General features: G+C 41.0%; 1 pseudogene; it reads right to left on the bottom strand.

Annotated features, from left to right (window-relative positions):
* Positions 1–25286: 25286 nt before the first annotated feature.
* Positions 25287–52412, bottom strand: LOC119736871 (annotated as a pseudogene).
* Between the last annotated feature and the right edge of the window lie 6096 nt (positions 52413–58508).

Here is a 58508-nt window from a genome sequence, read left to right as displayed (position 1 = left end):
AGTCCCCTCTACCTCTATTAGGGAATAAATGTGTGCTCGGAGGTTTTTATCACTCGTTTAATACCGCTTAGAGTCTGGGTGCTGATAATTACCCGAGCCGGAGGCTCGGGTAATTATCAGCACCCAGACTCTAAGCGGTATTAAACAGAGTGATAAATACCGACCGAGCACATATTTATTCCCATTCATAAATACCTGATCCGTAAAAAAATATCAAATAATTCGTTCAAAAAATCCCGATTTTGTTCAACAAGTTCACTTCATGCTTTTTGAAACATCCCTCTAGCAAAATAATGGAGTGTTCAGCTGGCGAGAAAGATGTAAACAACCCTTTTATGGAGATTGACGCGCGCGTTACATGTTCTGCGCGATGTCACGCAGAACGCATCTGGGGCGTTGCGTTTTGAATTTAGAACTATAAAATTCTGACTCGCTTGTAGTGTTGCGCATGCCTACGTGAGGATAGCTAAACTGTCTGAGGCATTTATGAATTGCTATTCATAAATACCTAAGACAGTTTACGCATTCCTATTGGTCGAGAGCCCGTCACGTGGCCGGTCTTAAACGGATGATAAAGACATGGCTAGCTGGTCTTAAACACTTTTCCAGTGTCACAATAAAATGTGGACTCTTAAAAATCCAGTGCCTCTTATCGTTTCATTGGTTGAACGTTCACAATCCTCACGTAGGCATGCGCAACACCACCAGGGAGTCAGAATTTAAAATCTAAATTCAAAACGCAACGCGCCAGGTGCGTTCTGCGCGACATCGCGCAGAACATGATACGCGCGCGTCAATCTCCATAAAAGGGTTGTTTACATCTTACTCGCCAGCTGAACACTCCATTATTTTGCAAGAGGGATGTTTCAAAAAGCATAAAGTGAATTTGTTGAACAAAATCGGGATGTTTTGAACGAAATATATGAATTTTTCTTACCGAAAAGGTATTTATGAATGGGAATAAATATGTGCTCCGTCGGTATTTATCACTCTGTTTAAGACCACTTACGAGTCTGGGTGCTGATAATTACCCTCGCCTCCGGCTCGGGTAATTATCAGCACCCAGACTCTAAGTGGTCTTAAACAGAGTGATAAAAACCTCCGAAGCACACATTTATTCCCTTATTTAAGTATAAAAGAATGACTTTAAATGTTGTTTTAAATAATATTTGATGAATTGGTACTTTGTTATTCATAATCACACCAAAATTATAAATTATAGATGCCACATGTAACAGGGACAGGAAAAACGTAGACCCAAGATTTATAGAATGACCCATCACCTTATAGCCACAAGCACTTCCTACTGTTCAAATATTCCAAGTGTTTTAAAGTTAAGAGATTATTTGTTACTGAGTAGAGCATTAATACACTCACGTCTGTTTTAAAAGTGTGGAAGAAAGGCTGGTCATCTGCGACAATGTACTTGAACCGGTGGTACAATTCCTGTTCCCAAAGCTTCATTCCGTTCTAAAACAGAAATTAGAGCAAAACGTGAACGTCAGTTAAATGTTTAGCCAAACAAAGAACAAATCAGAGACATTTTGAAAGATCTGCAGGTCATATGTGCATGTTTCACAGGGCAGAGGGCGTGTCCCACTACTCCCGCATCCCCCTTCCCTTCCCAAAGAAAACGCTAGAAGAAAAAATCAATTTGGTAAAGTATGAGTAAAGTATTACTGATTCATTTTCTGGAGTCCAACTCAGGTCGAGTCCTCATTTCTTCGATTAGTCCAGCTCAGCTAAGAAAACTTGCTTGGTATTCGGACCTTTCTCCCGGGCGAACCCTGAGTTTTTAGGATCAAGGCTTACACATTATAGGAAGACAATTTTCCCAAACTAAGGCTTTTCCCTAGACGATAGACCACAGCGACCTTAAGTTTAGGGCGCAGGTCCGTTTTGGAAGAAATATTCCACCGATTGTGACTGATAGTTAACTCTCTGGTGATTGCACATTAAACATGTAACAAAGCTTGACACCTCAAAACAGAATTGCTGGTACAAGCAAATACATTTATTCAACAATAAATCAATAAATGCACGGTAATTGGCATCAGCAATGTGCAACATCATCAGTAATGTATGCAACAGCATAGGCTAAGCAATGTACAACAGTACAGCTGATCATTAAGTCGTTCGTCCCATTCATTGTTTGGATAGCCGACAGAGGGCGTATTTATTTGTACTGCGCTCACTATGGATACGCACTTTTAGCCAATCAGGAGTACGCGCGTATCACGCGCGCGTTCGATCGATATCAACGCGACTTGTGCACGTAGCTGGATTGTGCATGTTAACAGACGGAAATTCGAAACAAAACCATGTTTTTTACACAAATCTGAACGATCCATATATTCCTAGACAATGCACTAGTAAAATAGGACCTACACAGCTTTCTTTGAAAGTCGGCGAACAAATTGACAACACGGAAAGTGCATTAATTTCCAATAAATGTGAGTGTTTGTCGACCGTTTCATTGTTTCCAGTGACCGTTACCATACATCAGTTGTGCGTATGTCATCATATGATAATTCCATTATACTTCAGGGAGGATAGTATTACCTGAAGTGCGCAAACTTAGGCCTAGCCTACGCCTGATAACAAAAAAACAGGCCCTAGGCCTATGAACAACTTTGAAAATGTTTCACATCGTGGAGCATGCAAGATTATCTAAATTAAACTTTAAATTTAAACTTTTCATCTTGTAGAGCATACATAATTTCTGTTGATTTCTTCTGTTCTGTAGTGTGTCCCATCCCAAGTCATCCAGAAGTTTAGTAACAGTTCCCGTATCCCTTTGGTAGTTTCCTGTGCAAATCTAGCTGCTTGACGTTGAACTCTTTCAAGTGAGTTAATGTTCTGCTTTGTTGAGGGGTCCCATGCGGATGCAGCATATTCTAAGAGTGGTCTCACTAAGCTCAAATAGGCAGTTGTTTTCACTTCACTGTAACAGCTCCACAAATTCCTGCGGATAACATTCTGCACTCTTTGAGCTTTGTTGATGGACTCCTGAACATGGATGTTCCAGCTGAGGGTATTAGATATGTCAACACCAAGGTATTTTTGAGATGAGACGCTGTCCAAAACTTGATTGCAAAACTTGTATTCATGCTGAGGTGGGTTTCTCTTGCCTATGGTCATGGTACAGCACTTGCTTGGATTAAAGTTCATTAACCAAGTGTCTTGCCAGTTTTCTAGGAGTTTAAGGTCATTCTGCAAAATGCTGGTGTCCCCGTCGGTAGGGGCGTAAAGCAAGCAGTCATCTGCAAAAAGCCTGGTCTGGGAGGTGATGTTGTTTGGCAGGTCGTTGATGTATAACAAAAACAAAAGTGGACCAGTGACAGTGCCTTGTGGTACACCAGATGTAACGGCAGCTGGGAGTGATGAATGCCCATTATTTACAACTTGTTGGGTACGCCCCGTCAGGAAATCCTGAACCCATGTTGAGATCTCCCCACTTAATCCATTGTATTGAAGTTTGGAGATAAGACGTACGACGGTGCGGGACTTTGTCGAAGGCCTTGGTAAAGTCAAGCACTGCGACATCAACCATGTTGTTCTTGTTGAGTTCCATGCTAATGTCATGAATTGTGAGGATGAGTTGCGTTTCTGTTGACTTTTTAGCCCGGAATCCATGTTGAAAAATCGGTTAAAATATGCTGGTTCTCCAATGTTTCATCACATGGTTGTGTACAATGTGCTCCAAAGCCTTGCAAACCACTGAAGTGAGTGAAACAGGACGGTAGTTTGCTGCACAAGTACGGCTCCCCTTCTTGAATATTGATGTAATATTTGCTTCCTTCCAATCTTGTGGTACTTCACATGTGTTGATTGAACTTTGGAACAGGTCCTGAAGTGGTGAGGCTTGCTGCTTAGCTCCAAGTTTCAGAAACCAATTTGGAATTCCGTCTGGACCTGGTGCTTTGTTGGGCTTAAGCTGGCTGAGGAGCTTTTCAACTCCCTCTTTGGTGATGATGAGCTGACCAATCTGTTCGTACGGGCTAGCACCAAGTTGGGGCAATTCCCCAGGAGGCTCCTTGGTAAACACACTCTGAAACTGTTCATTCAAGATGTTCGCCTTCTCTGTATCATCGCTGATAATCTTTCCATCTTTCTCAAGGTGTGCAACTCCTGGGTTTTCTTGCCTTAACTTTTTGATAAATGTCCAGAATTGTTTAGGCTCCTCCTTGATGGCAGATCCCAAGGTTTCTCTGATGTATGTAGAGCGAGTTTTTTTGATGAGTTTGTGTGTATTTCTCCTGCATTCACGGAAAACTTCCCAATCAGAAGCCTTTCCTGATTTGATGGCCTTATTGTATAGACGTTGCTTCTTTTTAACAGCCCGTCTCAGTGTCCTATCAGACCAGGGCAAGGTGAAACGGCTAGATGTCATCTTGTGAGGAACACATTTTTCCATGGTTTGGAGAATTGCTGTCTTGATGCAGTCCCATTTTTCTGTTACAGTCTTTCCTTTGTTGGTCTTGAAGTATTCGTCTGTAAAATCTTCCAAGGCTTGTGTGACACCATCAGTGTCAGCTTTGTTGCGCAAGTAGATCTTTCGCTTCACTGGTCGTTTTCTAATCGAGGCAATCCTTAAATCCACTTTCACCGAGCTGTGGTCAGAAATACCCTCAACAACCATGATCTTGTCCACCATGTCAGGATTGTTGGTGAAAACCAAGTCTAAGATGCTCTCGGTGTTTCCCTGTTTTCTTGTGGGTAGATTGACATGTTGAGTGAGCCCATGTTCTTCAACTAGGGTGACCAGTTGTTCTGCAGCTTTAGAGCTGTACCCACTTCTGGTTGACACACTGTTGTCACTCCAATCGATGTTGGGCAAGTTAAAATCTCCAGTCAAAATAATGTTATGAGAGTTGATCTTATTTCCCAGGTTGGCAAATGATTGTCCCAATATTTCGATTGCTTCTTCATTATCCTTGGGTGGGCGGTAGAAAACGCCAATTAGCATAGGTCTACATACTATGAAGCCCGGGAAGGGACAGGATGGACATTTTTTTTGGAGTTTGCTAATTCGTTCGCACGAATTGCTAATTCGTTCGCACGAATTACTAATTCGTTCGCACGAATTGCTAATTCGTTCGCACGAATTACTATTTCGTTCCCACGAATTCCTATTTCGTTCCCACGAATTCCTAATTCGTTCGCACGAATTCCTAATTCGTTCGCACGAATTACTAATTCGTGCGAACGAATTAGCAATTCGTGGGAACGAATTAGTAATTCGTGCGCACGAATTAGTAATTCGTGGGAACGAATTAGGCCTGGTAATTCGTGCGAACGAATTACTAATTTGTTCCCACGAATTAGTAATTCGTGCGAACGAATTACTGGAGTTTGTTAATTCGTTCCCACGAATTAGTAATTCGTTCGCACGAATTGCTAATTCGTGCGAACGAATTAGTAATTCGTGCCAACGAATTAGCAAACTCCAAAAAAAAATTCCACCCTGTCCCTTCCCGGGCTTCATAACATCCCTTTACTTTGGTTTCAGTCCATAATATTTCATAGTCTGAGTTTAGTTCACTGCAGTGAGTTGAAGTTAAGTCCCCTTTCACAGTCTGAAAAACACCCCCTCCAGTAGTAGTAGTCTTCCGATCTTTTCTGAAGACAGCGTAGTTTTCGGAAAAAATCTCAGCACTATTTATGCTTGGTTCAAGCCACGATTCCGTCCCACAAATGAAACCAGGATCGATGGTATCCGACAACACGGCAATGTCACCAGATTTCGATTTAACACTCTAGCAATTAGTCAACACGATCCCGATTCTGTCTCTAAGCTTGGGAGTGGTTTTCTTTGCCCTCGCTTTCCTCTTAGTTTGATCATTAATGGCAGATGACTGGTCATTATTTGGCTTGTTGTTATCTCGAGGAGAACCGACAACTGTCAAGTCTCGAGCAGAACCGACAACCGTCAATTTTCCATCCACAGAATTATCAACGAAAATGTCCCCTTCATTGAAAAATGAGTCCGAAAAGTTTATGGCATCACACAGTGGACAAACCCAGTTGCAGTCACTCGACATGAGAGACGTGTAAGTCACTCGCCATGAGAGACGTATAAGTCAAATCATCAATGTTGCAACACGCAGTATGCAGCCATTTGTCGCACCTGTCACATTGTACTGCATGGTGTTCCCTAAGCACATTTCCATCACACACACAAGGAGCACAACAGTCACAGCAATACCACGGCAATGAGTTGGCAATGATAATTTGAGCCTGTTTTTGTGTAGTCCCAACACAGCTCGGATGAGCAAATTTTGACAGTCTGCAAATCTGAGTTTATATTTGTGGTTAACCATCCTACTACATGCAATGCAATCTGGCAGGACACGTGATGTGCATGCAGCAGGCCCTGGATTTAAATGTACATCCCCTGCACAGGCGAGTAGGCCAATGACAACAACTCTAGGTTGAGTATAAACACATCTCCTACTTCCGATCAATATGACGTGATCTACAGTTAGACATTTCTTTCTATCTGATTTGAGAAAGTTCCACATGATAGCATTTGTGTCTGGGCTTGGTAGGCGAATGCAATTCGAAGGTACATGTACATGTACATTCTGGTAGTGAAGGTACCCATCATATACGATTTATTCCTCAAAGAGCATGAAGAAAATAAGTCAAAAGTACTTACAGTCTGCGAGTCCCAATTCCCTTGTGAAGTATCACACAATCCTACAATTAATCTGGTGATAACATAGATAAGCACAGCACCGTTGAAATTAAGATGATTCTTTCCACATCCCATTGTAAAATTCGTATGTCAAAGGTGAAGTCTGCTGCGTCACAAAATCCAAGATGGCTTCCTTCAGGTTCAGATTCACAGAATCCACAGAATCCCCGCGAAAATGAAAAGGGCAAGAATGCTGATGTGTTATACACCAAAAAGTTGAAATAAACGCATAGTTTGGGCAATACTGTTAAGAGTTATAGCGCGATGATAAAAAAATCCAGATGAGAAACGTAGCACAAGATTTTAATCCGCCGATGCGTAGTTCCATATAGCGATGTATTGCACTGGTAAAATGGCATTCCCGTGGCAAAGTTTCAGTAGCCCAATTCGAAGTTAAAAAACATCCAAAATATACGTCCAAAATCTAAAATAAGTTCACAACTAGAGTCACCAAAGTTAAAAGAGCAGTTAGCTCGGTTAAAAGTCATGATGACGGATCTAAAATGAAGAATTTTGTGGATTAAAAAACAAGAATACTCAGCGAAAATAAAAAACACGTCTAAACCACACGCATGCGCACTAACCCGATATGATTCGCAACGCATCAACCATGCAAGCTAGCATCAGCTACGTACAGCTAATTAAAGCCTTACATATGCAACCCTTATATCCAGTGTTGTAGTCGAGACCGGATAGTCCGAGACCGAGACCAAGACCGAGACCTGAAGATTCGAGACCGAGACCGAGACCGAGACCAGCCCCTTCAAGGCGGACCGAGACCGAGACCAATATGGTCCGAGACCGAGACCGAGACCGAGACCGCTGATAATAAATAACAATAGTCGAAATAAAAAAACAAGACACGTTTATAGTTGAAAGTTGTACCCTTTCTATTCACAAAGATTACAGACCAAAATTTTGACCAGTGGCAGTGTTGACAAATTGATACATGACACCTTACTTGAGCAAAAAGTAGTTACACTTAAGAAATATGGGCTTTGACATGTTGTCTGCACCCAATCGTGACATAAGTAAAAAGTTAAAGGCAGATGTTTCATCTGTTATAGGAACTCGGATCCTAAACTCCACAGTCACCCCTTGATTTCAGCTATGACTTCTAACGGATATTTAAAGATGCAATTTTAATTTTACATTGTGCCTTTTTTTTCCTAAAATAAATATAGGACTTAACTTCTAACAAGACTTGTGTACTTGATTTTAAAAAATGGGAGCTAGAAAATGTTGAATTAATTTTAAAATTTCTGTCATAGAATGTGGACTTGTACATGTAGACCCACAAGTTGCGAGGTGGTAGCCAGAATGTGCCAGATATGGATTTTTATTTTTTTCTGAACGGGATTTTAATTTTTGAGGAATAATGGGGTACTTCAAAATGAGCAGCCAGAAAATGGGGTCTCATCATACACTCTCATGGCAACAGCGAGTGGTAACTGGTAAGAGTGTGTGAGTTCAATGCTGGAAAATCAGGTAGGAAAATTTACTTTTTTTCTCAAAATACTGTCCCAAATTAACGAGAACATTGTGTGGAGTCGAAAATATAATTAATATTAATTTGAAGCACCTCATTTATTATCAGAATACACAATGCAAGTGATTACGCCCACAGGGGTGGGCTTAACTACACAATCCCCAAAAATGGCAGGCCCTTATTGCATAAATTGTTACAAGTTTATACTTTGCTTTATGTGCCCGACACAACAGATAAATGCCGAACTTGTTCCAAATCGTTCAGTGACTGGTACTGCTGCAGCTTTACTTTTGGGACTTTCCAACGTGCAGTCGAGTCCAAACCGACCACGATATATAACAAGCTTGATCTACGGGCTAGCAAATGTTTTAACTCAACGGTACTGAACGAAGTGAACACAAAGTAATCGATCGAGCTGTAAAAGCTACATATTGCCGGTCTCGACCCGAGAGCAGCCAAAATATCGAGACCAAAGGGGACCGAGACCGAGACCAAGACCGAGACCACAGCTTCCGAGACTGAGACCGAGACCGAGACCAGCAAAAAGTGGTCTCGAGACCGGTACAACACTGCTTATAGCTATGCCAGAGTAAAGATCACACAACTTAATTGTACAAACTGCGCATAAACATTGCACAAACGAAGAGCAAACGAATTAACCTACTTCCTGTCTACGTCTGCTCACATTCTGCAGTTCAACTCACGCATACAGCGCTCAACGCATCAGGTGACGTCTGCCTGCCATGCATACTTGTCTACGCGCCTAGGCCAACCAATGCCAAGCACGTGCAGCTCCGATGGAAGCTAAGCTCTGCTCAGTCACAATTAATGCATGCAATGAAAATACGTTCAGAATAAGCTGGCCCTAAGTCCTTCCGCCACGGTGTAAGCATTTTTTTCTTCATAATACCAGTTATGCGTCTTCTCTAACAAAAGAGAAGATATAACCGACTAGACTAGCATAAACATACCACAATATCGTAGACTCTGATGAAGTATGAGCGTACGCTGTTGTCCTTGACAAAGCATGCCACACCACAGCATTTCTTGCTCCAGCTGTTGGGAGGCTGGGCCAAAAATACCTGCACCACAGCTGTTGCCAAAGTCTATGTGTAAAAAAATGAAAGGGACAAAATACTTTTTAAATCAGGTAAACTCAAACAATAACCGTTAGTGGCATCAACTATATGCTTTTGCACGTTGCGTCGCATAATAAATTCCATGTTGGTGAACATAAGCTCTGATTTCCCAAACGATTTTCGGTATAGGGAAAAAAACTTTAACTTTAGGAAAAACTGAGAAAAAAAATAAAAAATCTAAAAATTAATGTGGCCTGACGTTGCGAACTTAGCAAGTTCTTCTTCAGAGGCTAAAACAGAAATGACAGAGGTACATACATTAACATGGGGGGTGCACACAAACATGCAGGGATGAAAGAAGAAACACAAAAGGAGGATTAGGTGGGAAAGGTGTGGAAAGATGCAGGGGAGGGTGGATGAGAGAACAAAGAAACAAAGGGAGATGGCAAACCACAAGGGGTCTGGTATGAACAGGGGAGGGACCAGAAAGGGGAAGGATCAAAGGTCACAGGGAGTGGGAACGGACAAAAGAGTGTGGGAGTGAAGGGGGATTATGCGGGGGGGGGGAACAGTATGGAGGTGGAAAGGGATGAAAGATGGGGAAAGATGGGGAAACACAAACAATGAAGACCAGGTGGATTATCTGTAACAGAAGACAATGGAGGAAGAAAAATATTAATCATTTCCAAGTTGGATGTTGAGACCATGTGGTTGAATAGTTCGAAGACGATTCATCCACACTTTCTCTCTGCTGAGGCGAACTGAGTCCTTGCGATGGCCAAGAGATTCAATGCCCTGCAAAATCATATCAGAAATGGAGTGGTTAGGCAGGTTGAAGTGATGACCAACAGGGGTGTCTAGTTTCTTGGTGTTGACCGTTGACCGGTGGGCATAGAAACGCTTCTTGAGCGTATTCTTAGTCTCACCTACATACTGCACTCCACAGACCCTGCAAGAAATAAGATATATGACATTAGGGGTGTTACAAGTGATGTTACCAATGGTTCTGTGGGTAGTGACAGAAGAGTGGCCAGAAAAGGAGTCAGACTCCTGGATATGAATCTGGCAGACAACACATCTGGAACTGCACTTGAAAGTACCATGCTGGGTGGGAGGGGATGCATCAAAAAAAATAAAACGTCACGCACAGATCTTGAAAAGACCAAAACAAAAACCCAGTTGTTTACTTCTGACGCGGCGGACATTTTGTGGCATACGTATACGTATTTCCAGCCGTAGGCCTTTTTTCCGTCGTTCGTGTGAACACAGCACGTCCGCAGAACGTCCGCAGCATACGATGCACTGGCGGAACATGTGCGACTGGAATTACGATTTTTGAGTCAGTATTTTGATCCCCAAAATTTGTTTTCGAAAGAATAAAATACGATGGTTGTGTTGACGTTTATATTGCAGGGAGTGTCATAGGGGTTCAGCCCAGTATAAAAATTCCCATATTTACACCAGTGATAAATGCCAATGCCAATAAAAATTCTTTTTAAAATACTTTGAACTCTCACAGGTGTTCAGGCTGTACAGAAAATGATGATCAACATGTCACCTTTCATTTTCTTTTAATTTTTTTGTGTGGGTTGACCGATGACTTTTCGAGCAATTCTCACCCAAAGAAGACAACCCCTAAAACAAGTGATGTTTCCCAAAGTGGAAAAGTAGCCATCTTGAAAAAGGATCCCTCCACATCGTGGCTAAATAGCGCCACTTTAATTTCGGACCCAATTCCATCCAAAATGCTAGGAATTGGAAGCCTCAAGTCCAGGCGAGAGGTGCATTGCCAGATCTTTTTAATTTTCCAATTCCATGGCTCTCAGAACTCTCTAATATAGAATAATATGAGTGTTTATGAAACTTTTATTCATCATGAGCTCGGCGGGCGGATTTTTGGCCTGCATGCTTACTGGACGGTAACAACAGCTGGTAATTCTCACGCGATTTTAACATCATTTGCAATAAATTCATAACTCGCGTCTTGTACACCAAATCTGAAATATTTAACCCTCCTATTTCGTATTCGTTCTCATCCATACAATAGATCAAACTGTGCTGACATTTTTAATCCCCAGCCTATCCATATCCATATCATAATTTCTATCAATGTGACCTTTTCATAATTCTTAAAGAAAAGTGTGCGGTAAGTGTATCAGTGAAAAGGAATGGGAGGGGGTTATGGCCACGCCCCCTCCTATACAGGTTTTTCATGTCTGGCGGGCACCTTCCACCACTGAAAATGTCTGGCAGTGGCCATTCATGATACCTGGGACTAGGCCCAACATTCCAGTAGGTTTCACTGGGTTAACTCACCAGCTGATTTAGCTCAATTTTGGGGCCCCTTTCTCATGGCACTCCTGACCACACCCACCACAGTGTGCCCGGCAGACGTCCATTTCCTTACATTGGTATGCACGTGGATCATCGCTATATGCATGAAATGTGGTTAACTTTCCAGCTAGGCTGACCCCCCACCACTGGCTTCCGGTCTATACACTACCTTTACACTACAAAATTGGACTTTTCAAATACGTTCAATCTGTTTTTCTGCTATTTTAATACTAGTAGAAAAGCAGCCCGTTTTCTGCCTCTTTTCTCCCTCTGTGTGGAGATTGCTATGAATTGATGTGACTCGCGCACGGAACCGCAAAACAGGATGTCGTATTTTCTTCCAAAGTGGGCCCCTACTGCTCACATTATGAAAAAAATCTTAAATAAAACAAAAAGACTTTAAAGTGACTGCAAAAATCATTTTAGAATCGACAATCATTTGCAAAACGGTCATTTTTAAATAGTAAAAATGGTGTCCTAAACCGCACCTCTACCACAGAAAGGCATTTTTGAACAGTTAAAAATGGGGCGAATTGACCGGCAGCCGCTCGTTACTGTTGAGTTGACAGATCATTTTCTCCCTCCCCCCATTTACCTCCTGAATATATCGGTCACTTTACCCTTTAAATTCCCATTATCAACTAAAACAGAACTCACCACGCACTTCCTGCCAAGAAGGTTAACTACTTGGTCATTTTCAGATTTGCTGAGTAGTTTCGAAGGGACATTTACTTCCGCTGGCTTACTTCGTTGCCCCGGAGGATTCGCCATTTTTGACAAATACTCCCACGCATAATATCAGCAGTTACTATAGTAGGTGGCGTCATGTTGATCGAGTTCAAAGTGCTAGACGTGTACAAAGCCAACCAGACATTGTGGAAATTCATAGAATTCAGTGCGGAGACGGGGAATTTATCAGTTGTGGACATGTACATAACATTTTGTCGTACATTATTCCATTCAGATTATTTTTAGCTTCTTAAAAATTCCAGTTCTCAAAGTTCAACTTTGATAATTTCGACTAGTACTGTAAGCAAAAACAAATTTGAGACAAAATGACAAAATACCAAATAATTGCCACGATTGTTACTCAAGCTGGAGAAATTCATATTATTTCACGTCTGAAAATAGTCCGAGTCTGATGGTTACTCGGAGTCATAACTAGCTCTGCAAATCACCTTTTTAAACATTATGTTGGTCATGATCTGGCGATATTAGTTGCCAGATCCAACCTCGTTCCCGTGGGTACGATCTATTGCTGTACCATGTTGGTTCTCACCATGCCTAGCCTTGACCAAGGCGTTGGGCTTATCGATTCGCCGATAAAAAAAAAATGACCGATAAGAAAATCCCTAATCAACTTGGCAAGGCATAATTGCGTGCACATATCGATGCCCGTACGCTGCTAGTGAGAAAGTAACTTGTGCCATACAGCGAGGCTATGCTTGTACGTACGTACACCCACACGCAGAACACAGTAGGCCTACATTTACTGCCTTATTACACCATGCGTACAGTCCGTACTCACGTGTGTGCTTGCTGGTTGTGTTAGTACCGAACCGTTCGTACGGACAAGGGTCGGTGGTACACGCACGTAGCCGCGTTGATTGTGGGTGCAGGGCCCGATTATCTCCCTTCGACAAAAAGCCGAGAGACCGCATTGAACAAGGCTACACCATGCCTTGCGCAATCGTAGCCCCTGGTGTTTTTTTAAATTTAAATATCCCACGATTTGGTAGATTAAGGCCTTAAAGAACTACAGTTGACGTGGTTAATGCGCGACGCGTCGTTTTCAATTTTGAAGAGTCAAATTCAGAATAACTCCTTTCAAAGATTACTTAAGAGATTTCGATGTCGCGTTACTAGAATCTATATGTATACAAGTATTTGTGGCGAAAAACGATGCTTCCAGAATTTCCATCTTGTTCGGGCATCGCGCGGTCTTTTTATATAGAGATCATTTGAACCCACACGTTTGTACGTGACGTAACGGATAACGCGAGCGCTTATATAGGGCTGCTGCAGCCATAGACATAATGTCTAGGGGTGCAGCCTTTAAAACACGCACGCAGTATACTTTGAATTGTCAATCAGCGTCGTTTTCGTATTCTACACAGTCACTTACTTGACAACCTTGAAGGGGCAGCGAAAGATTTGTGCGACTGTATACCTGCCGGAGATCGAGGCACTCCAGTCGAAATCCTCTAGCACCTAATCGTTATACATGTATTCCGATGGGGGTGGGGGAGGGGGTAGGGGAGGGGTTGTCTATATGCGAGGACGTAGCGAGGAGGCAAGGGAAGTCAGTCCAAGACTTCTCACTATACATCTAAGCTCTTGCGATGAGTGGCCTTTCTAGTTCACAGAGTAATCGAAGACAACCCCAGAATGAATTACATGGAGCTCCCGAGCAAAATATTTGTACGGGGGAGACCGTCCACAGCAGTATAGTGGCAATTAGGGCAGCCAAGGCCTCAAAACAGAGCCAACTCGACCGCACTATAAGGAGTCAGCACGTCTGGGGACATCTAAGCCGAGCCGAGACCCCTTGATGAGGTGCTACAACTTGTGCAGAACAGGCCACTTCGCACGTGAATGTCCCAGCCTTAGGAAAGATCATGCAGCATCAGACACCATCACCCGCCAAACGTGGGGCAATGCACCCCGGCGCCGTTCGATCCGAGCACAAAGAAAACCAACGACTGCCCCAGCCAGGGAAACAAGTCTCGAAAAGCCAGCCCTCCATCGTAAGGAGCCAAGCGGTGAAGGGTGAGGGACTATGGCTCTTCTACATAACAACGCATAAACCAAATAGATCTTCAGGAAGGCAGCTAGCAGAGAAGAGCCGCAGGGTGACCATAATGTCTATAATAGGCCATAAAGTTCACTTCACTCTTGACTGAGTGATAGTAGTGAGCATTCTGCCGGAAACAGTCTAGCAAGAGTTAAGAGACATACGACCCCTACAAGATGTTTCAAAATTGCTGAAAGCATGGAGCTAGCTCCATGCTGAAAGTGAATGCAGCCAATGGAGTAGTGCTCCCCATACGTCGGGTATATACGGAGTTAAGACATGGACCTCCTGGCGATGAAGCTTGGCCATGAGGTAGCTGTTTGTGGTTGTGCTAAACTGCGAACCCACAGGACTCTTCGATTGCAACGTCATACACGCGAGGTGTGAACAGCCTTGTTGGGGCATGATGGCTACAACAGGCTGCAATCACTGCAAGAAGATCCAGAGGGGCAAGTACCAGAGCGAGGTCGGTCAAAGTAGCGGGAAAGTCGCCAGAGTCCTGATTACTGCTCGAATTAGCCAAGCGGTGTTTATTGTACAACGGGAGAAGCACCTAGGACTTCCATTGTTAACATAATTCAGGCTGTTCATGTGAAAACTGGAAACCTCCCCGAAATGTTAGAATGGCGGACACTTGTTACAACCTCTGGAGTGCATGGATTTGTGTCTGCCAGGGTCTTCAGTGCATGTGTCGAAGACGTCTGGCTACACTCCACGGACACGAATCGGAATTGCGTCCAGCGCACAAGTCCTTCACAATCCTTCAGCAATGACGTCGAGTGCAAATGCTATCCAGAAGCAGTGGGAGCGGTATCCACCATTGTGATAATCGTGGGGCTCGATTATGCATGGCTTAACAAAACAAATCGGAGTACAGCCTAAGACCTTGAAGACAATGCATCTTCTAAAATCAACTGACACTTTTTGGACGTTTCGCCTCAATCCTCCAAAACCGCCTGGTTGATAAAGGAGGATTGAGGAGGGTTAGGGTTAAAGCCTTTAAAGTCGTGTTGTGATGAATCAATAAGATCCAAGGCTTTTGTATTGTGGTGGTTCAGTACAGAGAGAAGCTTTACAGTCTGAAGTGAGGAAGAGAACTGGCAAAATTGGGAATATTTTCTGCTAAAAAGATATATGAAAAGAACAAACTGCCTTCACTTGAATTTAAATAGAATAACCATTTAAAACTTTGTACAATTGTTTTTTGGCCAAGGTTTTTCCGTCGTTCGTGTGAACACAGCACGTCCGCAGAACGTCCGCAGCATACGATGCACTGGCGGAACATGTGCGACTGGAATTACGATTTTTGAGTCAGTATTTTGATCCCCAAAATTTGTTTTCGAAAGAATAAAATACGATGGTTGTGTTGACGTTTATATTCCAGGGAGTGTCATAGGGGTTCAGCCCAGTATAAAAATTCCCATATTTACACCAGTGATAAATGGCAATGCCAATAAAAATTCTTTTTAAAATACTTTGAACTCTCACAGGTGTTCAGGCTGTACAGAAAATGATGATCAACATGTCACCTTTCATTTTCTTTTAATTTTTTTGTGTGGGTTGACCGATGACTTTTCGAGCAATTCTCACCCAAAGAAGACAACCCCTAAAACAAGTGATGTTTCCCAAAGTGGAAAAGTAGCCATCTTGAAAAAGGATCCCTCCACATCGTGGCTAAATAGCGCCACTTTAATTTCGGACCCAATTCCATCCAAAATGCTAGGAATTGGAAGCCTCAAGTCCAGGCGAGAGGTGCATTGCCAGATCTTTTTAATTTTCCAATTCCATGGCTCTCAGAACTCTCTAATATAGAATAATATGAGTGTTTATGAAACTTTTATTCATCATGAGCTCGGCGGGCGGATTTTTGGCCTGCATGCTTACTGGACGGTAACAACAGCTGGTAATTCTCACGCGATTTTAACATCATTTGCAATAAATTCATAACTCGCGTCTTGTACACCAAATCTGAAATATTTAACCCTCCTATTTCGTATTCGTTCTCATCCATACAATAGATCAAACTGTGCTGACATTTTTTAATCCCCAGCCTATCCATATCCATATCATAATTTCTATCAATGTGACCTTTTCATAATTCTTAAAGAAAAGTGTGCGGTAAGTGTATCAGTGAAAAGGAATGGGAGGGGGTTATGGCCACGCCCCCTCCTATACAGGTTTTTCATGTCTGGCGGGCACCTTCCACCACTGAAAATGTCTGGCAGTGGCCATTCATGATACCTGGGACTAGGCCCAACATTCCAGTAGGTTTCACTGGGTTAACTCACCAGCTGATTTAGCTCAATTTTGGGGCCCCTTTCTCATGGCACTCCTGACCACACCCACCACAGTGTGCCCGGCAGACGTCCATTTCCTTACATTGGTATGCACGTGGATCATCGCTATATGCATGAAATGTGGTTAACTTTCCAGCTAGGCTGACCCCCCACCACTGGCTTCCGGTCTATACACTACCTTTACACTACAAAATTGGACTTTTCAAATACGTTCAATCTGTTTTTCTGCTATTTTAATACTAGTAGAAAAGCAGCCCGTTTTCTGCCTCTTTTCTCCCTCTGTGTGGAGATTGCTATGAATTGATGTGACTCGCGCACGGAACCGCAAAACAGGATGTCGTATTTTCTTCCAAAGTGGGCCCCTACTGCTCACATTATGAAAAAAATCTTAAATAAAACAAAAAGACTTTAAAGTGACTGCAAAAATCATTTTAGAATCGACAATCATTTGCAAAACGGTCATTTTTAAATAGTAAAAATGGTGTCCTAAACCGCACCTCTACCACAGAAAGGCATTTTTGAACAGTTAAAAATGGGGCGAATTGACCGGCAGCCGCTCGTTACTGTTGAGTTGACAGATCATTTTCTCCCTCCCCCCATTTACCTCCTGAATATATCGGTCACTTTACCCTTTAAATTCCCATTATCAACTAAAACAGAACTCACCACGCACTTCCTGCCAAGAAGGTTAACTACTTGGTCATTTTCAGATTTGCTGAGTAGTTTCGAAGGGACATTTACTTCCGCTGGCTTACTTCGTTGCCCCGGAGGATTCGCCATTTTTGACAAATACTCCCACGCATAATATCAGCAGTTACTATAGTAGGTGGCGTCATGTTGATCGAGTTCAAAGTGCTAGACGTGTACAAAGCCAACCAGACATTGTGGAAATTCATAGAATTCAGTGCGGAGACGGGGAATTTATCAGTTGTGGACATGTACATAACATTTTGTCGTACATTATTCCATTCAGATTATTTTTAGCTTCTTAAAAATTCCAGTTCTCAAAGTTCAACTTTGATAATTTCGACTAGTACTGTAAGCAAAAACAAATTTGAGACAAAATGACAAAATACCAAATAATTGCCACGATTGTTACTCAAGCTGGAGAAATTCATATTATTTCACGTCTGAAAATAGTCCGAGTCTGATGGTTACTCGGAGTCATAACTAGCTCTGCAAATCACCTTTTTAAACATTATGTTGGTCATGATCTGGCGATATTAGTTGCCAGATCCAACCTCGTTCCCGTGGGTACGATCTATTGCTGTACCATGTTGGTTCTCACCATGCCTAGCCTTGACCAAGGCGTTGGGCTTATCGATTCGCCGATAAAAAAAAAATGACCGATAAGAAAATCCCTAATCAACTTGGCAAGGCATAATTGCGTGCACATATCGATGCCCGTACGCTGCTAGTGAGAAAGTAACTTGTGCCATACAGCGAGGCTATGCTTGTACGTACGTACACCCACACGCAGAACACAGTAGGCCTACATTTACTGCCTTATTACACCATGCGTACAGTCCGTACTCACGTGTGTGCTTGCTGGTTGTGTTAGTACCGAACCGTTCGTACGGACAAGGGTCGGTGGTACACGCACGTAGCCGCGTTGATTGTGGGTGCAGGGCCCGATTATCTCCCTTCGACAAAAAGCCGAGAGACCGCATTGAACAAGGCTACACCATGCCTTGCGCAATCGTAGCCCCTGGTGTTTTTTTAAATTTAAATATCCCACGATTTGGTAGATTAAGGCCTTAAAGAACTACAGTTGACGTGGTTAATGCGCGACGCGTCGTTTTCAATTTTGAAGAGTCAAATTCAGAATAACTCCTTTCAAAGATTACTTAAGAGATTTCGATGTCGCGTTACTAGAATCTATATGTATACAAGTATTTGTGGCGAAAAACGATGCTTCCAGAATTTCCATCTTGTTCGGGCATCGCGCGGTCTTTTTATATAGAGATCATTTGAACCCACACGTTTGTACGTGACGTAACGGATAACGCGAGCGCTTATATAGGGCTGCTGCAGCCATAGACATAATGTCTAGGGGTGCAGCCTTTAAAACACGCACGCAGTATACTTTGAATTGTCAATCAGCGTCGTTTTCGTATTCTACACAGTCACTTACTTGACAACCTTGAAGGGGCAGCGAAAGATTTGTGCGACTGTATACCTGCCGGAGATCGAGGCACTCCAGTCGAAATCCTCTAGCACCTAATCGTTATACATGTATTCCGATGGGGGTGGGGGAGGGGGTAGGGGAGGGGTTGTCTATATGCGAGGACGTAGCGAGGAGGCAAGGGAAGTCAGTCCAAGACTTCTCACTATACATCTAAGCTCTTGCGATGAGTGGCCTTTCTAGTTCACAGAGTAATCGAAGACAACCCCAGAATGAATTACATGGAGCTCCCGAGCAAAATATTTGTACGGGGGAGACCGTCCACAGCAGTATAGTGGCAATTAGGGCAGCCAAGGCCTCAAAACAGAGCCAACTCGACCGCACTATAAGGAGTCAGCACGTCTGGGGACATCTAAGCCGAGCCGAGACCCCTTGATGAGGTGCTACAACTTGTGCAGAACAGGCCACTTCGCACGTGAATGTCCCAGCCTTAGGAAAGATCATGCAGCATCAGACACCATCACCCGCCAAACGTGGGGCAATGCACCCCGGCGCCGTTCGATCCGAGCACAAAGAAAACCAACGACTGCCCCAGCCAGGGAAACAAGTCTCGAAAAGCCAGCCCTCCATCGTAAGGAGCCAAGCGGTGAAGGGTGAGGGACTATGGCTCTTCTACATAACAACGCATAAACCAAATAGATCTTCAGGAAGGCAGCTAGCAGAGAAGAGCCGCAGGGTGACCATAATGTCTATAATAGGCCATAAAGTTCACTTCACTCTTGACTGAGTGATAGTAGTGAGCATTCTGCCGGAAACAGTCTAGCAAGAGTTAAGAGACATACGACCCCTACAAGATGTTTCAAAATTGCTGAAAGCATGGAGCTAGCTCCATGCTGAAAGTGAATGCAGCCAATGGAGTAGTGCTCCCCATACGTCGGGTATATACGGAGTTAAGACATGGACCTCCTGGCGATGAAGCTTGGCCATGAGGTAGCTGTTTGTGGTTGTGCTAAACTGCGAACCCACAGGACTCTTCGATTGCAACGTCATACACGCGAGGTGTGAACAGCCTTGTTGGGGCATGATGGCTACAACAGGCTGCAATCACTGCAAGAAGATCCAGAGGGGCAAGTACCAGAGCGAGGTCGGTCAAAGTAGCGGGAAAGTCGCCAGAGTCCTGATTACTGCTCGAATTAGCCAAGCGGTGTTTATTGTACAACGGGAGAAGCACCTAGGACTTCCATTGTTAACATAATTCAGGCTGTTCATGTGAAAACTGGAAACCTCCCCGAAATGTTAGAATGGCGGACACTTGTTACAACCTCTGGAGTGCATGGATTTGTGTCTGCCAGGGTCTTCAGTGCATGTGTCGAAGACGTCTGGCTACACTCCACGGACACGAATCGGAATTGCATCCAGCGCACAAGTCCTTCACAATCCTTCAGCAATGACGTCGAGTGCAAATGCTATCCAGAAGCAGTGGGAGCGGTATCCACCATTGTGATAATCGTGGGGCTCGATTATGCATGGCTTAACAAAACAAATCGGAGTACAGCCTAAGACCTTGAAGACAATGCATCTTCTAAAATCAACTGACACTTTTTGGACGTTTCGCCTCAATCCTCCAAAACCGCCTGGTTGATAAAGGAGGATTGAGGAGGGTTAGGGTTAAAGCCTTTAAAGTCGTGTTGTGATGAATCAATAAGATCCAAGGCTTTTGTATTGTGGTGGTTCAGTACAGAGAGAAGCTTTACAGTCTGAAGTGAGGAAGAGAACTGGCAAAATTGGGAATATTTTCTGCTAAAAAGATATATGAAAAGAACAAACTGCCTTCACTTGAATTTAAATAGAATAACCATTTAAAACTTTGTACAATTGTTTTTTGGCCAAGGTTTTTTTGTCACCTTGGCTCGGACCATTTTTAACGGTTTGATATAAATGTTCTATTCCAATAAAAAGAAGCATGATATAGAGATGTTGCTTTCAGAAGTTGAATACTTTAAGGAATAAATTTCACAAGAATACGAAGGTAAACTCCCTTGGATAAAAAAAATATATAGTTTAATCCTTTCCAAATATCTAACACCACCAAAAAGGTAAACATAGACGAAAATATAAACAATCTTAATTCATTTCAATATAAATAAACAACAATAAGTTTGAAAAATATCCAAATGCATGATAATGTGCTATCCAAAAAAAAAAGGCACGTTGCTTTCTTAAGTAAAATATTTACATGAGTTTACTTTAACACGAGTACGAATTTGAACCCTTGGAAAAAAAAATATATACATATATACATGTAGTGGATTTCTTGGATAAAAAAATAGTTTATTTCTTTACAAATTATCTAACACCACCAAAAAAAAAAAACACAGACGGAAATATAAAAAAAATACCAATAAATATTTCAACAAAAAATCAAAAAAATGTTTAACAATATTATTAAAAATATTATTAATTCATTTCAGTATAAACGAACAATGAGTTTGAAAAATGCCGTCTCCAGACATTATCTCATCAGCTACATTATGTTCAACATTACTACAAACAGCATATTACTTGCTTTTGCACCACTTTCGGTGTTCAATGTCACCAATGTCAATTACTTCAAACTACCAAAACAATAGAAAATCTGCGTAAAGTATATAACTTCATATTGAAGAAATACCATAAATTGTTTAAAGGAATCAAGGGACTGTTTTCCACCAAAAAAAGGAAGGCTCACTAATTGCTTTTAAAAGTACTGAGTAATAAGCCGAAGAATATATATTTCATATTTTAAAAAAGAATATGTAGCACCAAAAATAATGATGACTGGAAAGCCAATCTCACAAGCTACTTTTTGATGAACAAATTACTGTAATTGCTCAATCCGTTCATAGAATATCACCATTTAAACGCAATGACCCTAAAACCTGTCTCGTCCAAAAAAGCAATTTACTGTGTGTTTTGACCGTTTGGAACAACAAAGAAACTGACACAGTATACTTGTGTCAACAACTGTCAACAAATGCAGTACACAATATCTTTATAAACAAACCTGGTTAGGCAAACAATATGATTTATAAAATCCACTTTAATTTTAAAAGACGGGCCTTCAAAAGGACTTTGTTGAATATTTTTAACTTTTAAACTGTGGTTTTATCGCTGGTGATGTTTGAAGACATTTGTGACGACGGTTCTTGAAATAGCATTTTTGGACGAGACAGGTTTTAGGGTCATTGTGTTTAAATGGTGATATTCTTTGAAAGGATTGAGCAATTTCAGTAATTTGTTCCTCTAAAAGTAGCTTATGAAATTGGCTTTCCAGTCACTATTATTTTTTGGTGCTACATGTTTTTTTAAATATGAAATATAATTTTTTAGGCTTTGGGTTTCGCTTTTTTTTTTACTCACCCTGTAAAGTATTTTCACCATAACGAAACAAAATCACGAAGTTAGAAGTAAAAGAATAGTTTTAATATTAGAGTACCATCTTCTTGACATACATTAAAAAAATGTCATGTTGAAATAATTGTGAATGTATCTTCATGTATGCATTATCAGCTTAACAAACAAATCATATCAAAGGCCACAGACGAAAATGATATCACATGTTGTTTACAGGTATGATAACATGCCATAAAAAAAGCATTTCATAGAGATGTTGCTTTCAGAAATTAAACGTTTACATTTCACACGAATACAATGGTTAACTTCCTTTGATAAAGCATAGATAGATTTGTTTACAAATATCTACCATCACCAACATGGTAAACACTAGACGAAAATATTAACATATAAATATAAAAAGAACCATTTCATAGAGATGTTGCTTTCAGAAGTTAAACGTTTACATGAGTTAACATTTCACACGAAAACAAAGGTTTACTTCCTTTGATAGATTTGTTTACAAATATCTACCACCAACAACATGCATGGAAAAAAAAGAGACGAAAATATAAACAAATAAATATTAAAGTAAAAAAAAAATTCATACAGATGTTGCTTTCAGAAATTAAAAGTTAACGATTTATTTTGTTACAAATATCTACCACCACCAAAATGATAGACAACAGACAAAAATTTAAACAAATTAATATAAAAATATATTTGAAAAAATATAGAAAAATATATATACAAATACAAATAGTATTTCATTTCTGTATTGAAAAATTTCCACTACAGACATTAGTACATTATGCGAAAGAAAACACTTAGGATAACTAATAACTCCAGATATACAGAACATTCCGCCCCACCGTCTAGTAAATACAAAACCTTATCTGTGTTTGACTTGTATAAATACCATCTTGGGGTATTAATGTAGACATTTGAAACAATCTACCCCAAACTATACATTTGCTATTTAACAAAAACTCGGATATTCATTCTCATAATACAAGGTCAGCCTCAAACCTTCATCTCCATAAAGCCAGAACATCTCTTTACTTATTGACTGTCAGAAACCAAGGACCTCTATTGTAGAACCACCTCAAACCAATGCCTATCTTTAGATCAATGAAGCACTTAAAAAACTACATAACATTGCTGTTGACAATTATACTGATAATTAAGTATCCCAATAAATACTCAATTTCATGCCATTTCACGGATTGTTGAAAAAGTATCATTGTTTTATAATTCCTTGGCCACTTTTTGCTCTTTTGCCTCTTCCCTTCTTTCCTGTATTATTGTAACTAATCGATTGCCTTGCTTGTAATGTATGGATATATAAAGTATATATGTATATTCATACGAATGTGAATATTTGCTGTTCATCTAATTTCCTTTCAATTTAATCACTATACATGTATTCACCTGATTTAATTCAGCCTTGTGTATGTACATATGAATTTATCAGCCTAATTTGTAATTATGGCTGCCAATGGAGTACCGAAGTGTGACGTCATTTAGAACCAGAAAGTGCAGTGCAAACGAATGGAGTACGCGCGCGTGTTGGTTCACGGGCTGAATCAAGTGCTAATTCTTTCACACAGATTTTCGGTACTCCATTGTACAAGCATATGCTTTTGACCTGGATCCCTCGTATCTTTCTGTCATTCTTGATATAGATTCCTGTTAATTATTTTTTTGTGGTATATGAATAATTAAACCATCAGCCATCAATCATCAGCCTCACCTTCTTAATAATATTCATGTTTACACAGTGCCGTGCCTTGGCACCCCGGTCACATCCTCACAAGTCAATCACAAGTCCTCCAGTCTCAATGCATCATCATCATCATCATTGAGCGGGCGCAGCCGAGATGGATGCAACCAAACTCTTCCAGACTCCCTTGTCTGCCATGGCCGTGGTGATGTCCAGTGTTGTAGTCGAGTACTTTTTTCCGAGTACCGAGTACTGCCGAGTACTTAGGTTGCTGAGTACGAGTACGAGTACGAGAACTTGTACCTCCGAGTACAAGAACAGGTCTCCGATTACGAGTACTTACGAGTACAAGTACTGTACTTCCGAGTACGAGTACGAGTACAAGTACTTGTATTTCCGAATACGGCAACACCGCAAATAGTTCATTGTGCATAATTGGCCCAGGCCCAGTCAAACCGATATACAGACCCACTCACGGCTAGCTGTTAAATGTGTTTGTCCAGATAGACGTGCACAGAGGAAAATCAGGAAACTTTGATTTCTCCACAAGCCAATCAACCATTTCAAACTGAAAGTATCGATAAAATAAGGCTGTGGTATATAGTCAAGCTTCACCATTTTCCGACGAGTACTGCTATTCGAGTACGAGTACTTTGATGATCGAGTACAATTTCGACATGTATTTTGCTGCCCGAGTGCGAGTACCGTCATTTCGAGTACGACTACTGTGACATTTGAGTACGAGTACGAGTACTCCAAAAAAGTACTCAAGTACGAGTACCGAGTACGAGTACTACAACACTGGTGATGTCATCAACGTGCTGGCTCACATCATTGCATACAGTGTCAACGTAGTTGAGAGGTCTCCTCCCTCTGTTGGGGCAAGGCAATCTCCAGCAGATGAGGTCGGAGACAACTTGCTCTTTGGCTCTATAGCGATGGCCAGCAAGGCGTGCTCTGCGCTGTGCTACTGTAGTTGAGATAGGTGGGATGCTGCCGTATATTTCCGTCTCAATTCAAGTCATGCTCTATTAAATTGTTACAATGGCATTCCTTTGTTATTTATTGTTCAAACCCCCCTTACTTTACCCCGATTCCTGGAAGGACTTACAAAAGGAAAGACTTGTTATGGACGTGTGGTGGACTCGACGAATTAGATACCACATGATTGGACGGCTATTATTTAACAAGTGCAAGGAAAACTATTGAAACTGGACTGCAATTGAGTGATTAATTGTTCTCGATTGCATGCTCTCTCCTGGCTTATGCGGACAAGAAAAAAAATGGTTATTTACAGTAATGCCCTACATATTATCTAGGTAGGTAAGTAGGAAATTAATTTTTATGTACTTGCATCAATTGGATTTCGTGGAAATAAAAAGTTTGCAATCAGCAATTTGGCCTAAAAAATCCAGGTGGATTGGTTACCGAAAACACGCAATTCTGTTTTTAGTCCTCAGTTTAATCCCACTCTTCATCATCATCATCAAAGTCGTCATCCTCAGAATCGTCATCACTGTTTTCTGCAGGGGAGATGGGAGGTGAAGGAGAAGAAGAAAAAAAGAGAGACAAATGCATTAATAAATCCCTAACTGCCCTGAATCCTTCAAAATCCTCTTTGCCAAAGTGGAGGAATTTGTAGGATTGAGGTTACATGGCAAAAGTGCGATACTGATTTCGAAGGCTGCACTTTGTCAATGTCTTGAGCTGGACCTTGTGTTGTTTATGCTCAGCCATGCATAAATATAGTACTGCTCCAGGATGTTACTGGCCAAGCCTCAACATATTGACAGTCACTGCCGCAGAATTTTGCAGGATTCAGGCAGTGGTCACCACTCCAAGGACCATATTCAAGAAAAAATGGAGGAATTTGCAGGATTGAGGCTATACGCTATTTTTCCATGAGGCCAATCGAAGGATTTTGCAGGATTGAGGCTACATCCTAGCAAAAAGGCCTAGGGAGTTGGGTACATAAAAAAAACTCCAATGATTGTTTTCTTCTGAATGAATCCATCTCGCGACATTTGATACCATCTCTATATTTACTTTATAAAGCAAGCTTTTTCTCTGTAGGTCCGTTGTAAAGGTAATTATAAATGTTCCCAGGTGCCTTAGAGGGCTTATCTCAATTCATATCCTGGACGAGTTCCGGACAAGTTGCAGACTTAGTTCGCAAGTTGTAGGATTCTCAACATTTTCCCTGCAATCTTCTCGCAATTTAGTTATCGATTTGGTGAGTCAAGCAGTTGCGAATGAAAATTTCCCCGGAACATGTCCGGGACAAATGCAGAGCTTTTTCTGGACAAAGTGAATGATTCTACCTGCAACTTGTCTGGAACTTGTTCCTGATATGAATCAAGACGGGCCCTAAGTTTCTGCTCACCAGGGTTGATGGCATTGCTTCTCATCTGCAGAGCGTTGAGCAGTGCAGCCCCTAGGCCATCCTGAGGTACGCTGGGGGCCACTTCTGCCTCACGATCGATATCCACCTGTTGATGATTGATGGAAATGATTTACCATCACAAGAGTCCTAAATATATCGCTTCAACCCATTAGCACCTATACTACATATTACATTGTGTATATTCAAAGCTGCACGTTGTGCTAAATGCATATTACAGCATGCTGTTAAATGCAGTCCTAAATATGCAGCTGAAATAAACATTGGAGAACCAGATGCATTTGAAAGACGGCTTAATAAACAAGCATTATAGAGGTTCTTTCAGCACTGAACAGTGAGTAAGCCTTGTGATTGATACATTTATGTATTAGCAATCTAATTTGGTAATCATTCAATCAACAATTGAATGACACATGATAACACTGGTTCTGCATTTTTTTTTACACGTTACACCTGAAGGCATCTCATTGTTCTGATGGGATAGACATACATGTAATTAGGCACTTTGTTCTGCCCTTGTCTTGGATTAAAGTAACAAAAGCTGACTTTAGGGAAAGCAAGGGGTGTATTGATATTTACTTTAATACAAACTGCCTTTTCGTACCTTTTTGAGGGCTTTTCCTCCCCTTATCTGATCCAGTAGCATGCCATGTCCACTGTTGGCTGGGGCTGGTCGGTCATTTGGATCCACACGGTTCAAGGCATTACCCCTGTGGATATCATCTAGGAGTCCTGTGCGTCCTCCCCCACCAATAGGGGGAGGGGGAGGGGGCGGCGCGGCTCCAACAGCTGGGGGTGGAGGGGGTGGAGGGGGTGGGGGTCCACCTCCGCCAGATCGCTGTGGGGGTGGAGGGGCTGCCGAAGGCCAGGACTGCATGCTGGGTGGACGCATAGGAGGGGCCATGGAGGGGGGTGTCGGGGGCAGAGCGCGCGAGGGTGGGGGTGGCGGTGGTGCCCACGAGATGAGTGTGGGAGAGGGGGTGCAGGACCACGGCTTGGGGGAGGTGGTGGGAGAGCACCACGGTTGCCTATTGGGGGAGGCGGAGGAGCAGAGCCACGAGATGGGGGCGGGGGTGGAGGGGCAGACATGCCTCGGGTTCGTTGCTCTTGAGGAATAAGAAAATACAAATGAAAACATTCACAGGGATGTTCAAATGAGTTGGGCTTTGACATTTAGCAGTACATGTATCTCTGAGATCTACATGTGCTGTGGCCTCGTGGTTAAGGGCACTGGATTCGTGGTCTGTGGGTTAAGCTGCAGGTTGTGGGTTCAAGTCCAGCCTGGGATCATGGTGCGTGTGCCCTTGGGCAAGGCACTTTGTCATTCATTGCTTCTCTCCACCCAGGAGTAAATGGGTACCTGTGAGGGCAGAGATGGTCATTGTAAATGAATTAGCTTCCTTGTGCTTAACAGGCTGCATCGAGCTGTATACTCCCCAGGAGGCTGAGATGGTATTGGGAATGTTTTATAGGCCCACTGATCAGGGGTAATAATAACGTAAAGCACTTAGTTAAAAGCGCTATATAACAAGCTGTTATTATTATTACAAGAAAAGTTTACACGCATGCAAGGTGCCCATTGTTATCTGCAACTTGAAGGCCAGAAAATACGCTACTGCAGGATGACATACATGCATTTATAAGAAAGGGGCACCACTATTTCAAACCCTTTCAATCGTCCATTGCAATGTGATTACAGAAAACAAAAGCTGCCTCAAACATGATCGCCTGTACTTGTGAAGAGTGGGTTCGCTGAAAAAAAAAAAGACCGTGATCTGACCTAATAAAAAACTGTTCAGATTATTTTTAAGGATAAATAGTTCCCCTTGGTTTGAGGCTTAATGTCCATTTTGTGCTACACCTTACTTCACAAGCTGTCTGAAGTAGTTTGAAGACCCTAACATTCGGCTTTTACTTACGAGCCACTGCATCTTTTATAGCATTGATTCCTCCATTTTGCCTCATAAAATTATTGATGATTTCCATGGTTTCCTTGTCCTGGAATTTGCTTCCGTCCACACCAAGGCTTTCAAACCAGCCCTGGACATCTTGGTCCATCTCTTCCAGCTGGGGGTCAAGGATTCAAAGGAAGTTTCACTAGTTTTTGTTCTAAACTCATTAGCCTTTTTGAAGTATGGCGGACACTAGGAGGATGCTATTTGGAGCAGTAAACTCTTTTGAATTTTCTCAATTTGTACTGCTTTAAATAGCGCCCTCCTACTGTGTCCGCCAGAAAAGGCTAATGTTGAACTCAATATACTGAATAGAAAAGGTAACGTCACACCCGGAACTGGTCACACGCTGCCAATGTGTACAAACAATCTAAACCTTTGGGGGGGGGGGGTGGCAAAACAAAAGATCAAAAAGTCCAATTAAAGAGAATGTACAACATTTGCTTTTGCTGCAATTTTCAGAAATAAATGGATTTGGAGGATAAGTATGTTATAGCAAATATTGTTAAACTGACTTGCTTCACGTTTTGGGTTCGGAGATGCTGGAAAATCCAAGAAAACCAACCATGTTTTTGTAGTCTGGTTCCCTGACCCCACGTAAGATGAAACGGAGCAATTTATAGACTTTGGAGGATTGCAAGGTCAGAGAATCAGTCTAGAAGGCTTGTACCCCTTCACAGGTGTGTAATCAATTGTAAAGAAAATGCGGAATAACTAAATATGAAAAATTAGGAGCACTTTTTGAAAAAAGTCAGTTTTCTCGAAGCTGGTCGACCGACCAGCGTTGGAAAAATACAAGTTTTCTTGAAAATATCAGATCACCAGGAGCCACGATTTTACATGATGCTTTCGACTGTCATTCCCTAAAAATCCAGTAAGATATTTCGTGATAATTTGATCATTTTTGATCTTTGCAAATGTTGTATCTTCCCTTTAACAGATAAAAAAAAAATCACAAATACAATAAAAAGAGACTCAAGTATAACTTACGTCTAAACCTTTTTCTGGGTCCCATCCACAGTGGGCGACATGACTGAAAAGAAAAAGATACATATTCGTTGTATTTGTGATTTACATTATCTTGAAATAATCTTGTTAAATTGCATTGAAAACCTTTATCAAACAAATCTGGAAACTGCATGTTTCAGGGGTTAAATTTGAGGAAAATGACAAATCCACGAAACATTCGGATGGGAATTTGGGAGCCACAGCTGCCAATGCGTGTAGGCTATTTTTTGCTTAAATGAAAGGCACAGCTAACAGGAGCATAGGGAACAAAGCCACAGATAGGCTGGGTTTCATTTGTCTGGGGAAAAATTTTTTACTTGCAAAAGAGCCTTTTTTATACAGCTTGGAGTCAGGGGCCTGTGTGGGCCTCCGATCTTTTGTTTTCAATTTCTGCAATTTGTTGCTTCACCCCAGCATGGAGGAAAGAATCTTCTCTTGCTGGCAGGTTGTATACGATGTCCTGCACTATCGATCCTGGGTATCCAGGGGTCCGTCGAAATTGTTCAGTTCAAGTTAAAGTGCCGTTATCCCACTTTTGACACCCGGCCGCACAGATTGTTCAGGCGTTAGTCAATGTTCGAACAAACTTTTATAACGGCGACACGTGCAGATCTGCTATTCAGTGTCTCTTATTTTTGTATTGCTGACAAACCTCCTTGCTAGGCCGACAATTTGGGGCTGATGATTAGAACTCGACGGATATAATGTGACGGCCCATGTCGGAATTTACAAGCCCCTGGGCAGTTAGGAACCAAAAAAAACCCCAAATGTTTAAAATACCACACTCTTAATACATCACAATGCACAGTACAATTCAAAATTAGTCGGTGTGTAACCTTCAATGCTTGAAACCAAAGCAATCCTCACACAAACGATACAGCTGTAACCCGTGGTATCTCACCAAATGCATTGTGACAGGTTACATAATACTTTCTTGGGTAGACAGAAATTTGTCCTTGTCCTTAATAACACCAAAACATGGAAAGAACCCTATTTTAAACAACACAAGTGTGTACATAAAATACACCAGAGAGGCAGAGACACAAATTGCTTTAGGCACAAGTAAAGAAATTCATTGTCTGGCAATTCAGCAATCAAGTACAGTTCAGTATGTGAAACTATTTGTGACATAAACACACAAAACAATTTAGGAACTAACCTGGTTATACATGTTGTTCAGCGCAACTCTTACTGCTACATCAGCTACGTCAACATATTTGTAGCTGGAAGCTAAATACAAAATAATAAAATGATTCTTAAATGAACGGTTCTGTAACATTAACATTATCTATGAGATAGGATAGCAAGTTCAATTCAGATCATCAGTGTTTATCGTTCCATCATGATTCAATTTACGTTGACTGCCAAACTTATCATTGTAAATCTCTAAGTTTGAATCATTAAAATGTCAAGATGTAGAAACTTCATTCACAGAAATGCAACAAATAATTGATGAACCATGCATTATAAGGATGAACTCCCATCTAAGTCACAAAATTAAAAATCAAAATAACTGAAGATAATAACTCACCCCTATATGGCTACTCAATCGGGCATCGGTTTGGTTTCAGAGGCCTGCTATTCAAACTACATCTTTTTGACCCCGATGCGGGCTATTAAATACCCGCTTTGGTTGGGTGATGGACTCTTCTATCCATTTGCCACTGGTCAAATATTAATTTAACCACTCCTTATTCATGGTATAATTTGAATATATACTTTTTGATTGCCTGGGTTGGTGATGGTGGGCTTTTGAGCGCTGCTGACAGCGGTTGGCTGGAAGAGAACTTCAGTTTTAGCTAAATGGCTTTGAAGCTTCTGGGAACTTGTTAATCATGAACTGCAGGTCAGCGCTTCCTGAATGAGAACAGTCGACTACTTCGTCTTGGCTGGTCGACGCAGGTCGAAGACGGAACTACATGTCGAAGCGGTAGCGGATGTTTACCCCCGAGTCTAGATCCTGCATGGCATACTTAATGATACAGGTAAAGTACAAGTTGAAGAGGACCGGTGCCAGGACTCAGCCTTGCTTCCAACCCGTTTGAGATCTCAAATGGGTCGGATTGGTCACCATTTGAGAGAATTATTGTCCAGTCATGCCATCATTGAAAGGGCCTGTTCGCGCAGTCTAAGTTCTGCGCGATACCTATATAGCTGTCGCACTGAGAATATCATATCGACCGTACTGCGCCATTGGCGAAATCTACACTGGGCTTCAGGTAAATTGGCTTCCGACACAATAATGAGCCTGTTCAGATTGATCCGGACAAAAAACTTCCCAGTGATGGAGGGCCATTTACGGTGTTCAGGGCACGGAAGGACTGTTTGTACTTGTTGGAGTCCGCGTGCTTTTGTACTTCTTCAGCCTGCCTGTCCCACCACTGATCTTCAGTCTCTTCTGAGCTTGTTCTACAATGCCTGAATTTGTCTGCCTTGGAGGTGGAGCTAGAGTCATTTTGCCACCTGGGGTGTACATGCCTTGATGTTTACGTCAACTGCTTCCTGAAATTTCCCTGTTGAAATGGTAGGGGTGTCTCAATCTGGCCTTCTTGAAGGATGCACTGATGGCTTTTGGACATTTGCACTGAGTAGGAGCAATGTGTAGCGAAAGGATTGATCTCACCAGTCTGTGGTCCATCCAGTAATCTGCACCACGCATTGTACGAGTGACTCGGAGTATAATACATCTTGGATATCTCTCTGCCTGACAATAATATAATCTATCAGGTGCTGCTGTTTGGATCTTGGTTGCATTCAGCCTGTTTTGTACTTGTCAGCTTGATGGAAGACAGTGTTGGTATAATGCTCAGCATGTGCTCAGCACAATTTGCCAGGAGGAGCAGACCATTGTTACATTTCCTCATAAAACTGCTCCTTCGCATCATCCGAGCTATGAGGGTGGGGGCATATATGGCGCTGACAATGATTACGTGGCTTGTCCTGCATGTTCAACTGGAAGCGAAGTTTTTACGTGGCGCTCGTTGACTCCAACTGGGAAGGAAGGAATGTCCTCCATCAGACTTGTCTTATATAATTATCAAACCCCACTCCATGGATTCATGCTTCATCAGTAGGTTTCCTCGTCACCAGAAAAAAAAAGGTGTAGCCAGCTCCAGTTTAATTCAGCATACCCTCATCAGGAAGCCTTGTTTCACTGAGTCCTGCAATATCGATACGAATCATACGATATAGGGCATCCATTGAACCGATGGTTGTTCCTCTTTCAGGTCTTCAAGTGGAATCCCTGTCTTACAACGTTCGGACGTCCAAGCTCCCAGGATGAGCTGTTTTGGTGTTCGAGTTTTCTTTGATATTCGACCGCATTTTGGATGATCTGCCAGCCGCGGTAAGCTGGGCAGATGAGTTGGGGCAGGCCCCCCCCCCCCCCCCCCCTCTTGATGGGGTGGGCGGTGTTGTCCCCAAAAAAGCTGTCCAGTTGCCCTGGGGCTGCCGTTTCCGCTGCCCCGAATACAAAGACGAACAATTACCCCTGATCCAATGTCCGCCTACGTGCAGTATTGTGACTTCTGCACAGTGCATTGCTGATCCGCCTTCCTGACAGTTGAAGCTTCCTGTCATTATCCTCCGATCAGTCAGCCGGATCGGTCTTCACATAATGTACATGTTATATTTGGAGGTGATCTAAATAAAGATCTTAGCCGGTCATCTCCAAATGCCGTTGTTTTAAATTTAATGATTATGGTTATTTGTACCGATCTTGAATTAGCACAAGTGCCGTATACATTTACTGATCCATATATCTAAAGTATATCAAGAATTGTTTAGTCTCTTCTACAATTGGAAAGAGCATTGTTTCATTTAATATTATAGATACATGTTATCACTTTTTCCCCGATCATGTTCCAGTTAAAATTGTTTTCTGGAGGAAAGCAAGTAAACCACAATTTTCAAAATATAAACATAATTTACAAACAAATCTGGAAAATATTTCTTTTAACAACATGGTTTTTTTAAATCTCACAAAATTATGAATTGTAAAGAGCATGTGAACGATTTCACCGATTTGTACAATGATGTTATGACCACATGTATTAATGTTTCTGAATGTATTCAGAAATCTAACCCTTCTGGTAAAGATACTTTACAGTCGGATAGTAGGAGCGATGAAAATAAGGTTTAGCATTTACGTTAGGAAACTTTGATGTGGCATCAACATTGGAAGGCATGTGTCCAACTGCATCATGGTATTGATGCAGATATGCACCGTATACCTGGAACCAGTTATAATAGGTCTTCAGGGATAATGATCAGAATTAAATGGAGAAAATGGCTGAAGTGATTGCTGGGAATAATACTAGAGATCTCTGGAGAGAACTTATTAGGATTAAAGGGCGAAATAATACCCCGAATTGTGTTGATGGCTAGATATAGTTCGTTTGAAGCAACAAAAGTGTTCAAACTCTAATGAAGGATACCGAACAACTAACCTGATGAAGTTTCAGCTAAGCTTCAGCTGTATATTCCGAGAAAAAATGCATTCTAGGATCTCAATTTCAAATCAAAAGTTACTGAATCATGTTATGAATTGTTTTGAATTGCAGCTATACGCGACGTCGCGCACTGATCCGACGAATTATAGCAACAGCGCGCGCGCCTGCGTCGTGCCAATGCTTGCGCGCGCTTCGCCGAATAACAAAACGAACTACTAATTTAAGGTGCGTCTTAAGACGCACCTTTGGAAGGGCCTTCTTTCGTTGATTACTTCAAAATGACAGCTTCCCAGAAAGAATAATTTCACAGGGAGTTTAGTTCCCTTACTATCTTTCAACCAAGTTTGTTTTTCGACAATAATTACGCCAGTTACTTTTCGGATGGCTGCCAATGATGGACTATAGCTTTAAAGATATAGTCCATCATTTGTAATTTGTGCATTTTGTTCGTTTGAAGTAACAAAGTGATCAAAATCTAATGAAGGATACTGAACAACTAACCTGATGAAGTTTCGGCTCAGCTTCAGCTGTATATTCCGAGAAAAACAGCATTCTAGGATCTCAATTTTAAATCAAAAGTTGCTGAATCATATTTTGAATTGTTTTGAATTGCAGCTATACGCGATGTCGCGCACTGATCCGACGAATTATAGCAACCGCGCGCGCCTGCGCGTCGTGCCAATGATTGCGCGCGCTGCGCCGAATAACAAAACGAACTACTAGTTTAAATTTTCCTACGGTGCGTCTTAAGACGCACCGTTGAAAGGCCTTCTTTCGTTGATTACTTCAAAATGATAGCTTGCCAGAAAGATTAATTTCACAGGGAGTTTAGTCCCCTTACTATCTTTCAACCAAGTATGTTTTTCAACAATAATACGCCAGTTACTTTTTCGGATGGCTGCAAATGATGGAATATAGCTTTAATAGGGATTCCGATATTGCAGCGGTTTTCATAGAAAATATGAAAATGTATATAACTGTGTTCCATCTGAAGAATATGTCAGTCTCATATACTTACTTTGTTTGCTTTAGGATACCTTTAACGGTATATTGTTTTATTAACCTGTTTAATTGCTTAGTTATTCAATAACACCCAAAACACTTGAATAACTTGAATATTTAGTATGATTTTCAACAAATACTTTATCGTATTTTTTTGGACAAATGTGGCAATAAACAGTTTGAGATCGGAAATTTGGCCTAAAAATCCAGGTATAGGTCGGTTACCGTAAACACACAATTTTGTTTTAGTCCTCAATTTACTCCCACTCTTCGTCATCATCATCAAAGTCGTCATCATCAGAATCGTCATCACTGTCTTCTGCATGGGAGATGGGAGGTGAAGAAAAGAAGAAGAAAATGCATTAGTTTCAGGAGAGGCACAATAAGTGAACCCCTACAAGCAGAGAAACAGACAGATCCGTTAAGGCCCCCCCCCCCCAAAGTCTCCGGTTTCTGGTATGCGCGCGCGTCGCCGTATAGCCATGGGCGTCGGCACAATTAAAACGTTTTTTTCCCAATGTATATAAGATGATGTCTCAAAAGCGCCAAACTCACTGGTTTGACTGGAATCCTGCTGCTGCACAATTTTAACGTGTTTTTTTGATGGGGTTACGATCGAGAATAAGCTTTATGTAGCCACTCTGGGCTCCCATACATTTTGCACTAAATTTAGTCGGCCTTCATTTGCAGTCATCAGCCGACATTTGATGAGGAAAAAAAGTCAAAAAAAAAAAAAAGCCGCGTCGCCGCACCACTTTGGGGGCAAGCTCCATACCAGAAACCGGAGACTTTTTTTTGGGGGGGGGGGGGTTAAGCGCCAGTGTTTTGACCAATCACAGCCATGATTAATGTCGGAACATGTGTGCAGAAAGGTACGACGACATGTCTGTTGTACAGCACAAACCTCCAAGTAGCTTTGACCCCGATGCCAAATTAGTTGCGGTGCACAATATTTTGAGAAATGAAAATATTAAGTATATAAAAAGATTCTATTGAAAACGTTAACAAAGAAATTCAAAGTTTTTATTGAAGTTATTGCAGTTTTGCAAAGTGTTTGTGTTTTTTTATACAAAGAAAGACAAAATATCCAAAGATGTTGATTTCCATTGTGAGAGAAACAGACTACCTCACAGGAGTGTGAGGCTAATATATGACTTGTATATAGGTTTGTATATTGGACGTGAGGTGTAGTAAACCTCACACAGTTAAGTGCCTTTTAAGTAAGCCTTCACACTCGTTACAAGTGTTATAATTGTATAAACGAAGTGGACCTCACAGGTGTGAGAGCGATCAGATCCTGTACATAATTTTATAAACGTTGCTTCTAGGTAATACGTGTGGTTTGGTGAGCCTCACACGTGTAGGTAAACAGGTTTAGAGTCAGACGCGGAGGGGGGGGGGGTAAAAAAAACCTCAGATCTGTCAAATTGTTTCATTTTTTAATAGAAATTCATTTAAAATAATGCGAACCCCCCCCCCCCCCTCCCGCTCTGACACCCAAACAAAAATATACTGGTAATAATGTCTGCCTGTGCACAAAATACGGACAGAGCCAGCTTTGTAAGTGGGTATTTGTACAGTATTCTGTAATGTAGTGTTAATAATCGTCGGACTTGAATAGCGACCCAATTGAAAGTATGGTACGAGCCCCCCCCCCCCCCACCCCACCTATTGATTTTCGGAGGCCAAGTGTCCAGAGAAAAACCCTGTCTACATTTTAAAAAATTTGCTGATGAAACCCCCCTCCCCTGCAAAAATATCCTGGATCCGTCCCTAAGAGTAACCTACGTAATGACATGCCATGACGCACAAGGCATTAGGGAGGGAACAGTGACATGGTTATCACATTTTCCAGAACTCCGACGGTAAATTTGCGACAGTACTTTTTCCTTCTGTCATTTAGTGAATCAACATTACAGATGTCATGTGCATTGTTGTAAGACGTGTACTTATTTCCCAATATTACTATAGACACGCCTTTTTGTTTTTGTAAAGCTATAAACTTATACAGTCCACAGCATTCCATAAACGTACCTTGCGATACGTCAGACAATCAGACGATTTCCGTGGACAACGGGAGTTGCGGTTTGAACCGTCCGGAAAATTGCCTGTGATGATGAACTGACGACGAGTTTAAGATCCAATCATTGCCAAGCTCGGCACGAGGGAGGGGGGGGGGGATACAATAATTAATGTCGTTTCACATTGATGTATATAAAAATGTCGCTTCATGTTTAAAGTATACCAAAAAAATGACAAGTATAATATCCTCCTGGCCTTGATGTGTAGTCTTCTCCATATCCCTTCTAAAAAATATCCTCCCATAGCCATGGTATTTTTCCCCTCAATTACCGGTATTCCCTCTAAAAGAGTATCCTCTCAACGATGATGGTTAGTCTTCCCCGCATTAAATTGATTGCGGAAACATGAAAGCTTTGTATTCCTATATATCGACTTGACACCATCCCAAAATCGCGACAGCCATCGCGACAGCCTCAAGCTCATCTTTACCTTAACTTAACTAAAGATCCTTAATTCTCCTTTTCGTTTAATTCGTTATAAGGCTGTTTGATAATTCAAGTATCCATGAGTTCGATGATTAAGCGATAAATAGTAAAAAATTATACAAATACCAAATCGGTGCGAAGAAAAACATTCTCATTCATTGTTGTTGATTCTTTTGTTGTTACCTCCGTGTCTTTAAACTTTTGTATCCCCCTTGTGCTGAGCTTCGCAATGGTTGGTCGTCAACTCATCAACGGGCACTAATTTCCGAACGGCTTAAATTAAACCCCCTTTAATTGTCCACGGAAATCGTCTGATCGTCTGACGTATCGCAATGTACGTTTAGGGAATGCTGTAGACTCTAGGATTAGAGCTTTAAGAACATTACCCATATAAACATATTTTTCAAGGTTTTTAACATGGAACAATTTCTCAATGATTGCAGGATTGAGGATTCTGAACAAAGTCCCCGTAATTTTTCGCAATGGGACAAAAAGCAGAGCTGCTTCCATGTAGACAAAGTAGAGAGGTTCAAAAGTATACCCTCTCTAAAAGCAGAAAAGAAAAAAATTGACCTGTACGACATGTTCAGTCGGCTTTTCTGGTAGCAGCAAAAGCAGAAAGGTAGCAGAAAAGCAGAAAGTAGAAAATCCATTTAGCAAAACGTTCAATCTGTATTTCTGGTTGCAGAAAAGCAGTTGTCCATTTTTGAACCTCTGTAGGCTAGACAAAGATAATGATTCTGCACCAAATTTGTCCCTGATATGAACCGAGAAGGGCCCACCGTGAAAACATGCATTACCAGAGTGGATGACACAGTTTCTGATCCGTAGAGCATTGAGCAGTGAAGCCCCTAGGTCATCCTGAGAAACGCTGGGGGCCACTTCTGCCTCCCGGTCGGACATATCCACCTACAACAAGCACAAGCATGTCGATGATTGATATGTTACCATCACGAGAGTGCTAATATCGGCCTACCACTTTAATATATACTACATGACATAGCATTGTATATAAAAGCTGCTTATTGTGCCAACTGCCGATTAAAGCATATTGTACAGTCCTAAATATGCAGCTAATAAACACTGGAGAACCAAATGTACTACTAATATTGAAAGACAGCTTAACAAACGAGCGTTATAGAAGCTCTTTCAGCAACAGTGAGTATAAGCCTTATGATTGACGATGTATGTGAGCAATATAATTGTTTAGTCATTTAACCAACCATGATAACACAGATTCTGAATTTCATGTTACACCTGAAGGCATGTTATTGTTCCTCTGTGATGGACATAATTATTATACACTTTTGTTATTGTTTTTTGTCATTGTCTTGGAACAACAACCGACTTTAGGCCAAAAAAAAAAGTCTCCAGTTTCTGGTATGCGCGCGCGTCGCCGTAGCCATGCACGTCGTCAAATTTTTTTTTTTTTTCAATGTAAGGTGATGTCTCAAACCACCAAACTCACTGGTTTGACTGGAATCCTGCTGCTGCACAATCGTGTTTTAGATGGAGTTTCGATCGAGTATAAGCTTTATGTGGCCTCTCTGGACTCCCATGCATTTTGCACTAAATTTAGTCTGGCACCATTAATTGCAGTCATCGGCCGACATTTGAATAAAAAAAGTAAAGAAAAAAAAAGCCGCGTCTCCGCACCACTTTTGGGGCAACATCCATACCAGAAACCAGAGACTTTTTGGGCCTTATTGATATCTACTGAAAAAAACTGGAATTTTCTTACCTTTTTGAGGACTTTTCCTCCCCTTATCTGATCCAGAAGCGCTCCACGTCCACTGCTGGCTGGGGCTGGTCGGTCATCTGGATCCACACGCTTAAAGGCAACACCCTTGTGGATGTCATCTATGAGTCCCATACGGCCTCTTCCCCCTTCCACTCTGATGGGGGGAGGGGGCGGAGCGGCTCCAACAGCTGGCAGTGGCGGTGGTGGAGAGGTTAGAGGTCCACCCCCTTGAGATGGGGTCGGGAGTGGAGGAGCCGGGGCTGCCATTGGCCGGGAGTGCATGCTGGGTGGGGCCATGGAAGGGGGCGTCGGGGGCAGAGCGCGCGAGGGTGGGGTCGGTGCCCCACGGCGGGATGAGGGTGGGAGTTTGGGTGCTGGACCATGGCTTGGGGGAGGTGGTAGGAGAGCAACACGGTTGCCTGGTGGGGGAGGCGGAGCAGCAGTGCCAGGAGACGGGGGCGGGGGTGGAGGGGCAGGCATTCTTGACCTCTCTTGAGGAATAGGAAAAACAAAAGAAAGCATTTACCACAGATTTGAGGTCTACAAGAAAAGTTACACATGTAAGGTTCCTATTTGTTATAAGCAACTTAAAGCAAGGCCTGAAAACACGTTACTTTACAGGAGCACAGGTCTGCATTTATAAAAAGGGGCAGCACCATTCCAAACCCTTTGAATCATCTCACAGAATTAGCAAACATTTTCAGAGCATCCAGTGCAGTACACACTGATTTGAGAAAACCAAAAACCTGCCTCACACTCCATCACTGCATTTAATAGTGAAGTGGGGTTAACTGCCATCTTAGCTAAATATAATAATTGTTTAGATTATTTTCAAGGGAAAGTAGTTTCCCTTGGTTCAGCCTTAAAGTCAATTTTGTGCTACACCATACTTCGTGAACTGTCTGAAGTTGTTTGAAAACTCATACTTTATGCATTTACTTACGAGACATTCTATCTTTAATAGCATTTATTCCTCCATGTTCATCTACAAACTTATTGATGAATTCCACGTTTTTCTCGTCCAGGATTTGGCTTTCATCTAGACCGAGGTTTTCCAACCAGTTCTGGAGGTCTGGGTCATCACTTTATACTGGGGGTCAAAAATTCAAAGCAACATTCACTAACGTTTGTTCTAGACCCATTAACCTTTTTGAAGTATGGCAGGTGTCACCCCCTTCTAAATATCTTTTTCGGAGCTAGGCCTATATGAATCTTTCTGCCAAGTTCGGTGCTTTGGACCAGTCGTTCACGATCTTGTCAAAAATGTGATCTAGCCACTTGACTGACGCACTTATCCAATTTTGTTGTTCCTTTTGTTATATTTTCAATGTAATTGGGTTGAAATTGGGTATTCATATGGCTATATGGCGAAACACTGTGGACACATCACTATTTGAAGCGACCCTGTGTGATGTCACACTTCTTTGCATAAAAACAAAGCCAAGCCGAGTACGGTGCACTCTCTAGACTGGGTGAGCCAACGGCCTGTGCAGCTCATTTTAAGGTTCACAATGAAGTGACGTACACAAGGTGACATTCAAAATGAAATTGGGCAGAAACTGTTCGATTTTACCTTTTCAGGAATGCATCAGTGTGTCAGTGTGTTGGTTTCTTTGTCTGTTTGTCTGTTGCATCGGCTCAGTGACGGGAAAGACAGTGACAGGAATGCCAAAAACAAACGTGACCTTTTTTTGTTTTGGCGGCAAAATAAAAGATCAAAAAGTCAATTAATGGTGAAAAAAAAATCACAAATATAAAAAAAAAAAACTCAAGTTCTACTTACATCCAAACCCGTTTCTGGGGCCCATCCACAATGGGCGACATGACTAAAGAGAAAAAGAAGTAATATATACATCTACATTATTTTGTCGGATTTGTGATTTACATTTGAAATAATCTTACAATTTTATGGAAAATGTTATCAAACACTTATCTTGAAATTGCATGTTTATGTCACAGATTTGGGCATTTGTGCACTGGTTTGAGCATGTGACTGCACATACATGAAGTGTCTATGCATGAGCACCAGGCACACACTGGCAGTGTGTTAGAGGGTCCAACTTAAAGCCCGGTGTCCATATCGAAATTAAGCTTACGCAGACTGCGCAGACAATACGCAGAACCGTCAGCACCGATCGTCTATCTGCCACGTAGTTTGCGTCTGTCTGAGTTGTCGGCGACTCTTTCGGATAAAATGTTTCCATATGTCTGCGTTGCAGTTTGGGTCCTGTTTGCCTTTCCCAGTGAGTTTCTTAGGCCAATGATGGAAACTAGGCTTAATTAATTACTCGCCCTTTCTAACCGTTCATTGGGCACTAATTGTGCACATAATCGATAAATTCCATCAGTTAGCAGAGCCACTTACGTAAAATTAATGGGCGTAGAAATGTCAGCCTTGTTGAGCCTTGCTTTCTTCCCTTTTTCTTTCTTATTTTCCTTCTTACTTGTGATGGTGGTGGTGTTAATTGTCGGAGATGGCTGGATGTTAACTGCACAAAGGATTGAATCAAATTGCGAGGAAGTGTTTTCAACAATCGCGACATGGTTTCTGGCTGTGGGGTGGCGTTTCAAACCAGCCCACGCAATGAAATCACATTACGTTATCAGAACTCCAGACAATGCAGTTATTAAGGAATAATTCTTGTAGTACAACTTATTGTAATTGTACCGATGGAACTGTGAACGAGGATCCATCAGTGATGAACCCCACTGATAATACGATAGCAACTTTGAGCCCTCAATCCTGATTGGTCGATCCATGGCAACAACAGTGTACTATTATCCAATATAGCATACGGTCCATATTGCACTCAGCCTATGGTGCTTTTTTGTTCATTTTAACCAACGATGGTTAAATTTACCGAAGTCTAATCAGCGTTGGGTAAAATGACTAATTTTAACCAACTGTTGTTTACCAGGTCAACAGCCCAACAGTTGGTTAAAATAATACCCAACGATGAACCACGACGTTTGAGAAGTTTACCCACGACGTTTGAAAACTTTAACCGCACTCTCAAAACGCTGGTTTAAATTTGGTTGGTTAAAAAAGTTGGCTAAAATTGTAACCAACATTTTCCAATTTTGCCCAACGTTTACGCTACATAACATTGCAACTATCGCTCTTGATCACTGACGTCTTGGTCCAAGACCAACTCACTCCCTCGCCCCGAGTTGGGAGTTCGTTGGTGCGGTTTTGGACCTACATGCAGTTGTATATTGTTAGGACGATGTAAGTATATAACCAGTTACCACACAAAATTCGTCATTTCCTTAAACAGTGATAAAAAAAATACAAATAATCGTACCATAGACAAAGGACACATGATCAAACAAAATTATACCAGCATCACGCAGACACTTAAATAAAAGGTTTCTCGTATAAACCAAATTCATGGAGAACAATTTTTTTTCATCCTGTCACACAAAGGGACGAATTGACCTAACACCGTATTGCTTGGAAAGTGCGATGTTAATTAACATCGCTGTATGGGGTCGGGTTGACGAGGCCAAACCGACCCGAGACATTTATTTTATAAACGGAATCCGAACCGAAACCGAACAGGACTACCTAAAACCGACCCGACCCGACCCGACAACAATTCAAAGAAAACCGACCAAAACCGACCCGAAACCGAACCGACCCGAAAAAAACCCGAATATCTGGCTTCGGCAAATATGTCTGCTTTTTGCGCTTGAACTGACCCGCTTCGCGTATCGAGACAGACCGCAAACCATTTTTAGTCGCACCGGACGCAGTGACTCTGCACTAAATAGTGCACCATGTAAATTTCAATTCTGTTTCGGTTCATTTCGGTTTATTTCGTGTTTTTCCAAAATGGCTTAGCCGACCCGACCCGACCCGACCCGAAAATCGCAAACGCAAAACCGAAACCGACCCCATCCGACTAAAAAGATGGACAAACCGACCGGTTGGTTTGGGGCCGGGTCGGTTTCGGGTCGGGAGTTTGCACATTAGCCATTAGCCAAGCGATCGCATAAGCGCGATCTTGGCATTCTTTTAGTTGCATCTTGCTAAAAAGAGCTTGGAATAAGAAACTCACTTTGGGTTGGCACTGGAGGGGCATGTTTGGGTCGATTCCGGACTGCTGCTTCTGGAGCGCGGCGTTTTTTTGTGCCTGAAATTGACAAGATAACTTGCATTTTACTCAATAACATAATTAAATGTATTCATTATTGTACAAATACTTACTGCTTCGAAGGGTATAGTAAAACTAGCCTCCGGAGGTGATCCACTTTAGTGGTGAATTCTATTTTTCCCTTGCAAAAGCATCGGGAAAATCGAATGCTCCATGGATCACTGAGCTGAGGCTGGTTTAACTGTACCACGAGTTAATGTTTGTTTTATAACACCTCACCCACAGATTCTACTTGATTTAATGAGATTAATTTAATTAAATGTAATTATTTCTATTTCAATACGAAATTATTCGAAAATAAATTTGATTTTTTCCAAACCACCCCTTCTGAAATGTTTGAACCAGGCTCTGCATTTCACACATTGATTCACACCCGTATGCATTTTATACATTGATCTGTTCTAGTGGTTACGGTTCATGACTCATGATTAAAGGGCAGGAGCTCAAATCAAGCTATTGGCGTGTCCTTGGGCAAGCCACTTTACTCCAACTTGCCTCTCCCCACCAAGGAGTGGGTGCCGGTCAGCATAAAATGGGAGGCAACTAAGATGGACTGCCATCCCACCCATGGGAATATAAGTATTTCAATCTTTTCGAGCTATAAAGAAAACCGGAGATAAACGCAACCTTGATGGGTCACTTGACTCGTGACAGACTTTACCTTTTGACCCAGCCGGCCTTCCAAGGGCAACATATGGAGAGTTGGAGGAGACCACTTGAACAGTCATGTGGTTGCTAAGGCAAAGCGTCTGCCGTTATTAAGGAAAGCTAAATCCGATTCAAACTTAGTATAGCAGAGCAGTGAAATTCATACACCACAAAAATGGCATTTTGAACGTTGTGTTTTTCAGAAAATATGCTCAGTATGATTGAAATGTTAAATTATAACGGAAGAAGAAATTCTAAACTTCATGTAATTGAAAAAAAATCGCCGTCATCAATGCCGAAATGTCAATACTGTTTACTGGTATAGCTGACCTTCAAGTCTGGAAGAAATCGTTCGAAAACTTTGCCAAATCTATGTATTTAATATTTATATCAATTTCTAAGAATTTCTCCAAATTGTTATTTCACGAGTAGTTGAACCCTTCCGAATTTCAGCTTAATCTGTTGTTGCAAAAGCTAGTGTTACAACTACACTCTAAAAACTGAAGTGTTAAATCCAACTTTATAAATGATAAGCTCAACACTTGCATGGTGTTCAGTCAGTGACCACACTTTAAAAGTTGATTCAACACTTTCCAAAGTGTTACGAATTCCAACACTTTTAGAAAGTTACAAAAGTGTCAGTCTCTTTTGCAACACTTTTCCAAGTGTTAAAAAAAGTGTTGGGATCTAGCACTTTAAAAATGTTAGAAAAGTATACGAAAGTGTTGTATCTGACCCTTTTAAAATGTTAAAACAACTATTCAGTTACCCCTTTACCCATTGCCAGGTGTTTATATCCAAACCTTTGAAACTGTTGAAACAACTTTTTGTTACCCTTTAAATGTGTTACTTTAAGCTATTGTAATGTCAAAAAACTCATCCTTCAAATGCACGCAAAAAGACCAATAAAAACAGAGAATGTCATTGATAGTAAGGGCTCCAATATGGCGTTGCGTTCTTCATAACTTTTTGTCCTACATCGACCAACATCGCCGTCCATCCCGATATAACCAGTTGAGTGATTTTTTTTTATACTGAGATATTATCGTAGGAACGCTGCATATTTTTATGTTAATACTGCTTTTACATCGTACGAAATTGACGGATAATTTAAGACCCTACACCTAACAGAGAAGTGTTGCTATACATGTACGTACGTTCTACGTGCATTTGATTTGCGTGATGTATCGATACATAGCCCTTATATGGAAATTCATGTACACATTACTGAGATTGTAAAGATTAAAGAGTGGTCATGCTTCTGTCGATTGTAAAATACGTACTTAAACATGTATCGATACATCACGCAAATCAAATGCACGTATGTACATGTACGTATACGTACAATGTATAGTGATACCCATCTGTTAGGACTAAGGTCTAAAATTCTCCGTCAATTTCGTACGATATAAAAGTAGTATTAACATCAAAATGTGCAGTGTTCCTATGATAACATCTCAGTATAAAAAATCTCACATGTACTCAACTGGTTAAATCATGATGGTCGGCGATGTTGGTCGATAGAGCTTGGACGGAAAATGATCTAGTGCTGAACTCAGTGTCCAATCAAATTGCCCAGTCGCCTAATACATTATTGCGAGAATAAGAGCTGGAATAACCTTTTGCAACATTTGAAATGTTGTTTTGGTAGTAATAACACTTCGAAAATGTTAAACTTCAACACTTCAGTTTTTACAGTGTACAACTATCTCCATGGAAAATTTCGACGAGGATTTTCTGCCGACCCAACCCACGTGCATTGTTCAGCAAAGCGCCTTAGGCGCTACGGTTGACCGATTTCGGCCAAGCAACACACTAACGTATGGAAGATTAGCATATTTGGCGCGGGTCTCGGTATCGACCAATGGAAGCCGGCAAAAAGGGCGATATTTATCAATTAATAACTCGTGAAGGAGGCTTTTCTCCAAATGGATAGGAACCTAATTAATATTCGTGAGGCTTGAAAAGATTGAAAGATATTGCAAACGCCAGTGTTACAACTTTCAAAAATGTACGTAGCCAGGCCTATTTTTCCTATTTCAACGAAAAGTAATAAACATATCACAATTTTTAGCACATACTTGGATCATTATAAGGGGAAATAAATCCTGCAAGTTGCATGAAGATACGGTCTTCCAAACTGGAGAAATTAATTTTCAAAGATTGCACTTGCCAACGAGAACATGTCTGTGTTCATGAAGTTTCATTCAAAATAAAGTGTTACGTAACCTTTATAGAAATCGCCCTTCGCAACCACATGACTGTGAAGAGTCTCATGAATGCATTGCCAAAGGTACATGGGACTCACTTTAAGACGCTATTTACCACTTTGTTGAAAATAGAATCAGTCATACACACGCGAGCCAGTATGGGCATACGGTTTACCCTCCCACTTCATTGAGCTCTCGCAAATCAGACATCGTCTTCATCTAGAGATGGTTCACTCACCTCCTTCACGCTTACGCTTGGCCCTTAGCTTAACTTCGATGGCACTGCAAAAATCACCGGCTTCAGCATCACCAGCAAAGTTGAGGGCGGCCCAACATGTCTGTATACACAGGGTGCACATAATTATGGGTACGCGAAGAAATAAAACCAACAGTAAAAAACAAACAAACTAACTAGAGCTTTGTGCCTGTCACACATGAAAACAAAGATATATTCTGCATCCATTTTCCCCCTCCCTAAAAACCGGACTATGAATTCTAAATTTTCTTTTCAAAAAGAATTTGAATGTAGCATGTTGTCTTCGTGAGATATGGCGATATTTAAATCTTCAAACATCCATATAAAGTCACAGAATGATGTCATTATAACCAAGAATGATTATGAATAGCAAAGTAAATAAATTTCAGAGGTTAAGGGGTAGCAAAATACCTCAATCTGGACCCTTCATTTACAAAAAGACCCACATGAGGGAAACATGCTGTTTTCACCAAAGTAGTCTCGAAAAATTTATCATTAAAAGATGGAATTACTACAGATGTCATTGCCCCCATAACATGCATCTTGAACACCCTGACGTTCTCATAAGTAATTCTTCAACTGAAAATGAAATATAAACCCGACAACCAAGCAACCGTATTGACTTAAAAAACAATATCTATTTATTTATATATTCTTTTTGCTTGTCCTTAAATGTATGAAAAAGTCTTTGTTTTTGATCTGATTTTTCTTTCTTTCTTTTTCTTCGTTTTCTTCTATCCCAAATCCCGTAGACTTTGCACAGAATTTTTTTACAAGCCACTTTTGACATTTTAAATTCTCAAATCTTGATCAAACTAAACGTAAACAAAGGCCGTCATCATAAATGAGTGACGTCATCATACAGGTGCATTTGCAATGGCCTTGGAGAACTACAAGGCCAATTAGGTTTAAACATTGCATGTATATAGAAGGGATGTGTTATACAAAAATGACGCCATAACTCACGAACGTAACATGATTATTTTAAAAAGAATTTGCATATGCAAAAGCAATGTGATTAATGTGTGTGTCATGACGTCATCAAACTCGATCGACTCCAAACTTGGAAGTTAGATAATGTTATTAATATGCAAAATCGTATTTAACGTCATGATGACGTCATCGGTAGATTTTTTTAATGATTTCTTTTGTATTTTAAGAATATGTACGTGCATTGTAAGTATGTGCATTGAAAAGTGCCGTCAAAATGACGTCATCATGGGTCATGCACGCCAGCACAGAAGTGCATTTTCAAAGTTCTAGAATGAGTTAAAATTCAACCAGATATGGTTGAAGTTTTGCATATACATAAACAGGGATGGGTTATGCATGAAAAAGAAATAACGTAGTCTTGGAGGATAAAACAACCAAAATTATAAAATCATAGATGGCAGATGTAACAGGGACAGAAAAAACGTACACCCAAGTTTTATAGAATGACCATCACCTTATAGCCACAAGCACTGCCAATGTTAAAATATTCCAAGTGTTTTTAATGTAACCGGGGAGAGCGATATGAATTAGTTTAAATGTGGCACTCTCCTCACAACCGAGTGGTTCCACTATATAATTTGGGTGGAGCGAAGTCTTTTGGATGTCTCATTTTGGATAACAACACAATTAAATTGATTTCGAATATATGAGACAATGTATTTACAAATTTATATCTGGTGTTAACAAAGGAATTAGTGTATAAAGAACTTTGGTATAAAGAGAACTTGGGTATATAAAAGAACGACAGTCAATAGGAAATGGAAGCTGTCTAGATCTATCCAATGATCTGAAATCACAAACAATCAATCACTAATGATTTATGGGAAAACTTTCAGATCAAAGTACATTATTAAAGACATCATTAAATTCAAAGTAATTTGGGGAAACACTGTTTTCCTTATTTTTAAATCAAAGAATACTTTTATAAATACATTAGTAAGTGAACAGATGTTGCATAAAAAGATTATGGCATAAAAAGACTCAGGCATAAAAAGTTAAATAACACACAAGGGATTTACTCACCACTTGGGATGACCTACGTTCATGCCTTCCTCTCCGTGCTCGATGTTAAAATCGAAAAATCAGCAGCAAAATTGAAGGAAATAATGCAGAAAACTGCAGTGCCGGCAACGCCAGATATAAAATTATATTGCTGCTACAACAGGGAGTCGCACCCAAAATGTGCAGTAATAAAAGTGGAGTGTGCAATGCTCGCTATAAAATGCTGGTCGCAAAGCAGGAGCAGGAGCTGGAAGATGTCAACTCAAAGTAGAGTTGGAACGGAATCAACGATATTTAGGACCTAGCCCTACAGGAAAACTATACCGAAACGCCAGGAATGCCAGGAATCTAACTTAAACAAAGCGCGTTGGAATGTAAACCTCGCCTGCTCGCTACGCCCTTTGCACAGTTTAAAAAGTAGCGGGCTGGGTGGCGCGCGCTGTGCTAAAAAAGTTTAGTTGGCCGCAAGAGGGCGCTAGGCAAAAAGATGATCGATCGTAACGCAACGCTCATGGCTGGCAAAGTGACATGCAAGTAATTTACTAAAGTTATGACATGTGATGCACAATGGAGTAGGGAACCTGTCGGGTAAAAGTGTGTACGAAATCCCGACCTGGTTACATTAAGTTAAGAGATTATTTGTTACTTAGTAGAGCATTAATACACTCACGTCTGTTTCAAAAGTGTGGAAGAAAGGCTGGCCATCTGCGACAATGTACTTGAACTGCTTGTACAATTCCTGTTCCCAAAGCTTCATTCCGTTCTAAAACAGAAATTAGAGCTAAACTAGAAGTCAGTTAAATGTTAAGCCAAACAAAGAACAAATCAGAGACATTTTGAAAGACCTGCAGGTCATATGTGCATATTTCAAAGGGCAGAGGGCGTGTCCCGCTACTCCCGCATCCCCTTCCCCGAAGAAAACGCTAGAAGAAAAAATCAACTTGGTAAAAAATGAGTAAAGTAACTGATTCATTTTCTGGAGTCCAACTCAGGTCGAGTCCTCATTTCTTCGATTAGTCCAGCTCAGCTAAGAAAACTTGCTTGGTATTATCGGACCTAAAGCTTTCTCCCGTGCGAACCCGAGTTTTTAGGATCAAGGCTTACACATTATAGGAAGACAATTTTCCCAAACTAAGGCTCTTCCCTAGACGATAGACCACAGCGACCTTAAGTTAAGGGCGCGGATCCGTTTTGGAGGAAATATTCCACCGATTGTGACTGATAGTTAACTCTCTGCTGATTGCACATTAAACATGTAACAAAGCTTGACACCTCAAAACAGAATTGCCGGTACAAGCAAATACATTTTATTCAACAATAAATCAATAAATGCACGGTAATTGGCATCAGCAATGTGCAACAGCATCATCGATGTACAACTAAGCAATGCAACAGCATAGCTAAGCAATGTACAACAGTACAGCTGATATTCGCAACGCATCAACCATGCAAGCTAGCATCAGCTACGTACAGCTAATTAAAGCCTTACATATGCAACCAGCTATGCCAGAGTACAGATCACACAACTTAATTGTACAAACCGCGCATAAGCATTGCACAAACGAAGAGCAAACTAATTAACCTACTTCCTGTCTACGTCTGCTCACATTCTGCAGTTCAACTCACGCATACAGCGCTCAACGCATCAGGTGACGTCTGCCTGCCATGCATACTTGTCTACGCGCCTAGCCCAACCAATGCCAAGCACGTGCAGCTCCAATGGAAGCTAAGCTCCGCTCAGTCACAATTAATGCATGCAATGAAAATACGTTCAGAATAAGCTGGCCCTAAGTCTTTCCGCCACGGTGCAAGCACTTTTCTTCATAATACCAGTTATGCGTCTTCTCTAACAAAAGAGAAGATATATAACCGACTAGACTAGCATAAACTTACCACAATATCGTAGACTCTGATGAAGTATGAGCGTAGGTTGTTGTCCTTGACAAAGCATGCCACTCCACAGCATTTCTTGCTCCAGCTGTTGGGAGGCTGGGCCAAAAATACCTGCACCACAGCTGTTGCCAAAGTCTATGTTTCAAGTAAAAAAATGAAAGGGACAAAATACTTTTTAAATTAGGTTAACTCAAACAATAACCGTTAGTGGCATCAACTATATGCTTTTATCTGTGCACATTGCGTCGCATAATAAACCCCATGTTGGTGAACAAAAGCTCTGATTTCCCAAACGATTGTCGGTATAGGGAAGAAAACTTTAACTTTTAGGAAAAACTGTGAAAAAATAAAAAGTCACGCACAGATCTTGAAAAGACGAAAACAAAACCCAGTTGTTTACTTCTGACGCGGCGGACATTTTGTGGCATACGCATACGTATTTCCAGCCGTAGGCCTATTTTCTCCTTCTTGCAGGTACATACCACCGTCCTTCGTGTGAACACAGCACGTCCGCAGCATACGATACACTGGCGGAACATGTGCGACTGGAATCACGATTTTTGAGAGTCAATATTTGGATCCACAAAATTTGTTTTCGTCAGAATAAAATACGATGGTTGTGTGGACGTTTATACTCTACTTTTAAATGATAATTGCAAGTAATAGTTTTGTAGCCCAATTGGGCCCTATCCAGGGCGTATATAGTGTCACAGGGGTTCCCCAGTATAAAAATTGTGGTTTGACCGATGACTTTTCGAGAAATTCTCACCCAAAGAAGACGACCCCTAAAACGAGTGATGTTTCCCAAAGTGGAAAAGTAGCCATCTTGAAAAAGGACCCCTCCACATCGTGGCTAAATATCGCCACTTTAATTTCGGACCCAATTCCATGCAAAATGCTTGGAATTGGAAGCCTCAAGTCCAGACGAGAGGAGCCTTGCCATATCTTTTTAGTTTTCCAATTCCATGGCTCTCAGAACTCTCTAATAATATAGAATAATGTTTATTAAACTTGTATTCATGAGCTCGGTGGACGGATTTTGGGCCTGCATGTTTACTGGGGTGTAACAACAGCTGGTAATTCTCACACGATTTCAACATCGTTTGCAATAAATTCATAACTCGCGTCTTGTACACCAAATCTGAAATATTTAACCCTCCTATTTCATATTCGTTCTCATCCATACAATAGATCAAACTGTGCTGACATTTTTTAATCCCCAGCCTATCCATATCCATATCATAATTTCTATCAATGTGACCTTTTCATAATTCTTAAAGAAAAGTGTGCGGTAAGTGTATCAGCGAAAAGGAATGGGAGGGGGTTATGGCCACGCCCCCTCCTATACAGGTTTTTCCTGTCTGGCGGGCACCTTCCACCACTGAAAATGTCTGGCAGTGGCCATTCATGATACCTGAGACTAGGCCCAACATTTTCCATTAGGTTTCATGGGGTTAACTCACCAGCTGATCTAGCTCAATTTTGGGGCCCCTTTCTCATGGCCCTTCTGACCACACCCACCACAGTGTGCCCGGCAGACGTCCATTTCTGTACATTGGTATGCATGTGGATCATCGCTATATGCATGAAAATTGGTTAACTTTCCAGCTAGGCTGACCCCCCACCACTGGCTTCCTGTCTATAAAGACTACCATTACACTACAAAAATGGACTTTTCAAATACGTTCAATCTGTTTTTCTGCTATTCTAATTGTAGTAGAAAAGCAGACCGTTTTCCGACTCTTTTCTCCCTCTGTGTGGAGATTGCTAAGAATTGATGTGACTCGCGCACGGAACCGCAAAACAGGATGTCGTATTTTCTTCCAAAGTGGGCCCATACTGCTCACATTATGAAACAAAATCTTAAATAAACCAAAAAGACTTGAAAGTGACTGCAAAAATCATTTCAGAATTGACAGTCATTTGCAAAACGGTCATTTCTAAATAGCAAAAATGCTGTCCTAAACCGCACTTCTACCACAGAAAGGCATTTTTGAACAGTTAAAATGTGGCGAATCGACCGGCAGCCGCTCGTTACTGTTGAGTTGACAGATCATTTTCTCCACCCCCCCCCCATTTACCTCCTGAAAATATCGGTCACTTTACCCTTTAAATTCCCATTACCGACTAAAACAGAACTCACCAAACACCTGCTTCCAAGAAGGTTAACTACTTGGTCATTTTCAGATTTGCTGAGTAGTTTCGAAGGGACATTTACGTCCGCTGGCTTACTTCGTTGCCCAGGAGGATTCGCCATTTTTGAGGAACACTACCGCGAATTTTCAGAATTTACTAAGTAGGTGGAGTCATTAACCGAGTTCAAAGTGCCAGACCTGTGAAAATGGAACCAGCCAATGTGGAAACACTAAGAAATCAGTACGGAGACAGGGAATTGGACTCATGTACGCGATTATTTTTAGCTTTGTAAAAATTCCAGCACTCAAAAGTTGAACTTTGATAATTTGACAAGTACTTGTAAACAAAAACAAATGTGAGATTGCTCGATATGAATCATGACAAAATACCAAATAATTGCCTGGAGTTTTACTCAAGCTGGAGAAATTCAAATTATTTCACGTCTGAAAATAGTCCGAGTCTGATGGTTACTCGGAGTCATTACTCTGCAAATCGCCTTTTTCATGGTCATGATCTGGCGATATTAATCGTGAGATCCAACCTCTTCCCGGGTACAATCTATGCGCCATGTTGGTTCCCACCATATGCCTTGAGCAATCTTAGCCCCTGGTGTTTTCATTTAATTTCAATATCTCACGATTTGGTAGGTTTAGGCCTAAATAAGGACTGCATCACAGTCATGTGGTTAACGCGCGACGCGTTGTTTTCAATTGTGAAGAATCAAATTTTCAGAATAACTCCTTTCAAAGATATGAGATTTCGACGTCGCGTTAACTAGAATCTGTAATGTTCGCTCGTACCACCCCCCCCCCCCCCTGCAAACAGGAGGCTGGGATACTCTGATGAATTCACGCTCTGATTGGTTGTATTTTGCGTGACTTTTGACCTGCGCGTCATCATGGTCATGACTCTGCAAGGTTTGAAACGGTCGTTAAGACTGATTCATTACTCTTTTTATTCCAGTTTAGAGATTTTTTTTTTCGTTGAAAAGCGTAATAACGGTAGGAAATTCTGTAAAACTTATCTGTGTTGTAAATTTACAATTCCCGTCACTTGCTCAGGGCACCGTTTCGAATCACGAACGGTCGGATTGTTTTATGCGATGCTCAAAATTTTGTCCACAATGGTCCGCAATGAAACAGAAATCACATCCAGTATGGAATGTGCGCATTTCTATGGGAAGTTTTCGGATAGCATTTTCGCACACTGTCTAACTGCGGTCTTGAAACAGCTGCAGCCAGATGCTTTATACATAGGTCATAGGCCACTTCTTTCACAAGATTATGTGAAGCCCATCAGAGTATCCCAGCGCCCTGTTTGCAGGGCGGGGGGTACGAGCGAATCTGTAATGTACGTACCTCTGTCGTCTCTTTTAAACAAGGATACAAGTATTTGTGGCGAATAACGATCCTCTAGACTTTCCATAATATTGTACAGGCATCGCGCGTTCTTAAACAAAAACCACACACGTTAACTTTGTAGCCTACGTGACGTAACAGATAACGCGAGCGCTTTAAAGGTGTTGCAGCCCAGTATGGTACGTGCAGCCTTCAAAACACGCGCGCAGTATACTCTGAATTGGCCCAGGTTGGACGACGTCTTCATTGCATGTGCATGTACACACAACGGAGTCCAACCTGGGCTAACTCTGAATAGTCAATCAGCGTCATTTTCGTATTCACAAAGGGGTAGCGAAATTAGATGAGATGCGACTTTAACCTGCCGGAGATCAAGACACACCAGTCAAAACCCTCTGGCATCCACTGCCGTTCCGATGAGGGGGGGGGGGGGGGGAGGGGTGTCTATATGCGAGGACGCAGCGAGGAGGATCAGGGAATTAGTCAGTCCAAGACTTCTCAGATCACTATACATGTATCTAATTAAGCTCTTGAGATAAGTGCCTTTGTTTCCCTCGCCGACAACTTGAAAGACAAGAACGCTGTCCTGTAGAAGTTTACAGAGCTAGAGTTATCCAATGAGTTATACTTGGAGCTCCCTAGCAAAGTGATTTCATGGGGTAGCCCGTCCACAACAGTGTGCAAGGGCAGCCAAGGCCTCAGAGAATGCCAAACAGAGCCAACTCGACGGCAAATAGGGGTCAGATTCTCGTCACCCAAGAGGCCATGAACATCCTGTGTGTATAGGTGTCGACGCGTCTGTCGCAAAAGGGTGCTGCACGTCTGGGGACGTCTAAGCCAAGCCGATGCCCCTTGAGCTGCTACAATTTGTGCGGAACGGGCCACTTTGCACGTGAATGTCCCAGCCTTAGGGAGACCATGCAGCAGACCCCGTGACCACCCGTCAAACAGTGGGCCAATGCACCTGGCGCCGATCGACCCGAGCACAAAAGGACACAACGACTGCCCCCGCCAGCCCTCCATTGTAAGGAGCCAAGCGGTGGAGGGGAGGAAATATGGCTCTGCTACATAATAATGCATAAACCAAAGATCTTCAGGACGGTAGAAGAGCCTCATGTGATATGTCCATAATGGGCCATGAAGTTCACTTCACTCGCGACACTGATAGTGAAGTGAGCATTATTCTGCCGGAAACAGTCTTTCAAGACAACCCCTACAAGTGAATGCATGCCAACGGAGTGGTGCTCCCATACGTCAGGTATAGTTAGGACATTAGTTGACGTCCTGGCGATGAAGCTTGGCTCCTCGGAGGTAGCTGTTTGTGGTAGTGCCAAACTGTGAACCCACCAGATTTTTTGGGTTGCAACGTCATACATGTATATATACGTGAGGTGTAAACAGCCTTGTTGGAGCATAATGGCCACAACAACCTGCAATCACTCCAAGAAGATCCAGATCTAGAGGGGGCAAGTATACCACGGTCGGTCAAAGTAGCGGGAAAGTCGCCAGTCCTGATTACTGCTCGAATTAGCCAAGCGGTGCTTATTGTACAACGGGAGAAGCACCTAGGACTTCCATTGTTAACATAATTCAGGCTGTTCATGTGAAAACTGGAAACCTCCCTGAAATGTTACAATGGTGGACACTTGTTTTAACCTCCGAAGTGCATGGCTTTGTGTCTGCCAGGGTCATCGATCAGTGCATGTGTCGAAGACGTCTGGCTACACTCCACGGACACGAATCGGAATTGCGTCCAGCGCACAAGTCCTTCACAATTCTTTCACAATCACTGTTGACGTCGAGTGCGATGCTATTCAGAAGCAGTGGGAACGGTATCCATCATTATGATAATCGTGAGCCTCAATTATGCATGGCTTAACAAACCTAGAGTTCATGCAGCCTATACATTGAATACAACGCATCTTCTAAAATCAACTGACAATTTTGGACGTTTCGCCTCAATTCTCCAAAACCGCCTTATTGATAAAGGAGGATTGAGGAGGGTTAGGGTTAAAGCCTTTAAAGTCGTGTTGTGCTGAATCAATAAGATCCGAGGCTTTTGTATTATGGTGGTTCAGTACAACTAGAGAGAAGCTTTACAGTCTGAAGTGAGGGAGAGAACTGGCAAAATTGGGAATATTTTCTGCTAAAAAGATATATGAAAAGAACAAACTACCTTCACTTGAATTTAACAAGAATAATCATTAAAAACTTTGTACAATTGTTTTTTGGCCAATTTTTTTTTGTCACCTTGGGCTTGGACTATTTTTAACGGTTTCATATAAATGTTCTATTCCAAAAAAAAAATGATATAGCGATGTTGCTTTCAGAAGTTGAATACTTTAAGGAATAAATTTCACAAGAATACGAAGGTAAACCTCCCTTGGATAAAAAAAAATAAAGTTTAATTCTTTCCAAATATTTAATACCACCAAAAAGGTAAACATAGACGAAAATATAAACAATCTTAATTCATTTCAATATAAATAAACAACAAGTTTGAAAAATATCAAAATGCATGAGAATGTGCTATCCAAAAAAAGGCATGTTGCTTTCTTAAGTAGAATATTTACATGAGTTTACATTAACACGAGTACGAATTTGAACCCTTGGATAAAAATATATGTACATATATACATGTAGTGGATTTCTTGGAAAAGAAAAAATAGTTTATTTCTTTACAAATATCTAACACCACCAAAAAAAAACCAGAAGAAAAAATCAAAAAAACTACTAATATTAAATTTTCAACAAAAAAAAAATCAAAAAAATATTTTAAAATATATATAAAAATATTATTAATTCATTTCAGTATAAACGAACAATGAGTTTGAAAAATTCCCTCTCCAGACATTAGCTCATAAGCTACATAATGTTCAACATTACTACAAACAGCATATTACTTGTTTTTGCACCACTTTGGGTGTTCAATGTCACCAATGTCAATTACTTCAAAGTATCAAAAGAATAGAAAATCTGCGTAAAGTATATAACTTCATATTGAAGAAAATACCATAAATTGTTTAAAGGAATCAAGGGAATGATTTCTACCAAAAAAGGAAGGCTCACCAATTGCTTTTAAAATTACTGAGTAATAAGCCCAAAAAAATATATTTCATATTTAAAAAATATGTGTAGCACCAAAAATAATGATGACTGGCAAGCCAATTTCACAAGCTACTTTTTGATGAACAAATTGCTCAATCCGTTCAAAGAATATCACCATCTAAACGCAATGACCCTAAAACCTGTCTCGTAAAAAAAAAGAAGCAATTTATTGTGTGTTTTGACTGTTTGGAACAACAAAGAAACTGACACAGAATACTTGCGTCAACAAATGTCAAAAAATGAAGTACACAGTATCTTTATAAACAAACAAGTTTAGGCAAACAATATGATTGATAAAATCCACTTTTATTTTAAAAAGACGGGCCTTCAAAAGGATTTTGTTGAATATTTTTAACTTAAAACTGTGGTTTTATCGCTGGTGATGTTTGAAGACAATTGTGACGACGATTCTTGAAATCGCATTTTTGGACGAGACAGGTTTTAGGGTCATTGTGTATACATTTGTGTAAATGGTGATATTCTTTGAACGGATTGAGCAATTTCATTAATTTGTTCCTCTAAAAGTAGCTTATGAATCTGGCTTTCCAGTCATTATTAATTTTGGTGCTACATGTTTTTTTTTGAATATGGAAAATAATTTTTGGGCTTTGGGTTCTGCTTTTTTTTTGAGTCACCCTGTATGTTATTTTCACCGTAACGAAACAAAATCACGAAGATGGAAGTAAAGAATAGTTTCAATATTAGTGTATTATCTTCTTGAAATACATTTTGTCATGTTCAAATAATTGTGAATTTATGTACATGTATGCCTTATGAGCTTAACAAACAAATCATATCAAAGTCCACAGACGAAAATAATATCACATGTTGTTTACAGGCATGATAACATATTAAAAAAAGCATTTCATAGCTTTCAGAAATTAAACATTAACATGAGTTTACATTTCACACGAGTACAAAGGTTAACTCCCTTTGATTAAACATAGATAGATTAGTTTACAATATCTACCATCACCAACATGGAAAACACTAGACGAAAAATATAAAATAGTAATAAATAAAAAGAAACATTTCATAGAGATGTTGCTTTCAGAAGTTAAACGTTTACATGAGTTTACATTTCACACGAAAACGAAGGTTTACTTCCTTTGATAAAAAAATTGATAGATTTGTTTACAAATATATCTACCACCAACAACATGCATGGAAAACAGAGACGAAAATATAAACAAATAAATATTGGAGTAAAAAAAAAAATGTCTTACAGATGTTGCTTTCAGAAGTTAAAGTTAACGCGAGCTTAAATTTCACACGATTTATTTTTTTACAAATATCTACCACCACCAAAATGATAAACAACAGACAAAAATATAAACAAATTAATATAAAATATATTTGAAAAAATATAGAAAAATATATATACAAATACAAATAGTATTTCATTTCTGTATTGAAAAATTTCCACTACAGACAGTAGTACATTATGGGAAAGAAAACACTTAGGATAATTAATAACTCCAGATATACAGAACATTCAGCCCCACTGTCTAGTAAAACCTTATCTGTGTTTGACTTACTATAAATACCATCTTGGGTATTTATGTATACATTTGAAACAAACAATCTACCCATTTGAAACAAACAATCTACCCAAAACTATACATTCGCTATTTAACAAACAACTCGGATATCCATTCTCTTAATACAAGGTCAGCCTCAAACCGTCATCTCATAAAGCTCGAACATCTCTTTACTTATCGACTGTCAGAGACCAAAGAAACCTCTATTGTGGAAAATACCTACCTGAAAAC

This window comes from Patiria miniata, unplaced genomic scaffold, assembly GCF_015706575.1.
Source record: "Patiria miniata isolate m_02_andy unplaced genomic scaffold, ASM1570657v1 HiC_scaffold_3, whole genome shotgun sequence".
Classification (NCBI taxonomy): Eukaryota; Metazoa; Echinodermata; class Asteroidea; order Valvatida; family Asterinidae; genus Patiria; species Patiria miniata.
The sequence above is the reverse complement of the archived record's forward strand: the minus strand, read 5'-3'. Positions and strand labels throughout refer to the sequence as shown.